The following is a 72,089-nucleotide window of genomic DNA, read 5'->3' as shown; positions in this document are numbered from 1 at the left end:
CCAAGGTAATTTTGTTTCTGAAGGTCGTCACGATATCCTGGTTGAAGCAATTGGACGAACCTGAGCACTGTTGATGGAGATCAAGCTCAAGTGGACATGGAGGCCAATCATCAAGAGCAAGAAGAGGTTGAGGCTCAAATGGAGGACGCCCATGGAGGTCAAAGCCCACCTCAAAGGCTTACAAGAAGCATGTTCAAAGCTTTAGGAGCTAATGGACGTTTATTTTCTCTTTTTGTAATTTCTTTGTTTGAAGGTGCTTAGAGGGAAACATTAGAAACCTCTTTTGTTAAAGCATCTTTAGGTCTTTAGATTAGGAGTCTTAGGGGGGTGCGTTAGTAGATAGGTGTAGGAGTAATAGGGAGGTGCCAAAGTGAGAGAGAAGGTCACACCTTCCTCATGACTATAGTTGGCGCCACTTTCATTTTTATTTGGGGGGAATTTTGAATTCATTTAGCTTTGCATTTCAGCACCTCTAGGCTATAAATTAAGGTGCTGCCTTTGTATTTTTCAGATTTGAATTTTGATTAGAGAAACTATACTCAATTTTTGGGAGAGCATTGGAGAGCTTTGTGCCTTCTTCACTAGTCTTATCTTGAGAGTTCCTTGGTTACCTCAAGTGGCGGCTTGCACACTCATCTTGGAGTCACCATCCTCTAAGTGGCGTGATCATCCAACCATTCCTCCATCTTCATGAGCTTTATCTTCTCCTTCCTTCCTTCTCTTTTCATGTTCATGTTTTAGTTTGTGTTCCTTGTCTTTTTGGTTCAGCATTTTTAATTTCAGCTGGCTGTTCTTCTTTTGTTTTTGATTTTGGTTCGGTGCTTTTAATTTTCCAGCAATTCTATTCGGTATTCTTGCCTTTTGTTCCATTTTAATCGGTTCAATTTGAAAATACATGGAACTTCCATATGAGTTTGGGTTTTGGTACTAGTCTTGGTGAGTTCTTGTTCATAGAACCTTGATCCAATTCTATGATAAAGTGCCTATCTCATATCCAACTCAAGATGATTCCTAAGAATGTCAAGAATCACTCATATTGTGCTAGTGGAATCATATCATGTGGTATCAAGAGTTTAGGTGTGTTCTTGTTTAATTTTTGAGTTGTGTTGCACTTTAATTTCAAGAGCTCTTTAATTTCTTGCAATTTACGGTTCTGTTTTTAGGCTTATTTGAGTTTTATTGGTGTTTTCTTTATATTGCCTATCATATGTTTGAGTATTTTCCTTTTTGAATCCATACAAGTTTCGTCTTAGTCTTGTTTTTTTCCATAATTGTCATCACTTTTTGTAGTACTTTTGTTGAATTTGTTGTTTCTTGCTTTGGTGTCATATAATTTTCTGAGTTTGATACTTGATCCTTTGTGCATTTTCTGTTTTAGTTTGAGTTCATGCTTGTATTCTAAACCTATACAAGTTCCTATACATCATTTTCCATTATGTCTTTGCTAGTTCATAATTCTGTTTTTCATTCCTATTAGGATTCCTCTGTTTTCACGTGCTTACTGTTTTTCCTTATTGCAATTGATTTACTTACTGGAAAATTCTGAAATTCTGGATTTGTGTTCTTCAAAGTGTTAGAAAAGAGTAGAAAAAAGAAGTACTCAAAAATTCAATGTACACAAAAAATGATAAATAAAATACAAAAAGTGTACAATTCTGCCGAAAAAAATACAGTAATCTGGCAGCGATTTGAAAAATTTATCTCAATTAATTGGCTTACTGTTTTTGCGTGATTCCAGTGCCATTTTTGAGCTAAGATCTTGAAGTTTCTGTGGTTAAAGTTTCATAATCCAGTTCGCTTTATATCATTCCAGTTAAATCAGTGAACATCAAGCACAGTTTGCATAAAAAATATTTTCCAGTAGCTCATTTTTGTTTTCTTCATCTATTCTAGTGCTTTTCTTTAAGTATTCTTTTGTGTGACTACTTTCTCATTGAGTTCCTTATTTTTCTTGCTTGTCTTTTGTTCATTAATCTTTGAGTTTGTCAAACATCTAGTATTCCTTTTGTTTTAGCCTTTCATTGCTTATACTTTTTCTTGTTTGTCTTTATTGCTTCATTGGTTTTGTTGTGGTTGGCTTTGAGATTGGTGTGCCTTGCTTTGAAATCTTTCATTTGAGGATTTCAAGACCTCAAGATCAGATTGGTGCAGGGACATTATTTCTTTGAGAGTGACCTCTTTTTCTGGCCAAATTCACTTCGGCACTTTGGTTGCCAAATTCATTGTTTTTGCTAACTTTGTTTCTTGACTTGTTTGCTGTTTTTGTGTGTTTGCTGTTTTTATTTTGCAAATGGCTGGATATTCAAGTGATGCATCCTACAAGCAGCACTCTCCTTCCAAAGCTTCGGTCCTTGGTGAATTACATGAAGCTCAACGCACCATTAGGCGTTTGGAAGAGAAATTGCAAAAGATGGAGGTGCAACAAGCTAGACCATCTCCCTCTATCCATGATGGACATCATTCTCATAGACCTTCTTCAAGAGGATCTTCAAATGATTTTGGCCGTGAAGAAGACCATAGGAGAAGGCGAACTCCACCCGAATACCATGGCCATAGGCATCACAACCAAGGGGAGAGACATCACCATGGAAATGGCTTCTACCAAGATGCAAAGGCTAGGCTACCTTCGGTCAAGCTTCCTTGTTTTAATGGCTCTAGTGATCCTAATGTGTATTTAGATTGGGAGGCTAAGTGTGAACAAATATTTGAGATCCATGAGATCCAAGATGAACACAAGCTTAAGCTAGCCACCTTAGAATTTAGTGATTATGCCATGAAATGGTGGCATGGTGTTGTAAAGGACATTTTCTATCACAAGGGTCCTCCCGTGGACTCTTGGAACTCTTTAAAGGATCAAATGCGCGCTAGGTTTGTGCTCCCACATTTTAGGAAAGACCTCATGTTGAGACTCCAACGGTTTCAACAAGGCACGCTAAATGTGGATGAATATTATAAAGAGCTAGAAACGCTTGTGCTTAAAATTGAATTAGAGGAAAGTGAGGAAGCTATGATTGCTAGGTTTGTGAGTGGTCTAAGGAAGGATATCCAAGATATTGTTGAGTTACAAGAGTATTCATCATTGGGCTCTTTAGTTCATCTTGCAATGAAGGTGGAAGCCCACCTTGCTAAGAAAAATTCTTTCAAAAATGTTTCCAATGATGGGTACTACAACAATTCTTGGAGGAACAAAAAGTCTTTTTCAAAATTTCCTTCTAAAGATTCTTCTTTCAAACCCAAGGAACCTAAGCCATCTACTTCTAGGCCTAAATCACCAACTAGATCGTCTAGTAAGAAATGCTTTAAGTGTATGGGTTATGGTCACATTGCGGCTAATTGTCCTTCTAAAAGGAATATGTTTGTGCATAATGGCATTGTTATGAGTGAGCATGATTCGGATTCACCTAGGCATTCTTCACCATCTAGGGCGTCTAGTGAGGATGAGAGTGAGAGTCCACTTGAAGGGGATTTGTTAGTTGTGAGAAGACTTCTTGGCCAAGTTTCACAACCTTTTGATGAAAGTCAAAGGGAAAATATTTTCCATACAAGATGTCTTATTCAAAACAACATTTGCTCTTTGATAGTGGATGGGGGTAGTTGTGCTAATGTGGCTAGTACAAGAGTAGTAGATAAGCTTGGATTGCCTACTATCTCTCATACAAAGCCCTACAAATTGCAATGGCATAGTGAAGTAGGAGAAATTGTTGTGAATAAACAAGTCCTCATCCATTTCTCTATTGGAAAATACAAAGATGAGGTATTATGTGATGTTGTGCCCATGGAAGCTACTCACGTTCTTTTGGGAAGGCCTTGGCAATTTGATAGAAAAGTTTTTCATGATGGCTTTACCAACAAACTTTCTTTTGATTTCCATGGTCACAAGGTTACTTTAAAATCTCTCTCTCCTAGAGAAGTCCATGAGGACCAAATCATAATGAAGAAAAAGAGGGAGAGTGAAAAAGATAAAAAAGATAAGAGTTCTAAGCCTACACTCCTTGTGTCTAGTCATGAGATTCAAAGGAAAATAGTGGCTCATCATCCTCTTTTCTTAGCCATCCCTAGAACTCTTAAGATAGAACCACTTGTTGATAGTCCTCATTGTTTGGAAAATTTGGTAGAAGAGTTTCAAGATGTGTTTCAAGATCCTCCAAAAGGACTTCCACCTTTGAGAGGGATTGAGCACCAAATTGATTTGATACCGGGCTCTTCTTTACCAAACCGTCCAGCATATAGGACCAATCCAAGTGAAACCAAGGAAATTCGCCAACAAGTTGAGGCTTTGATTGAGAAAGGGTGGGTTCAAGATAGCATGAGTCCTTGTGCTATGCCTATCATCTTAGTGCCTAAAAAGGATGGCACATGGCGAATGTGTTCGGATTGTAGGGCCATCAATAACATTACAATTAAGTATAGGCATCCCATACCAAGACTAGATGATTTGTTGGATGAATTGCATGGTTCAAAAATCTTTTCAAAGATTGATCTTAAAAGCGGTTACAATCAAATCCGTATCAAACCGGGTGATGAATGGAAGACGGCTTTTAAGACCAACTTTGGTTTATATGAGTGGTTAGTTATGCCCTTTGGTTTAACTAATGCACCAAGTACCTTCATGCGCCTCATGCATCATGTTCTTAGACCTTTCATTGGTAAGTTTGTTGTTGTTTACTTTGATGACATTCTCATTTATAGCTTATCTTTGGATGACCATAGGTTGCATGTTAGGAAAGTTTTAGAAACCCTTAGGAAGGAACATTTGTATGCTAATCTTGCTAAATGTATGTTTGCTCTTGATCATATAGAATTCCTAGGGTTTGTTGTGAGTTGCAAAGGGGTCCATGTGGACAAAACAAAGGTGATGGCCATTCAAAATTAGCCTACACTAAAATCTTTGAATGAAGTTCGAAGTTTTCATGGACTTGCTTTTTTCTATAGAAGATTTGTACCAAACTTTGGTACCATTGCCGCACCTCTCAATGACATAGTGAAAAAGGATGTGGTCTTTTCATGGGGAGAAGCACAACAAAAAGCTTTTGAAACTTTGAAAGAAAAATTGACTAATGCTCCCATCTTGGCCCTTCCTAATTTCACTAAGACATTTGATATTGAGTGTGATGTTTCAAGCATAGGCATTGGGGTTGTTCTCCTTCAAGAGGGCCACCCCATAGCCTATTTTAGTGAGAAATTGAAGGGAAGTCATCTCAATTATTCCACTTATGGTAAAGAATTATATGCACTTGTTAGGGCTTTGTTTACTTGGCAACACTATCTTTTTCCTAAAGAGTTTGTGATACATAGTGATCATGAATCTCTTAAGTATTTGAAAAGCAAAAACAAGCTTAACAAGAGGCATGCTAAGTGGGTGGAATTCATTGAGCAATTTCCTTATGTGATCAAACACAAGCAAGGCAAAGTAAACATTGTGGCGGATGCACTTTCTAGAAGATACACTTTGCTAAATCTTTGAAGTTCTCAATATCTTGGCTTTGATCACATTAAGGAACTTTATCATGATGACCTTGATTTTTCTCTCATCTATCAAGAGTGTCTTAAGGGAGGACACAAAGATTTTTTTATACAAGATGACTTTCTTTTTAAAGGAAAACGTCTTTGTGTTCCTCAATGCTCTATTAGATTATCTCTTGTTAGAGAAGCTCATGAGGGGGTTTAATGGGTCACTTTGGGGTTGCTAAAACTTTGGATGTGTTGCATGAACATTTCTTTTGGCCTCATATGCATAAACATGTTCATAGTTTGTGTTATAAATGCATAGCTTGCCGCAAAGCTAAGTCTAAGATGCATCCCCATGGTTTATATACTCCTCTTCCTATCCCTTCAATGCCTTGGGTTGACATATCTATGGATTTCATCTTAGGTTTACCCAAGACATCAAAGGGAAAGGACTCCATTTTTGTGGTAGTGGATCGTTTTTCAAAGATGGCTCACTTTATTCCTTGCCACAAAGTGGATGATGCATGTCATATTGCAAACCTCTTCTTTCAAGAAGTGGTTCGTTTGCATGGGATCCCTAGATCTATAGTTTTCGATAGAGATCCCAAGTTCTTAAGTCACTTTTGGAAGACCTTGTGGGGCAAGCTTGGAACTAAGCTTTTATTTTCTACCACTTGCCACCCACAAACTAATGGTCAAACAAATAGAACTTTGGGACAACTATTGAGATGTTTTATCTCGGGGAATCCTAGAGTGTGGGAGAATTTACTACCCCATGTTGAGTTTGCATATAACCGTGTAGTAAATTCTACCACCTCACATTCTCCTTTTGAGGTTGTCTATGGGTTTAACCCCTTAACACCTCTTGATCTTATTCCTATTCCCATTCTTGGAGATGTCTTGTGCAAAGATGGGGATGAAAAAGCTTCTTTTGTGAAAACTTTGCATAAAGACATCAAGAAGAGAATTGAGAAGAAGGTTGGCAAGTATGCTGAACTTGCCAATAAAAGGAGAAAAGCATTGTTGTTTGAGGAGGGTGATTGGGTTTGGCTTCACTTGAGGAAGGATCATTTTCCTACTCAAAGGAAGTCAAAACTAATGCCTCGTGGAGATGGACCTTTCCAAGTCCTAAAGAGGATTAATGACAATGCTTATGAGTTAGATATGCCTGATACATTCTTAGGTAGTCATACTTTTAATATCAGTGATCTAACTTCTTTTTCTGTAGGTCTCCAGAATTCTGGTCGAATTCTCTCCAACTCGGGGAGTATGATGGAGATCAAGCTCAAGTGGACATGGAGGCCAATCATCAAGAGCAAGAAGAGGTTGAGGCTCAAATGGAGGATGCCCATGGAGGTCAAAGCCCACCTCAAAGGCTTACAAGAAGCATGTTCAAAGCTTTAGGAGCTAATGGACGTTTATTTTCTCTTTTTGTAATTTCTTTGTTTGAAGGTGCTTAGAGGGAAACATTAGAAACCTCTTTTTTTAAAGCATCTTTAGGTCTTTAGATTAGGAGTCTTAGGGGGGGTGCGTTAGTAGATAGGTGTAGGAGTAATAGGGAGGTGCCAAAGTGAGAGAGAAGGTCACACCTTCCTCATGACTATAGTTGGCGCCACTTTCATTTGTATTTGGGGGAAATTTTGAATTCATTTAGCTTTGCATTTCAGCACCTCTAGGCTATAAATTAAGGTGCTGCCTTTGTATTTTTCATATTTGAATTTTGATTAGAGAAACTATACTCAATTTTTGAGAGAGCATTGGAGAGCTTTGTGCCTTCTTCACTAGTCTTATCTTGAGAGTTCCATGGTTACCTCAAGTGGCGGCTTGCACACTCATCTTGGAGTCACCATCCTCTAAGTGGCGTGATCATCCAACCATTCCTCCATCTTCATGAACTTTCTCTTCTCCTTCCTTCCTTCTCTTTACATGTCCATGTCTTAGTTTGTGTTCCTTGTCTTTTTGGTTCGGCATTTTTAATTTCAGCTGGTTGTTCTTCTTTTGTTTTTTATTTTGGTTCGGTGCTTTTAATTTTCTAGCAATTCTATTTAGTATTCTTGCCTTTTGTTCCATTTTAATTGGTTCAATTTGACAATACATGGAACTTCCATATGAGTTTGGGTTTTGGTACTAGTCTTGGTGAGTTCTTGTTCATAGAACCTTGATCCAATTCTATGATAAAGTGCATATCTCATATCCAACTCGAGATGATTCCTAAGAATGTCAAGAATCACTCATATTGTGCTAGTGGAATCATATCAACTGTGGTCATTACTTTATGTTAAATTATTATTGATTATGCTTTAACTAATAACTTGTAGGTTTTTGCATGGAGTCTGTGTGGGTTATGACTCACCTTTAACCGTTTTCTTGGCATAATTGGGAGGTTACTTGCCACATTTAATTGCAATCAAAGGGAGGTTACTCACCACAATTAAATTGTAATCAAATGGATGTTTCTTACCATTAATTGTATTTATTATTGTTGTCTCCTAGAACCACTATATATAGTGGCTTCCTTCAAGCAATGTAACACACACAACAAACAAGCAACACACATTTGCTTCCTCTCTCTTTTTCATATACTCTCTATTTCTGTTCTTGGGTGTAAGTGTTTAACCCATATAGAGAGAATTTGTTTTTGGGCTATTTATCTATTAGCCTGAGAGGAATTCATTGTACTCCCAATACCATTATAGTGGATGTTTTGGCTCTCTCGCCGGTGGTTTTTTTACCTCTATTTAAAGGGGTTTTCTACCTAAAAATTTATGGTATCATTCTCATTTTCTTTGTTACTTTAATTTCTCATAATCTTTGGTTGAAATTATTACGCTTCCGCACACGATATCCCTACAAATTGGCATCAGAGCTTTTCGATAATTCAATCAGGATCTTTTGTTCCATAATGTCAAAATTGGATATTGAGAAATTTGATGGTAAAATCAGCTTTGCTATCTGGCGAGTCCAGATGCTAGCTGTTCTCACCCAGAATGGTTTAAAGAAAGTTTTGACAGGTAAAATGATGAGACCAACCACTATGACAGAGGAGTAGTGGGATGAGATGGATGAAAAGGCATTGTCTGTAATCCAGTTATGCTTGTCCCGTGAGGTGCTGCGTGAGGTCATCAACGAGAAAACTATAACAGGCATATGGAGTAAATTGGAGTCTCTATACATGACCAACAGTCTTGCAAACAAACTCCGGTTAAATGAGCGACTCTTTACACTCCGAATGTCTGAAGGTACTCCCATCCAATCTCACCTTGATGAATTTAATTCCATCATAATTGATTTGGAAAATTTGGATGTTAAAATTGATGATGAGGATAAAGCCGTTCTACTTATTGTCTCTCTACCACCCTCGCATCGACAATTCAAAGAAATTATGTTATACGGTAATTATCTTACCTTAAGCTTTGATGATGTCAAGACTAATTTACTAGCCAAAGAAAAATTTGATACTCAAATTCATTCTGAAAATTCTGGTGAAGGATTAGTAGTTAGAGGGAGAAACCAAGAGAAAGGTAGGAACAATAAGTATAAATCTAGGTCAAAATCTAGAGGCAAGAACTCCAAATATTGTCATTATTGCAAGAAAAAGGGACACAAGATCTCTGACTGTTATGAATTGAAAAATAAGCAAGATAGAGAAGATAAGGGAAATGGTAAACAACCAGAAAAATTTTCCGAAGCTAGTATTGTTGAAACTGAATCTGATGGGGATTGTTTTGTAGCTTCCAACACTGAACAAAGGTCTAAAAATGAATGGATTCTTGATTCTGGTTGTACTTTTCACATGTCTCAAAATAGAGATTGGTTTACCACATATGAACCAATTTATAATGGTCTTGTTTTGATGGGAAATGATGTTCAATGCAAAGTTGTTGGTGAAGGAACAATCAAAATCAAGACACATGATGGAATTGTTAGAACTTTAACAGGTGTCAGATATGTCCCTGAGTTGAAACAAAATCTCATTTCCTTAGGCACCCTTGAATCTCATGGGTGTAGATACTCAGTTGAAGGTGGAGTTTTAAAAGTGTCTAAAGGAGCTCTTGTGTTACTAAAGTCAATTCGATGTGATAGTTTGTATGTGCTACAGGGTTCAACAGTTACAGGTTCTGCAGCAGTTTCCTCACCCAACAAAGATAACACCAAGTTGTGGCATATGAGATTAGGCCACATGAGTGAGAAGGGAATTCTAATCCTCAAGAATAAGGGTCACCTTGGTAACCACTGTACTGGAAAGGTTGATTTCTGTGAACATTGCATTTTTGGTAAGCAGAAAAAGGTTAGTTTTTCTAAAGCCATACACAGAACCAAAGGTACTTTGGATTATATTCATTCGGATCTTTGGGGTTCGTCAAAAGTTCCCTCCAGAGGTAAATGTCGTTATATGATGACAATTATTGATGATTTCTCAAGAAAACTGTGGGTGTATTTTCTTAAACATAAGAATGAAGCATTTTCCACTTTTAAAGAGTGGAAATTATTGATTGAGAATCAGATTGGCAAGAAGATGAAGAGGCTAAGGACAGACAATGGTCTTGAGTTCTGTTCGAATGAATTCAATGATTTCTGCAAGAAGGAAGGCATTTCCAGACACTTCACCATCCCAAAGACTCCACAACAGAACGGGGTTGTAGAAAGAATGAATAAAACTATCCTAGACAGAGTTCGTTGCATGTTCTCCCATTCTGGTTTGAGCAAATCTTTTTGGGCTGAAGTGGCTTCAACGACATGTTATATGATAAATCGCTCTCCTAATAGATCAATTGATTGCAACATTCCAGAAGAAGTTTAGTCAGGTAGCCCTATTGATTATTCTAATCTTAAAATATTTGGTTGCCCTGCTTATTCTCATGTAAACGAGGGAAAATTAGAATCTCGTGCTAAGAAGTGCATTTTCTTGGGTTATGGCTCAGGGGTTAAAGGTTATCGTTTATATGACCCAGAATCTCACAAAGTAATTCACAGTCGGAATGTGACCTTTAATGAAAATGCTATGCTCTCTTCTGTAAAAGATACTGTTATTTCCTCAACTGATACAGATGACCAAGAATATGCTCGAGAGAAGGTGGAGTTTGAGATTAAAACACCCACTCATGAGAAGACGTTCCCAATTCCTCCAGTACTCAAGATTATCAAGTCACTGCTATTGATGGTACAAGTGAACATTTGAGTCCACATGAGCATTGTCCATCTAAACGACGAGGATGACCACAGCCGTGGTCTATGGCTCAAGAACTTCCACAACAGAGACCAAGAAAACCGACTCAAAGATTAATTGCAGAATCTGCCAACTTTGCTTATGCTTTAACTATTGCACAAGAGATGGGTGAAGAAGGTGAACCCAAGAATTACTCCGAAGCTATCTTTGGTGACGACTCAACAAAGTGGATTGTTGCTATGCAAGAAGAAGTTAAGAGTCTTCTAAAAAATGAAACATGGGAATTGGTGAAGTTACCAGAAGGAAAACGAGTCATTAGTTGCAAGTGGATCTTTAAGAGAAAAGAAGGGATCCCTGGTGTTGAGAGTACAAGGAATAAAGCAAGATTTGTTGTAAGAGTTTTGATCAAGAGAAAGGTATTGACTTTAATGAATTATTTTCTCTTCTTGTTCGTCATACTTCAATACGTATATTACTTGCTTTAGTTGCCTTGTATGATTTGAAGCTGGAATAGTTAGATGTGAAAATTGCTTTTCTTCATGGTAATCTTGAGGAAGAGATTTACATCCAGCAGCCTGAGGGGTTTGTTGTCCCTGGAAAGGAGGACCATGTATGTCGTTTGAAGAAATCTCTCTACGGCTTGAAGCAATCACCAAGACAATGGTATAAGAGGTTTGATTCTTTCATGGTTGGACATGGCTACTCCAGAAGTAGCTATGATAATTGTGTCTATTTTCAAAAAACATTTGATGGGTCATTTATATACTTGTTGTTATATGTTGATGACATGTTGATTGCCGCAAGAGATAAATCTTTAGTTAACAAGTTAAAGGCCCAACTTAGCAGTGAATTTGATATGAAAGACTTAGGTCTTGCCAAGAAAATTTTAGGAATGGAGATCAACAAAGATCGTCAAGCTGGAAAACTTTTTCTATCACAAAAGAATTATGTTCTTAAGATGCTTGACAAATTTGGAATGCGAGATTTCAAAGCTGTTAATACTCCAATTGCCTCCCACTTCAAGTTGTCATCAGATCAGTGTCCAAAATCAGACGAGGACAAAAGGCGCATGTCACATGTCCCGTATTCAAATGCAATTGGAAGTCTCATGTATGCTATGGTATGTACTAGACCTGATTTAGCTTATGTTGTTAGCATTTTTAGCAGGTTCATGCATAATCCAAGCAAGGCACACTGGGAAGTCATTAAATGGATACTTCGTTATCTGAAAGGTTCTCTAGATCTTGGTTTGGTATTTGATCAACATAGAGTCGATCCCGGAGGAGCAGTTGGCTATGTTGATGCTGACTATGGTGGTGATTTAGATCGGAGAAGGTCACTTTCAGCCTACACTTTTACCCTATGTGGGTCTGCTATCAGTTGGTATTCTTCACTTCAAGCCATTGCGGCTTTGTCCACCACTGAAGCAGAATAAATCGCTGCTACAGAAGGTATGAAAGAGGCTATATGGCTTCGAGGCTTGGTAAGTGAACTTGGTTTTCAAAAAGATCTTCTTGTTATGTTTTGTGATAGTTAGAGTGTTGTCCACTTAACCAGGAACAACAAGTATCACTCAAGGACCAAGCACATTGAAATTAAGCACCATTTTATCTAAGACATTGTTGATACGAGAGATATAATTGTTGAAAAAAATTCATACGGCCGAAAATCCTGCATACATGTTGACCAAGCCATTTCCACCAGCTAAGTTCGATCATTGCCTGAACTTAGCTAGTATTATCCATACTTAATCAAGGCTTCATGGCGAGAGAGTGTTCCAGTCAAAGGCAAGTCAAGGTGGAGATTTGTGGGTTATGACTCACCTTTAACCGTTTTCTTGGCATAATTGGGAGGTTACTTGCCACATTTAATTGCAATCAAAGGGAGGTTACTCACCACAATTAAATTGTAATCAAATGGAGGTTTCTTACCATTAATTGTATTTATTATTGTTGTCTCCTAGAACCACTATATATAATGGCTTCCTTCAAGCAATGTAACACACACAACAAACAAGCAACACACACTTGCTTCCTCTCTCTTTTTCATATACTCTCTATTTCTGTTCTTGGGTGTAAATGTTTAACCCATATAGAGAGAATTTATTTTGGGGCTATTTATCTATTATCCTGAGAGGAATTCATTGTACTCTCAATACCATTATAGTGGAAGTTTTGGCTCTCTCGCCGGTGGTTTTTTACCTCTATTTAAAGGGGTTTTCTACATAAAAATTTATGGTATCATTCTCATTTTCTTTGTTACTTTAATTTCTCATAATCTTTGGTTGAAATTATTACGCTTCCGCACACGATATCCCTACAGTCTGTCTCACTGAGGAGAAGGAAAATGTGTATGGATTCTTAGATCCTGCATATACTAATCCCACAGGAGCAAAGGCAAATGAGACCCAATCATACATCACTAACACCGTGGAAAAAGAGGGAAAACAAATTTATTTATGTCCTTATACTAATGAGTAAGTTTAATTATATGTCGTCAATTATTAATATTTCATATTTTAAATATTTACTAACTCTTTTCATGGATGATATAGGCGTCATTGGCAGTTACTTGTCTTATCAATGATTGATAAGACTATTGTGTGGTTTTGTTTCGTACAAAAGAAGATATCTCCGAGTCTTAAGAATATCATTGATACGTAAGTACACTATAAACTTAACTCTGTATGTTACTAATTAACCATCTACTAATGAGGATTCTTGTATTAACTAGTTCATGGCGTAGATATAACATCCTAAAAGGTCGATCCAATTCAAATTTTCAAAATTTGAACTGGATAAGACTAAAGGTTTGTAATTTTTTTTCTTTCTCTTTTCATTGTTTATCAATATTCTAACTTTTACTTTTTATTGAATTATAGTGTAATAAACAACCTGGAAGCTATTGTAAGAATGGATGGCTTTTTTAAACTAGAGGGGGGTGAATGGTTTAAAGAGGGTTTTCGCAAATTTTTAAGCCAAGAATGAAATTACTTCGAGAAACAAATGATAAGGAATCCAGTTTGCCAAAACACAAAGCAAAAACAACGACACCAAAAAAACAATCGGTTGTTTCGCAGAAACAATCGGTTGTTTATACCAGTTTACAAATATTAAAACTGAATTTAAAGAGATTAAGGATAGAGAGAATGCACACAAATGTTTATACTGGTTCACTCTAAATCCAGAGCTACATCCAGTCTTCTCAGAAACCACTAAGGAATTCCACTAAGCAATCAAACCAAGATCACTTACACCACAACCAAAGAAGCACCTTGATCCCCTCAAGAGACACACTTCTCTTTGTCAACACACCAACACTAAGAATGCTAATCTTAATCCTCTCAAGAACACACAACACTTCTCAGCAAACACACAAGGTTTCTTTCAACAGATACAAGGATTACACTTTTTACAGAATGAATCTGAAATCAATACAAGCATAAAATCCTATCTCACACTCTTTGATCAAACTCAATCTCTAAGCAATCTCAACTCTTTCAAAATCAGTAGTTATCAAAAACCCAAATCTGTTTTTCTATTTGTAAAACAAAGTTGTTGTTTGTTATCAAATCTTAACAAACTATTAATTGCATTTAAAGATTGGTCAAAGCATTAAAAATTGGAGCGTAAACAGTTAGAAAATCATTTAATGCTCAGTCAAAGCACAAACCATTTTTTTGTTATGGTACCAAAACAAACAATCGGTTGTTTCCTCAAATCAATCGGTTGTTTAGGTTTTGACAGCTCAACCATTAGAAAAACAGTTTTCAACCTTTTCTAAAAACACCTAAGTATAAAACAATCGGTTGTTTCGACAAAACAACAGGTTGTTTTTCACTTAACTTAAAAAACACTTTTCTTTTAAAAGGATTGAGAATGCTTATGCTTTGGATTCAATCAAGAGTGGATTACATATTAAATCTACCCCAGATCCTATCTAAAAGGACAACACAGCAACAGCAAGCACAACGAGTGATGAGAATCAAATAAATGAGGCTTTTATTAATGGAGGAAGAGGACATCCACCCTCACATTTGAAGTTCTTCCTTCTAGTCTTCTCAAAATTAAAAGAAGACATAAAATAAAGATGATGCCCAAGCCCAAGAAGGCCAAACCCCAAAGAGCCCAAGTCCATCCCATGAGGGGCAAGGCCAAGCTTTGAAATACTCTTGTATAGTTTTAGGAGGTGTGGTTATTAAATAAAGGAGTGTGAAAATGTAAAATAAAGTCACATTGTCCATGTGACTTAGGAGAGTGGTGTAGGTGTAGTTTTTAGGAGGTGTCATAGTAGAAAAAGGTCACACCTCCCATGTGACTTGTTTTTGGTGGGAATTTCAAATGAGTTTATTTGAATTTTCCCACCTATTTTTCAGCACCTCTAGGCTATAAATAAAGGTGCTTAGCTTGTACAATGCAGATTTTGAATTTTAATTAGAGAAACTATACTCAAATTTTGAGAGAGCATTGGAGAGCTTTGTGCCTTCTTCTCTAGTCTTATCTTGATGGTTCCATGGTTACCTCAAGTGGCGGCTTGCACACTCATCTAGGAGTCTCCATCCTTCTAGTGGCGTGATCATCCAACCATACATCCATCTTCATGAGCTTTCTCCTCTCCTTCCTTCCTTCTCTTTTGATATTCATGTTTTGAGCTTATGTTCTTGTTTTGGTTCGGCTTTTTCTGTTTCCAGCAGCTGTTCTTCTTCTTTTCCATGTTTTGGTTCGGTGCTTTTATAATTCCAGGACTCCTTTTCAGTTTTCTTGCCTTTTAATTCATTTTAATCGGTTCAATTCTGTTCTTGTTCATTTCTATTCGGTGCATTTGCTTTTTCCTCTCTTTTTGTTGGTTCAATTTGACAATATGTGGAACTTTCGTATGAGTTTGGATTTGGTGCTAGTTTTGGTGAGTTCTTGACTTAGAACATTGATCCAATTCTAAGAGAAAGTGCCTAACTATTTTCCAACTCAAGTTGATTCCTAAGAATGTCAAGAATCATTCTCTTCTTTGCTATTGGAATCACATCAGCCAGACTTCATCATCCTTCAAAGGGTTTGGATTCTTCAAAGCTTGAACACCACTTGGTTCAACAATCTCCCCCTATTTGATGAAGACAAATCCCTGATGCTTGTGTTATATCTGATTGAATCTGAAGCAACTCCTGCAAGATACAATTTTAAGCAAAGCATAGAACTTCTGATATTTGGTTAGCACAGAAACAAAAACATAAATTCAGAGCATAAAATCATAGCAAAAAACAAAAACAATATAAGAGCAAAAACCTATAAGGTTTCACCCATACAAACTGTTTTGCAAAAAATAACTAAAACCAAACACAACATAAATCTCCCCCTATTTGTCTTCACAAATAGACAAAAAGAAGAGATGAAAAAGATAATTGTTCTTAATACATCAGATTTAGACAACAGAAACTGAAAATAGAAAAACTGATACAAATACCAAAAACAATCGGTTGTTTCAATATATCAATCGGTTGTTTTTCCTCTTCATTTATCATCAGCATATTGAAGATCAAAGATCTGGTTCTGAACTTCCTCAATCTGTTCATCTAAGGTCATGAAGTGTGCATCCATGTTGTTAAACTTGTTATCAATGCTCTGGAAATTGTTGACACATAGATCATGGAGATTCCTTTAATTCTCCGCAAAGCCATCAAGCCTATTAACCATGTATCTCTCAAAAGAAGACATGGTTGGCATTCCATCTTCCTGATTGCCAGCACCAGCACTAGGTCCAGCATCTTGATTTTCTTCAGGTTGATCTTCGTGTTGAAAATCCATATCATTAGCATGTTCATCTTCTTCAAGATCAGCAGCAGCACTTGATGAGGCACCTAGATCACCATCTTTGCTAATCCATTTGCACCTATTTTGGTGAATCCCATTTTGCTGAGAGATCCATTGTTCAACTCTTGAGTTGACTTGATCAACTCAAATGTTTCATCCTCTAGGTTCACTTCAAAATATAGCAGAAATTTAGAAATCAAAACAGCATATGGATAGTGATAGTCACTTAACCTCATTGCCTTTTGCATGTGCTCTTTGATGATGTGGATCCAATTTATTCTGATCTTCTTCATAATGCAGAAGATGTACACCAGGTCCTCCTCTGTAAGAACAGAATGATTGCTCCCCCTTGGAGTTAGAATCCAAGTAACAATTAGGGTCAACAACCTTTCATCAAGCCTTAAGCCACCAACTGAACAAGTCCTAACTTGAATATTTTGGTTCTTCAAGCAGCTCTTGTAGTATTGGACTTTGTTGAAATCCTCCACTACTCCAAGGTTCCCCTTGTTCATTCTGAGGCCAGAGTACTTTAGACCAGCTACTGCAGTTCGCACATCATATGTGATCTCCATATTTACACCTTTTACATGAGAAACAAGGTTGTTTCCCTCAAACTTGAGATTTGTGTAGAATACTCTTATCAAATCTGGGTAGATATTCCCCTTCATCTCCAAGAACTTTCTGAGGGATTGATCTTTGAGGAGCCTTCTGACATTGTCCAGCTTTTGGCTTTTCAGCCAATCAAAGCAAACAACCTTGGGGTTGTTTATCACTTTGGTGCTAGTCTCAAACCTATACCTCTCAATTAGATCATTATCACCAGAAAACCTTCCTTCTAGCCTTCCTTCAGACCTTACTGCTCTGGTTTTGACTCTTCTTGAGGTGGGAGGAGTTGAGTCCATGATAGCAGAGAAGAAATAGAGAGAAGCTCACACAAGAATTGCAATAGATGTTGCAAGAGATGTTGCAATTGGTTGTTCTTGTGGAAGAGATCAGCTGCAACAGATTTTATAGAAAAAAACAGAATCATAAAGCATTCAATGACATAAGTGGGTACCAGATTTTCAGAGAGAGAAGACTTGACCATGCCCTGCACAAAAAACGTCAGAAAAAAGTAGAAAATTACATGGTCTTCACATGTGATCTTTGACTAGTCATAAAAGCTCTTAAATTTTCAAGATTGTCGAATATATTCCTTTATGACTATTGTAACTTCTTTCTGAGCGTGATCAACTTTCAACACAGGTTCATTGACCAAGGATTCTTTCTTTAATTTGATCTGCAACGCATAGAAATTCAAAAAGAAATTAAATTGATTTCTTCAGAGTGTTGTCAGACTCAAAACAATCGGTTGTTTCGAGAAAACAATCGGTTGTTTTTCTGCAGCAATAAAACTGATTTTGAATTTTCAATCATGAGCAAAAGGAATTCCAATTAGATGAAATTGAGCATTTTAAAGAGGATATTTAACCATGAAAATGAACTTAAAAACAAGAATTAAGAATAGAGACAAGGAAGGTCTTATCCTTTATGTTGTTCTTTCAATGATCCATGTGCTTTGTGATCAAGAAGCCTCATTTAACTATTGAGGGCCTTTGGACAGATACAGAACATTGAATCAGCTTCAATGTTGGTCTTTTTCTTCTAAGAACTTGATCAGATGACTCAGTCATTCACACTTCTATAGAGTTCCTACATAAGCATGAGTTCAAGCAACAAGATTTGGCCCCTTCACAAATGTGAGTCCAATTGATTTCTTTTTCTTATTTGGAACCTCACATCCTTTAGGAACCCATTTCATGAAGCCCCTGAGAACAGAAAACTTTCTTATTTTGCAGAATCTAACTGAATGGCCCTTTTTCATGCAATAAAAGCATGTAACAACCGGTTGTTTCGACTTAACAATCAGTTGTTTTACTGACTTTCTTAAAAAAAAAAATTGAAAACTTATCTTGTTGGTTTTGTTGATTAAAACCTAAACCAGCCTTTCCAAAAACACAGCTTTGAGATGCCAAGACATTCTCAAAGTTAGATTTCCCTTTCGAAAGCTTGTCCACAATATTAACAAGATAATGCACTTTTTTCTCAAGGTTTTCACAATTTTCGCAAATGAGAGTGTCACACTTGCAAGAAGAATTTTTGAAATGTGTTTCCAGATTTTTGAAATCCTTTTTAGATTTTTCAATCTCATCTTCAAGTGCTTTCACTCTCTTTTCCAGCTAGCTGTTAAGTTCTTTCAATCGGTTGTTTGAAAGCACCAATCGATTAGCTTCATCGTGAGTTTCTTGAAAAGCTTCAAGCAATTCACTATAATTTTGTTCATTTAAAGAAGCACAAGAACTTACTTCACTTGAGCTGCAAGATTCATCATCATCTTCAGCAATCAAACAGATGTTTGCTTTCTCTTCTTCACTTGATCAAGAGTTTGATGATGATACCTCATTCTCATCCCAAGCTATGTAGGCTTTCTTTGTCTTTCCCTTCTTTTCCTTGTAGCTAGGCTTTTTCTCCTTGCTTTTGTTTGGGCAATCTGCCTATAGATTCAGATATAGCAGTTACCTTAGGTTGCCATGCTCTATCAAGACATTTCAAAATCTTGATGTTTAGCTTTTCCTTTTCAAAGGTCTTGTCAAGGCTCATGAGATGATTGATGATGTGCATGAATCTTTTCTGCACTTCAGCAATTGTTTCACCTTTGAGCATTCTGAACATCTCATACTCTTGGATTACAATATGCTTCCTAGCTTTCTTCACCTCATTTGTACCTTCATGAGTTACCTCCAAGGTGTCCCACATTTCTTTTGCTGATTTGCATTGAGAGACCTTGAAAAACTCATCTGAATTCAAAGCAGAGGTTATTATGTTTTTAGCAATGCAATCAAATTTGGCCTTCTTGTTTTCAGAATCAGTCCATTGAGACCAAGGCTTTTCAATGGAAGATCCATCTTTTTCAAACTTTGGGACAAAAGGACCATTTTCAATTGCATCCTAAATTCATGTCAAGTGATTCCACAAAGATTTTCATTCTCACTTTCAAAAATTGGTAGTTCAAACCACAAAACAGAGGTGGTCTGTTGGTTGAAGCACCTTCCCCAAAAGGTAGTCTATCAGCCATTAAAAAACAGTTTTAGGATAAACTTGAATAACTTTCAAGAACCAAGCTCTTGATGCCAATAGTAAGAATGGATGACTTTAAACTAGAGGGGGTGAATGGTTTAAAGAGGGTTTTCGCAAACTTTTAAGCCAATAATGAAATTACTTCGAGAAACAAATGATAAGGAATCCAGTTTGCCAAAACACAAAGCAAAAACAACAGCACCAAAAAAATAATCGGTTGTTTCGCAGAAACAATCGGTTGTTTATACCAGTTTACAAATATTAAAACTGAATTTAAAGAGATTAAGGATAGAGAGAATGCACACAAATGTTTATACTGGTTCACTCTAAACCCAGAGCTACATCCAGTCTTTTCAGAAACCACTAAGCAATCAAACCAAGATCACTTACACCACAACCAAAGAAGTGACCTTGATCCCCTCAGGAGACACACTTCTCTTGGTCAACACACCAACACTAAGAATGCTAATCTTGATCCCCTCAAGAACACACAACACTTCTTAGAAAATACACAAGGTTTCTTTCAACAGATATAAGGATTACACTTGTTACAGAACGAATCTGAAATCAATACAAGCATAAAATCCTATCTCACACTCTTTGATCAAACTCAATCTCTAAGCAATCTCAACTCTTTCAAAATCAGTAGTTATGAAGAACCCAAATTTGTTTTTCTATTTTTAAAACAAAGTTGTTGTTTGTTATCAAATCTTAACAAACTATTAATTGCATTTAAAGATTGGTCAAAGCATTAAAAATTGGAGCGTAAACAGTTAGAAAATCATTTAATGCTCAGTCAAAGCACAAACCATTTTTCTGTTATGGTACCAAAACAAACAATCGGTTGTTTCCTCGAATCAATCGGTTGGTTTGGTTTTGACAGTTCAACCATTTGAAAAACAGTTTTCAACCTTTTCTAAAAACACCTAAGTATAAAACAATCGGTTGTTTCGACAAAACAACAGTTTGTTTTTCACTTAGCTTAAAAAAACACTTTTCTTTTAAAAGGATTGAGAATGCTTATGCTTTGGATTCAATCCAGAGTGGATTACATATTAAATCTACCCCAGATCCTATCTAAAAGGACAACACAGCAACAACAAGCACAACCAGCCTTCATCATCCTTCAAAGGGTTTGGAATCTTCAAAGCTTGAACACCACTTGGTTGAACAACTATGAGTGTGGCTATTACGTTATGAAATGAATGATTACCATTGTAAGAGTAGGCCTTAAAAGTGATTGTAAGAGTAGGCCTTAAAAGTGATTGGAAAGAGGTAACATGATATGTTAAATTATTTTTATAATTCTTGAACATATATGTATCTTAAAACTAATTTATGTCATTCATATTTTGAAATGCAGTTCTTCACGGATGAAGCACCAATGTCTTCAGAAGCCATAATATATGTCAGACATTCTTGGTCCACATATTTCATAAATTTTTATAACTCTAGGATAGTTGATCAATAGTGTATGAATTATATATAATTTGATTAGTGTTTGTAATACATTTTGATCAATATATATTGGATTCTCTAAATTTATCTGAATTTATGTATTTGTCTGGCTGGGTATATATAATTGAACAGGTTAATTTATATGGGAATTAGCACTAAACAGATTGCACTAAAAGAAAACACTATTTACAAGGGCGGCTATTTAGCATAGTCGCACTTATAAATCCAGCGCAAGATTTGTAGGTGCGGTTATTACCATAGCCACACTCATAAATGTGATTTACAAGGGCGGCTATGGTAAATAAATAAATAAATAAATAATAATAATAATAATAATAATAATAATAATAATAATAATAATAATAATGTTCATGGTACTTATCTATCGATACGTCGGTTAAATTTTTTCACAAAGCTACTATGTCGGCAGATTTAGATAAAGCTCACAAGATAGTCTATTTAGATTAAAATTTAGAAGACGATCTTGCCCTTTTACATTGCTTTAATATTTTTAAACTTTATTTGATGATTTTAATTCATATAAGTCAAATTTTTCAAATATATAACTAATTAATAAGTTTGGGAAGTTTTTGTACTTGTGAATGAAAAACTAAGCATCTTCAAAACTTGAAATATTGATTATCTTAGTGTTTTTTTACTTGAAATATTATTATCTTAGTGTTTTTTTACTTGAAATATTGATTATCTTAGTGTTTTTTTATGAAATAAATTTTCTATAATGATTATAAAGTGTTTCGAGTACTGATATGCATTAAAGATTAAGTCAATATTAGAAAGTCTTTGAGTGAACTGTGTTTAAACTAGAAATTTTTCAAAAACAAGAGGGACATGTATTTATTGTATTAAAGAGTTTTTAGAAATAAAAACATTTTGAGGAAATATACCGGGTTAAAGTTTGAATATTTATCAATGCTTCAATCTTGGACTTAAAAAGTATCTCAAAATATTTTTACTGTGAAATATCTAGAATGGAAAGTTTAGATAATTCATAAATTTTTGCTTTAAGTGTTCATTGTGTTTATGGCTCCTTGAAAACTTCCTTTATCTTCACCAAATATGAACGTTGGTATTTGAATCTTCATTACTTCAGTATCTGCTCATTCTATTACGTTGCTCTTTCCTCTTCGATGCATTAGACGTTGGATGTGGAAATTTCTGCTCTGGTGCTATTTGTGCTTTTCTAGTTTTCTAAAACATTTCAAAATGTTTCTTTACTCGTATTAATGTGGACGTTGAGGTTGAATCAATTATGGCTTTATGGATTTTTTCTTACTTGTTTTGTTCACCATCTTTGATGTGCTAGATGCTCAATATGAAATGATTGGTTCTTTGTAATCTTGGCGTCTTTAAATTGTATTTGATTTACAAATATTTTATTCATTTGTATGAACTCTGCCCATTGAGCTTTGATCAACTCTGGACTTGGATGTTTACATTCTGCGTTGTTTACTTTCATCTTTGTAGTAGGTGCTCCATATGTGGAATGTTCTGATATAGGCTTTTAATGCATTTTGCCACGTGCTTGTTCTTGAGATAGACTTTCTCTTTGAGTATCTTTGTATATTGCATTCCTTTGAATTAATCTTTATTGAGCTTCTTGATATCCTCTGATTAACACAAATCTCGCTTGTGAGCTCCATCACTCTTCTATCAGACGTTGAGAAGGGAAACTTATATTTCCATCTTTTTGCACGTCTTCAAACCCCTTTAATAACTTCTAGGAAAAAAATAAGTATCAGTGAAGAATATAATTAATAGATGAACTCGTGGGTATCACTGAAACAATATTTCTGAATATCTACTCATGATTATATAAACTTTCTATATTTAGGTATTCCATAGTTAATTTTGTGTTCAAAACTTTTCAAGTTGATATTGATTTAAAATGTTGAAGCGCAATTAGTTTAACTTGTATATTATCTCATTAATTATATTTCGAAAAACCTTTATGTTGAAACAATTCGAACTCTATTTTTTGAAAGCTCTTACTATATTATACTGTTTATTTGAATCTATTAATCTTATTTGAAAAAAAATGATTTCTATAATTAAGAAATACCAAATAAGATCTGGAAAGCATAAATCAGTGTCATTAAATATTCCAAGAATGTATAAGATTAAGTATGGATACTTCCCTATTTATCGTGTTTCACCTGACGCTTGGTCGAGGCTTGTATCATCTTATATGAATAGTTTCCTACGTGCATATGATGCTTGCAAACATATCAATATGTGATGTGTTTCCCAAGGGGTTTGCATCTCATGTGAGCTTCTAACACTTGGATCGTCTGGTATGATCATTCTCAGTTCCATAGTCTGATCCTTTGTCTCACGCGTTCTTTCTACAAGCTTCATCTTATGTGATGTTATTTCATCTTCTTGTCTTTTATGCATAATGGTCTTTCTTTTCTATGTTCACTTGAACACTAAGACTAGATCGTTTGAACAACATTTACAACTATTTCGTCTTAACAACCTTTCTCTTGTTGTATCATATGGTGAGTCTTACTCACTTTCTCTTTTGTTTTTGTCTGGTCTTATGCTACACGTGAATGAGCTTTGTCATATCACAATACACCTTAGTTTTTGTTATCATCAAAACATATAGACGCTCAATCTTGAGATCTTATTGTTTCGTCTACTAACTCAACAAAGTCCACTCTAAGCCTCAAGACACAACTACACATAAAGAGGAATATAAAGCTTCCAAGAAGGTAAGTCTTTGATGATGTTTAGGTATTTTTGGGTGGCTAGGTAATGTGGTTTGCCGAATATTGTTTATTCTTTTGAGGTGAATCTTGATAGCTTTAGTGATGCAATCCAAGGTGATGGATTGTAGAAGTTGAATGCAGTGGTAGTGGAATGGAAAAGAGTTTGCATCGAGAATGAGAGGTTTTGATGAGGAATTTGAGTAGTTTTGGTGTTAGGAAGTAGAAAAAGGTTTGACCAACTTTCTAGGGATTACTAGGCCTTGGAGGCTCTCTAGCAAAAAGAGATTTGGGAGAGAATGAATCTCAAATTCAGAGTTCTTCATTCAATATTTGCAAATCTGAATACATGAGAGTATTTTAGAGTATTTATAGATGAAGGTAGCTTGCTCCTTAAGCTACCATAACTCTAGTTAAGTAGACCTAATTATGGTGATTGTAGTGGCTTAAGGAGGTTATGTGTACTCTTCTAAGGTGCTCTAGAATCCCTTACTTGTGTGACAAGTTAGGGTTTCTAAAGTATCTTTGTTTCATCTATAATATACTCTAAGGAAAATTAAAATACAAATCCTATACAGGTTTATTTTATTATTGATACAAAAAGTTCATCTGTCTTTTATTCTTGTGTATGGTGACTTGGATGGTCTTCCATCAGGCTCCCTCCCTTCAAAAGGAATTGTCCTCATATCCGGTTTAAAGTGCCACCTTATGTGAAATGAATGTCTTTTTGTTCTACCAGGTTCATGAATCAACCTAACAAAAACAACAAACATAAGTATAATGCAAAAGTGGAATGATTGGTGGATATGTAAAGCAAAAACAAACAAAGTAGTTTGTATGGTACCTTTATTGTTGTTCTTATTACCTAAAGCAAGTATATGAAACACCACAAGAAATGGAGAAAATAATGTAGAAGAAAAAGAAGAAATAATCTTTGTTTTTTCAATCGTATGAAGTGGTTTAATTATTTGTTTTATGCCAATAATTTTTTCACAAGATTGTTCAGAGGAATTTATATTTTTGTCTAATGCAGCCTCAAACAAAGATTTGTAAAAAATGAAATGTTTTTGTAGTGGGTTTTCCACTATTTGTGAAGGTATGGAAAAACTAGCCATAAAGTTATGGCCTTTGTTAGTGAAAGTAATTTTATTAAAACAACCGTGATAAAATAAATGTACTGGGCACTAGTGCAGAAAACTATAACATCGATTTTTGGAGACATATAACACTGGTTTCATCATCGATGTAGATCTCAGCGATGTAAAATGTCAATTACATATAACACTAGTTGTAAAAACCGATGTAATATGTACCAAAATCTTAGTAAAATATTCAAAAATATGTGTTGTAGAAGGCACATATAACACTGGTTGTGGCTCCCAACTGGTGTTATATGTGCTCCAGAGTCACATAATCCTAAACTCTAAACTCAATACCAAAGCGTTCAACATTGTCAAGGGTCGATCACCCCCGAACCTAATACTAAGACGTTCAACGTATAACAATTAACCAATTTAAAATATAATACATTATATTCCAAATACAATATAATGAAACTAATTATCTATATAAATAATTGTAAACCAAATAATAATTAAAAGTAAAATTAAAATATTTAAAAATATAAAAAAATAACCTAGAGCGTGAATGTGAACGACGTTGAGGCAGCAACGTAGGCAATGTGGTGGCGACAGAGGCTGCCACATCGACGGCAAGAGCGACGACAAGAGTGACAACAAAATAGTAGAGAAGTGTGAATGGAAGAATCTTGTTCAGTGTGGATGCTCTCACGGATGAAGAGAACGAAATAAGAGAGAAGCGGTGGGGGGAGTGGTGGAGGCAACGACTGCTAGTTGCGATAGTGGCACAACATTGGTAGAAGCAAAATGAACTCTTGAACAAGAAAACTTAGGATAATAAAACGAATGGAGAATGAATGCGCAAGCAAAGAAAATAGGGTAAAAACATATATTACACCGGTTATGAGTAATAATCGGTGTAATATATCTTATTCAAAACTTTAAAAAAAAAGATAATCTGAAAATTACATATAACATTGGTTCCTCTATCCAACCGATGTTATATGTAGTGCCCATTGTTAAATGTTTCAAAAAAAAATTAAACTCTGGAAATGACATATAACACCAGTTGTATAGAAGAACCGATGTTATATGTCATTTTTAAAAACTTTTATTTTTTTTAATTTCGGAATGACATATAACACTGGTTCCTTTATCCAATCGGTGTTCTACGTAATCTTGGAGAAAAACAAATTATTTATTTTTCTTTGATAAGAACATATTACACCGGTTGGATAGCTCAACCAGTGTAATATGTGCTAAATATTTACAAAAATACCACCACATTTTTTTCTACACAGGTTCTCATTTAACCAACTTAATATGTTGTTGTAAAAAGCATTATTCGCACTAGTGTGGAAAAATTACGAGGGCTTTCTAATAAAACACCACAAGCTTCTATAGGAATAATTTGATTTAAAACATCTTTATCATAATGTTTTAAAGAAGGCTTGACTTTCACTTGTTGACTCACAACTAAATCCCCATCATTTTGAAGCAAAAGATGTTTAAAAGATGGAAAATGGGTATTTATGTTGTATTTCACCATTTGAATAAACAAAGGTATAAATTGATAACAATGCATAAGAGAAAACCTTTGAAAAATTTGACAAGTGTGATGAAAAACATTTTCTCTATGGAGATTGTTAAGTTTATTAACATTTTTAAACAAAATATTAGAATCAAGAAAAGAGTTATTGGAAATAATATAAACAAGAATAGTATTAGCTCCTTTATTTTGGGATCAATATTAATAAACTCTTTAGAAATTTTTTTGTATTCGTTCTTTCTTTTCTGCCTCTTCTCTTTCTATATAGTCTATTTCCTCTCATAATCTTTCTATTTTCTCCATTTCTTCTAATTTTTTCTCCTCACTCTTTTCATTTCCAATGAGTTTTTGTAAAGCAATTTGATCTGCTTTAACTTAAGTTGGAGTGAGAGGATAAATGGTAATCATTTTCCCTACATGACGAAAACTAATTTTATTTCATCTTATATCATGAATAACTTTATGATCAGAGAGTCATGGGTGGCTAAGTAAAAGATGTCCAACATCCATTGGGATAATGTCACATAAAATGGTTTCTTGATAACACCTCAAAGTTATTGGAATATTTACTGGGCTACTCACAATAATACCACCATCCTCATTAATCCATTATAACTTATGTACTGGACCAAAGCGCTCAGAACTCAGCACTCAGTGGTTGGACCTCGGTACATGATGCAGACATGTTAGCTCGGCTCTAGGGTCAGAATAGCGAGCCATGTAATTAGGCTCCAGTTGTATGTATAAGTCCATTTTTATATAATTAAGGTAATCATTCGCATGTAAAACCTAGGCGGCTAGTGAAGGGTAATTGTGGACCTGGGGATGCGCTTAGTGCATATGGGGTCTAAGTTAAGTAAGTGTTTTCTTTTAAACTCAAGCCCATGTGCGTTAGGGCACGTAGAGGTTAGGTTGCATGTATAATGAAAACTAGTGTAGCACCACAGAGAGGGTGCCTACATAAATAGACTGGACCCCTGATGTTGGTACATGAGTTGGTACCCTGGTGGTTGTTCTGTTATTATTTTATGCATCCATGGAGGAAAGATTAAGTTTTGTTGCAGCACCGTGAGAGTGTTCCCTTGAACAAAATTTTTCTGTTGAGTATGCTTTCAGTTGAGATTAAATTATTGTGATGGAAAGTTGTTACAATAGGTAAACTATAAAAGGGGCTTGAGACCCCAGGAAAAGGTACCTTGTTTCTAAGGCTGAAACATACTACTTCTTAAATTCTATAAGTTCTGTACTGACTTGATCGTTACATTCCATAACAGCCAGAGATAGGACGGATTCGTTAAGAAACAGACGGAGTTAGAGCTTGTCATCATAGTCAACCGAAGAGCAAGTCAACCGGCAATAACAACTTATAAGGTTTTGGGTGAGGTATGGTAGGAAGATTTAACTTGAGTACCACTCTCGCACTACAATAGTTAGAATATGACTCACTATCCACAACTAAAGAACATTTTATCAAAAACTTTGCATCTTGTGTGGAATAAATTTTCTTGTTGTGACTATTCCAGATCATTAGAATGACTATCAAGTACTTTTTTGGCCATTAAACATTTTTTGTGAGAAAAAGAATATTTGACAATGAAAGTAGGAGGAATAGAAAGATTTTTTAAACTCTTTTGCTAGATATGTAGAAAGAAGAGGATCAACAAAAGAAATTTTATTTTTCTTAGTAATACGAATTATGCTATGATCACCTATTGTTGAAAAGAAAATGTTTTCACAAAGATTTTTAAAAATTCAACTTGAGTGATAAAAGAAATTTCAAAAAGATGTTTAGTTTTGTGAAGTAAATCAAGGATACAAGTGTAAGTTTTATCAAAGTTCACTCCCAAGAAAGTGAGGTGAGTCACAATGGACTTCTTAAGTTCCAAGACTTTCCTATCCTAAGCATACCACAAATAGTTCTTAACACTAGTTTCCTTAAAGAACTTCAAAACCATTTTAGAAAAAGTCATGAGTATGGGAATGCAAGAATGATCTTAAAACCAAAGAAAAGTTATCTAATCGTAAGTAAAGGAGAAACCCTAAAGTATCACAAAGACGTATAATCAAGGAAAATAAGAAAGGAAGAAAACAATAAAGATAGCAAGAAGAAATGCAAATGTAATGCTAAGCGAGTTCTATTGTGATAATGCAATGAACATTGCGAGCTCACTGTCACACTATCACACTAATGGTCAAAATTATTACACAATTTAGTGGGATTGTCGTTGGAGAATTTTCCCAAACAATGAAAAAATAAAAACAATTACTCACACAAAGTTCTCTAATACTAAACAAAATTACAAGGAGAAATATAAGGTGTTTAGTAAAGCTCTCCAAGAAGTGTTTTGATTTGCTTCGTTGAAATAAAGTATTTCAAAAATGCTTCTCTTGGATCCCTCTTTCTCTTCTTGGTAGAGAGTCTTGAAGACCAAGGTAGAACCCAAAGAATATTGAACCACACCACTCCTTGATGTACCACTTCAAGCACCACCAACTCACTAAATTTGTGCAATAAAGGAAGCCAAGAAATAAAGCAAGAAAAGCTAAACTCAAATGGAATAAGATGTGACAAACAAGAATATAGAATCAATAAAAAAAACAAGCAAAAATTAAGGCAACCTAGAAAAGGCAGCACAAGCAAAAAGACCTAAGAAAAACTCTAGAAAAGATTAAAAAAAAGTTCTAAAGGGGACTGGCAGGGACTATTCCAAAATTTAAGTATATTTTTACACAAAGCTTTTGAATATGAAATTTTATGGTATATTCTGTGCTCAATAAGGAACAAAATGCCATAATTTTGAGGGCAAACGAGTATGTATATGTTGAGAAACAAATCAACCAAACTTGTAAAAACGCAAATAGTTTGGCAGCAAAGGAGAAACTGGTTTCAGAAGTGGCAGATTACAGCAAATTTGAAGCTTAAATTTTAACTAGTTCAAGGTAACGTATGAAAAAAGATATGGAAAAAGTTTTAGTCTAAAACACCAAGTTAATTAGGTGCAAAAAATTTAAAACCGAGAGCAAAACTGACACTGAAACAGTTTGGCAAACAAAAAAACGTCTTGGCTTTTGGAATTTATAACTTTTTTGTAGTTGAGATTAGGACATGACTATTTTACTGGGTGTGGTACACATGTTAAGGTCTTTACATTAAAAACTCACAATATTTGGATGTGAAATGAGGTCAAAATATTTTTTCAAAACTAAGTGTAAATCATAAAATTCCCGAAACTGAACATGAACCTAAAGAAGTCAAAGAACAATTGACTCAGACTCAAGAATAGGTAAAAATGAAAAGGCACCAAAGCATATACTCAGAAAAATACAAGAGGACTTTTATCAAACAGGTTTTGTGCACTAGATCAAATGAACAAACACATAACATACAACAGTAACATAACAGTGATTTGGACAAATTGAATCAATACTTCAACGTGACTAGCAACATACAAGGACTAGAAAGAGAAAACACCATCTAAACGCACATAAAAACGGAATTAAACACAGAAAACAACAAGAAAAATTGAAAACAGTGAAGAACATAAATAATGTTGGACAGGTTTGCATGTGGATGAGTATGTCAGCAATTTAAAGTAAGTTTAACCAAACAAAAGGCAATGTAAATTGTTTAAATTGTGTATAATTAAACAATGAAAAATCAAACAAAATGCAAAATTATCCGATTAAATTTTGGAAAACAACAAGAACAACTGAAAAATAGTGAAAAATAATGAGATTTGGCAGCAGAACATGCAACAGAGTATTTGGTGAAGGTTTGAACTTGATGTTTAATTGGTGGAAAAGAATTATAAATGGTAGAAATTGATTTTAAATGGTGGAAAGTGAAGAAGACAAGAAGAACACTCAAGAATAAGTGACAAAACCAAACATGAATAAGTATTGAAACAGAAGAAAAAAATTCTAGAATTTTGACTTAGCTTAAATGCGGTGCAACAGCCATGGAACGTTGTATGCTCTGATAACACCTGAGGCAATCTAAGGTGATGGATTGTAGAAGTTGAATGCAGTGGCAACGAAATGGAGAAGACTTTGCACCGAGAATGAGAGGTTTTAGTGAGGAATTGGAGTAGTTCTGGTCCTAGGAAGTAGAAAAAGGTTTGGCTAACTTTCTAGGGATTACTAGGTCTTTGAGGCTCTCGAGCAAAAGGAAATTTGGGAGAGCATGAATCTTTAATTTAGAGTTCTACATTCAATATTTGCAAATCTGAATACATGAGAGTATTTTGGAGTATTTATAGATGAAGGTAGCTTGCTCCTTAAGCTACCATAACTCTAGTTAAGTAGACTTAACTATGGTGAGTTTGGTGGCTTAAAGAGGTCGTGTGTACTCTTCTAAGGTGCTCTAGAATCTCTTACTCGTGTGACAACTTAGGGTTTCTATTGTATCTTTGTTTCATCTATAAAATACTTTAAGCAAATTTAAAATACAAATCCTATACAGGTTTATTCTATTATTGATACAGATAGTTCATTTGTCTTTTATTCTTGTGTATGGATGTCTAGAAATCCTAACTTGTCACACAAGTAAGGGATTCTAGAGCACTTTAGAAGAGTACACACAACCTCCTTTTGCTACCACATTCATCATAGATGAGTCTACTTAATTAGAGTTATGGTAGCTTAAGGAGCAAGCTACCTTCATCTATAAATACTTTAAAATACTCTCATGTATTCATATGTGAAAATACTAAATGAAGAACTCTAAATTTGACATTCATTTTTTTTTTCTCATTTTATGCTACACATGAATGAACTTTGTCATATCACAATACACCTTATTTTTTGTTATCATCAAAACATATAGACGCTCAATCATGAGATCTTATTGTTTTGTCTACTAACTCAACAAAGTCCACTCTAAGCCTCGAGACACAACTACATATAAGGTAAGTCTTGGATGATGTTTAGGTATTTTTGGATGGCTAGGTAATGTGGTTTGCCGAATATTGTTTGTTCTTTTGAGGTGAATCTTGATAGCTTTAGGGTGTGGAAATATTAGAAGGGAAGGAACTCAACAAAATTACAAAATAGATGCAAGAAATGGAATGGAATAAAAGACAATTGATGAAGGTGCAAATGGAAAATAAAAAAGGAATAAGGGTAGGGAAGGGTGGTGAGTTACCAAACGTACACATCCACTTGAGATGGTTATGACCCTTGGAGGGTCTCTAGAAACTCTTCTTAGAGCTCTAAGAAGATAATTAAGGAGAAGGCTACTTGGCAAAACTCAACCAAGCACATTTCTCTCATAATAGAACTTCACTCACAAGCTTTCAAGCTAAACTATATGTATTTCTCAAAGTTTAAGAACTTAAGAGCATCCAATAACCAACTAGTTACACGAGTATTTTCACCTCTCGAGATTACAACGAGTATTCTCACCTCTTCAGGTTGTAACCAGTATTCTTAATTCTCTATGTTACAACGAATATTCTTACATCTCTATGTTACAACAAGTATTCTTACATCTCTGTGTTACGACTTCTTAACCTCCTCCTGAGATTAAGAACTCTAGAAAGAAATAAGAAACACTCTTAAAGAGAGCATAAGGAAATCTCACAAGGATATAACTTCATACAATGAAAAATTACAAAGATTTCATACTCAACTCAAAAGCCTAAATGCTTTGACAACTTGATTATATGTTCACTACAACTCTTGTATTTTCAGCAAATACACTTGAGTAGCTTCAATTTCTTGGCATGCCTACCTTTCATTTTGTGGCTTCAATCCCTTTACACAACTTTTTGAATTTTTTCTTTGATATCCAAATTGGTTAATTCTGGATTTTGTAATATTTTCATATCTTCATCTTTTTTATGTTAGAGACTCAAAACAAAAAGCTTGGATTTGTAATCTTTCAATTGTGTTTGCTTCGAATCTATTTAAAAAATTGATAAAATTCTGACGGACAAAAATTTGTTCATAACGTATGTCGATAATTAACAATAATCTTAATTATTATTATTAATTTTAAATATATATATATATATATATATATATATTATTTACAATTATTATACCTTATTAAAGTAATTAAAGTAATATTACCATTTTGTTACAAGGAGGAGTTGAAGTCAAATTCACTCATAATAAAAGCTTGTAACCCTAGATCAAAGGCATTTAGTGATTAAGTGATAATTATTATTATTTTTATTATGTTGCTATTATTATTATTATTATTATTATTATTATTATTATTATTATTATTATTATTATTATTATTATTATTATTATTATTATTATTATTATTATTATTATTGTTACTTTTTTATTAGTGAATAGTGATCAACGCTTAATTACCAATGAATATTGATTTGTACTTAGTCCTTTTTTAATTTCATATCCGTCGGTGAAATCTATTGGTAACCCATGAATTTTTATCTGTTAATAAACTTCATCAATAAATTACCGACGACCACAAATTTGTCAATAATTTTTCGTTGATAAATTGGAAATTTCTTATAATGATGTGCCTAGGTTTGTTACATTTATAGCAAACGATGTCATTCTAGGAATAGCCGGGTCTAGAAGGGCTGAATTGAATGGAGTCTGAACTCAAATCGCAAATTTAAAGGTAATATAAAAGCAACATCTAACAAGCAAGATAAGAGAAAGGTAGACACATATTCATAGTAGTTCATCCTACCACTTGGGCTACATTCAATCCCCTTAAGCAAACTACTTAAGAGTTTTCACTAATCAAATCACTTGGCCACAACGAGTTTCCATACCTCTTTAGGAACAAGTATTCTCACATCTCTTGGTACAACAAGATTTAACACCTCTCGAGGAATAAGTATTATAACCTCTCCAGGTACTCTGATTTTAATCTCTCCCTAAGATTAAGACCTCTCAAGATTTGACAAAAACACTCTCAAAAAGATAAAAATGAAAGCTCACTAGGTATATTTCATAAACTGAAGAATTTACAATGGTTAGCACGTTCTACATACAACATATGTGAATCTTCTATTATGACAAAATGGTTTTCTTGAATTGTTTCTTCATTTATGTGTGTCTTGTTCTTTGACTTATAGCTCCTTATTTAGCTTTAGAAATGATGATTGTTGAAGTTTGAATATGTACTTCCTCATTTTGGGATTAGACTCTCCAAAAATAAACTTTTCCTATTGCACCTTGCCCATTTATATGATACCGTTGGACTTTGAAAACTTTCTACATTGATATATTTTTGAACTTTGAAGCTTGATTCTTCTATACGTGAAGCTTGCATAAATTTGTATTATAACACCTTTGTTTTTCCATTAGACACTTTATAAGGAAACTTTAGATTTGATCTTATTTGCACATCTTGAGTGTTGAAGATATTTATGGGAACAATTTGTATTAAAATAATTGTGTAACATTATAATTATATGCGTTTAAATTTAAAATCCTAATTCGGAAAACTTTTATACTAGAAACCTACTAGTAACATAATTTAAAAAAACTTTCTATATTTACATAAATTATAAACGTTGAAGAGTGTGAGACTTTAACTGAGATTTAATTTGTCAAATCATAATTTCAAAATTAAATTGAATGTCTCTTTGGTTTTTATGATCTTTCTCATTTAACACTGTATTTTTTAAAACCTTTCAATACGGGCGTAACTTTATAATGTTGAAGCATATATATATATATATATATATATATATATATATATATATATATATTTAAATTTAAAATAGATTATATTTTGAAGGTGCAGTTGGCTTTAAAAGGGGGTTGAACGGAGCCTAAACTCAAGTAGCGAGAACCAGAATTATGATCGGTGCCATTAAGCAACCCTTTTAAGAACCTTATCAACACAAGTATTATACACCTCATACAAGTATTCTCCACCTATCCAGGTAACGAGTATTCTACACCTCTTCAGGGAACCCAATATACACTTTTGCAGGTCACCAAGTATTATCTACCTCTCCTATAAATCAGCCTTATTCTCCCCTTGAGATAAAGACCTTTTAATACGATGAGAAAACACTCTCACAATGTATTCTTCATAATGCGTGAAGGATTTACAATGGTTTTGCTCAAAACTTAATCTCACAAGTTGCTCTCAATAAGTAGATATGAAATGTATGCTTAATTTTAGACATAACTACAAAAGGCTTTCTATACACTTGAGTATTTAGTATGATGTGTTTATGTGCTTCTTTTTTGTGTTCTTCACCCTTGTTGTTCTTCACAATTGTTTTTTTCTTTGTCCAAATGTGAACATTGATACTCCAATATTGTAATCTTGAGTAACTTATCATATCCTTTATTTGTTGTGCATTGTTCATCATCTTCTTTTCATTATACATTGGATATGGCAACTTTGCTTTGATTAAAGTTGTGTGTCTTTGAGTGTGTGAAACATGAATTGTTTCCATTTAATCTTTTGATGTGAGCATTGAGCTTTTAATGATTTGGGATTTATTTTCAATCATCTTTGTCACGTTGTATCTTCATGAATGCAGTGGATGCTTGATAAGGAAATGTTTCCTTGAAACAAATCTTCGTGTCATCTTCATTTGATATTTGCATCAATGCACTATTGAATCCTTTCTATATTTGTGGTTTTTTGAACGTTGAAGATGTATCTGGAAAAGATTGAATCACTTCTTCATTTGAATATATTTTATTCCTGTATGAGACCGTTGAATTAGGAATATTTTGATATAAGCTCTGAATACATTTTTGACAGATGATTGCTTTTGGAATAAATATGTTGTGTGTGCTTTTTCTAAGCAAAAACAAGACTGAATGACACTTTAATGCTCAATCACACTAATCATTCATCAATTACATTGATTCCTCAACCAGATGTTGAGTATGGAAAGTCTAGATGTTGACTTTGTATGCTGTCTCTATGTTTCTAAAACACATTTAGAAACTTTTTGTGAATAACAACAATTAATATCATCTTTATATAAAAGCATGGGTATTACTTAAAACAATATCTTCTAATATTTATGAGTTATCAATACTTCATATTCTACATTTTAGTTTAAGCATTTATATATATATATATATATATATATATATATATATATTTAAAAAAATTCTTTTAATATATAATAAGTCATATACTCTGTTTTTCAAAATCTTTCTTATACAGAATTGAATTTGATCAATCAAATACAGTTGTATTCTAAATCAGTTTATAATTACATAGGAAATTACATTTCTTCCTTGAAATATTAAAACACATTATATTTATCAATTATCTAGACCTTCTTATTTCATAATTTCTACTGTAAATGCATCTTTAAAAACTTTATAAGTTTGTATAAGTTTTAATCACTGATAGCAATCAGCCTTAAATAACATTAAATATACCAAAGCATATTTTATAATTCAATTAAATATTAAAGTCAATTATCATTTAAACATAAAATCATTGAAACAATATCTTTTATATTTTTGAAGTGTCTAGTCCTTTTATTTCAAGATTTTAACACTAAATGCACTTTCAAATAGTTTCAAAGTTAACACAAGATTTAAACGTTGAAGTATAGTCAAATTTTAAATTGGATTTAATTCCTTAGATTTTTTTTCAAAAAACCTTTTAATGCAGTGAATATATGTGCTATGTTTTTCGAAAACTTTCTAGTTAAAACATTGTTTATTGAAAAAAATTCTATATCAAATTAATAAACTATTTAAACAATCATTTTAAGTCAATTATTCATTCCCTTGAGTCTATTGTTAGAAATGGCTAATCTATTAGCATCTTCATGCATTTCATTAAAAGCATTTGAAAGCTTCAATCTCAAGGTCTACTTACAAGATTAGTAACCAACCATCAAACAAAGGTTAATTCATCATCATCTTTTGAAGAAACACTGAAAAAGGTCTCATTATTGTCCCACCATGCAATGTAGGCTCTTCTAGTCTTACTTCCTTTCTCAATTACTGAACTTGTCTTTGTTTTGACTATTTGACATTCAATTTTGATATATCTTTGCTTTCCACACCCAAGACATGTAAAGTTAGATGTACAAGATTATTTTTTTCTATTTGCATACCTTTTCATATAAAAATTCCTATCCTTGGTCCTTTTCTTTAAAATTTTCCAAACCTTTTAACAAGTAGTATCAAGTTTTCTAAGTCACTAATTTTATCTAGTTCTTCTTCACTCTCTTTTTTTCTTTTGTACAATAGTATTTAGTTCAATGCTCTTATTTTTCTTGTCATAGCTTTCTTATTCACTTATTCCATTCACCTCTTGCTCATGTTTCCTTAACTCTCCAAAAAAAAAGATGATGTTGGCATTTTTTACATATCCTTGAGATATTTTTCTTACCTTACGTTTTCAACTCATGTCTAAACATTTTAACACTTTAATGTTTAGTTCTTCCTTGTCAAACACCTTTCTCAATCCAATTAAATGATTCTATATCAGAGAGTTCTCTAATCAACCAAAAATTATATCTATAGAAAAAGTTATAGACAAAATAATTGACATAGGTCAGTTTAGCTAAATATCAAAACGCTTATACAAAACAAGCCAAAATTATTACTAATAATACGAAAAGATAAAAATATAGATAATGAGACACATGAAAAGACTTAGAAGATACAATAAAGCTATTAATACAAATAAAAAATATGTGTTATCATTAAGTATATTTGAAATATAAATTATTTTAGTTTAAGATACCCATATATAAGTAGATAATTTCTTCTTACTCTACAACAAAATCATTAAATAGAAACTAATTTTAGATACCAAAATAATTAGTTACTATATTAACTAGATCAAAGACCATTTTATAAACTAAGAGGTATTAGTATTTAAAGTAGTTTCTAAAAATTTATAACGTAGTTTCTAATTTGGTATCTAACCATTAGCTACCAATGTTTTAGCTGAGTAGTTAGTAGTTAAAACCTTGATAGCTAATGGTTAAATATCAAATTATAAATTAATTTATAATTTTTTATTAATAATAAAAATTACTTTTTTTTTATAAATGATTTCATGTTAGGCATCACTATGCAACTTGACATCTCAGCTAGGCTGACACATCAAGTAACAACAATCATCTGTCATCACATGGAAAAAGTATTATTAAAAGAAAAAAGAAAGAAAATACAAATAAATATGGGGGACTAGACCAAAACTCATATATTAACAAAAACGATACATGAGTAGACTATACTTATTAATAAAGAACTCCAAGAACAAACTAGATGAAAGCCTATTATACCAATGAAATGGTTCTCTATGAACAAATCCTAAGTTAGCCATCTCATCCGCACACGCATTCCCTTCACAAAAAATATGAGTAACCCTAAACTTGATTTTCCCACAGTAATTAAGACAAGTGTTCCACCGATTATGAAGCATCCACGAAACATTAGTCCTAGCAATAAATGCAGCACAAACCAAGGCAAAATCGCATTCAAGTCATACATTAGTAAGACCCCATATTTTGAGCTTCCTCAATAGCATGTATCCATAAAAATCTATAACAAAGAAATCTGAGTGTCAAGAAACGTAGAGAAATCACCAACAACCTCCCCATACTCCCACAGAAAATACCTCCACAAGAAGCAAGATCAGTATAACCCCTAACAACACCATCATTAATTTTAACCCAACCTGGTGAAGGGAATTCCCATCTAACAAGAAGAGGATGAAGAACTTTACTAGTATGAGTATTAATACCAAAAAACTTAATCATGTTGAAATCCAACATATCATTTTTCATTGAAGCTTTAGACGAATTTCCCACTAGACAAGTGATATCTTTAATAACCGAAATAGCCCTAAAAACATCAATCTTAACCTAAAATCTAGCATAATTCCTCATACACTATATCATGTAAATAGAAAAGGTTATCATAGCAAGCTTAATCAATTTAACCAAGGGACTACCATCACTCTTAATAAAAAAAGAAGATCATCCTCATTATAGAAATTATAATTAAGAAAAATTTGTCGAACCCAACTCCAAATATGTAAAGCATTAGAACATTTGAAAACTAATTACTGAATAGATTCTTCCTACTTTTCAGAAAGCGTACACATAGAACATATATGCAAACCTCTATGCTGAAAATGTTGATCTATAGGAAGCCGCCCATGAAAAACTGTCCAGAGTACTAGAGTTTTGGAACGAGGAATATATGAAGACCAAATGATTTTATCCCAACCACAATGAACTTTTGGATCCAAGAAAAAAGTCCTAACTGATTTAAGAGTTAAACAACCAGACTCATCTAAAATCCAATGAGGAATATCATGTTCCTCCCTAATCATGATATGGTTAAAAAAATGAAGCATCTGCTATAAAGACTGTAGAGCATGGGAGCTTTGATGTTTTCAAATCCATGATGAAGCTTGAAGCTATGCTGCTTTTGGTTTGGGTTTAGATTAGAATGTTTAGAATCTATGTAAAGATCAGTTCTTAACACTTGCACAAAGCTTGCCCAATCTGTTTTAAAAAAGCAAAGAGTTTTTCTAAGCAAAGAGAAAAACAACTGGTTGAACTATCGAAATAATCGGTTGTTTGTCACTTGGCTTGCTTCAAGGTGTTAAAACTGTTTTTGACTTGGTTATGTAATGTCACTATCGAAATAATATGTTGTTTGTCACTTGGCTTGCTTAAAGGTGTTAAAACTGTTTTTGACTTCGTTATGTAATGTCTAACCAATTCAACCGGTTAAATTGTCTTTTCAACCGGTTGATTGTGTCTTTCTCTAACCGTTTTTTGAAAACCTTTTATTCTATTTTAGGTGTGATCAAAACTGCTTTGAGTCATTAATGTTGCCTTGAACGGCTAGATTTTAAGTGCTATAAATATAGCCTTTCTTTCAAAACAAAAGACAACAATTTTTACACAGTTTGAAAACAAAGAGAGATTGAAATTAGTTTTTGAAAGAAGTTTTCAAAAGGTTTGCAAGATTGTTGTTAAGCTTTGCACTGGTACAAGATCTGATCATAGGACTTCCCGGTTTGTATAATCTCAGGTGTTTTCTATTCCTTTCATGATTCTTGTAATTGTACTTTCATAAACTTGTGAGTGTGTGTGAAATCCTGCAAAGTCAGAGGGTGTTCTGACTTGAAGTGTGTAGTTGCAAAGAGGGTGAGTGGGTCTTGTGGTTTTCAAGTTCACCTCTTTGTGGTTGTGTGTTGTAATCTGTAAGTGATTACTAGTAGAACTCAGAGGTTGTTCTGAGAACTGGATGTAGCTCAAGGTTGAGTGAACCAGTATAAAAAATTTTGTGTAAATCTCTCTATCTCTAACTCCTTATAACTGTTTGTTTTAATTCTGCTTTTGCTGCTGATATAAACAACCGATTAAAACGTAATTTCAATCGGTTAAAATTTTGTAAACAGTTTATGTATCATTGTTTGATTGCTTTCCTTAATTGGTTATCTGTGATTGTTTGATAAAGGTTCATTCTTAATCAATCTTTGTGAAAATCTTTGACAAACAATTTACCCCCCTCTTGTTTAAGCCATCGATTCTTACAAAGGCGATGGAATATTCCAATCACAACTAGTCCAAAATTGGGAAACTATATCCTGGAAGCTAGCACCATCTGGTAAACCTACAATGTTTGATAAAGAAGTAGTAAAACACCATTTATCATTCCAAAAATTAATAAAAGTACCTGTATCAACAGTCCAATAAGTGTGGTAAAAAATGGTGTCATAAAACTGCTTAATTCCAGGTCAAATAGATGAGGATCTATAAACCATTTTATCCTTATACTTTGATTTAAAAACTTTGGCTTTCAGGAGAAAAGACCAAGGCTTGTTGCTATAAGCAAAATTTCAAGCAAACATAAGAAGATACGCGTTATTTTCATGATGTAGGTTAATAATCTTCAAACCTCCAATCTCAAGAGGAGAACAAATCTTAGCCAAATTAATTGTAGCTATAATTTTTTCAGAATATCATGGGTCCAAATAAAATTTTTACACCACTGCTTAACTTGCTTAAGAATTAAAACAGGCTATTTATAAATATTAAAGCTATAAGTTAGAAATCCAGTAATCAGCGTATTAACCAACTGAATTCGGCCCATCATACTAAGAGATTTTCCTTTCCTAGATACGAGCTCCAATTTGACTTTATAAGCCAAAGATTGAAGAAGTCGACAATGATGGTGTTTCCTTCATGACTGGTTGGTTTCCTTGGATTTTTGAAATGATTGGCGGAAGCTAATGGAAGAAATGGAACAAGGATATCCCCAATGGAGCTATGGATTCCTTCAAGGTGCATGAAGAGTAGGGAGAGTGATTGGTTGGACCATATCACTTAGAGAGGTGAAGAAGAAGACCAAAGATGTTTATCCTAGAGAGGTCTAGACAAGAGAGTGAGAAGGCTAACAAACTTGGCAGCAATTGACTCATATAATTGATCTTGCAAAAATGAGATTCAATCACCTCTTTATATAGGGTAGAGGTTCGGCAATTGTAAAAGAAATGGGTGGGAAAATTCAAAAGTATTAGGTTTGAAAATGACGCCTATTTTGGAGTCACAAGGCAAGCATGACCAAGGTGTGCTTCATGTGACTCTCTTTTTAGGTTTATGACCGTCATGGATTAATTTAGTTGACCGGAACGTTGGAACCTGCCTCGTCAAAGGATCGGCTTGTGCACCGCTTCGAACCTCCGTCTTTCTTCAAGATCCACCTCAAGAACCTGCAAAAGAACAGAGCGGCGCCGCTGCGGCCGATCGCACTCCAACGCCCAAGTCAGTGACCGAACCACCAAATACTAAGAGCAAGAACACTCAAGAAATCTCAAGGAACCGTGCAATGTTCTCTCTCACAGGAAGTTCTAGAACTCGCAAGCGTAAAGAGTATAATCTGAACGTGCGTACCTCAGAAAGTTCGTTGAGAACTCTTATATACCTGGTCACTTTCTCTCTCCTGGCAGTTACAGACCTGGGACACGTGGCTCGCATCCAGTCGTACACGTGCCATCATCTGGAGCCTCCTTGACTTGGGCGCTGCTTCTGACTCCCTGTTTGGCTAAGTTATTTATGCATGGTACTGCCCAGTGCACAGCTAACTTGGGAGCGCGATCTTTACTGGAACAGGCGAGTTAGGGTGCTCTCGTACACCTTCCCTGTGGTCTCGTCGGCCGCCTTCATAATCTGCTCCACCTTCATCTCTGGCGATGTGCTTGCTCCGGCGATCTCCAATCGCTTGGTCGCCTGAGTTTACCTTCAACTGGGCGATCGCCTGGTATGCTGGAGATCGGAACACGCCAACTTAATAACTGGCGACTTCACGAGCCCCCCGACTTCCTTCTCTTCTGCCAACCTGGCGCTCGTCAACATGCCTACACTGTAGCTTGGTGCCACGTCATCACTTCCGACTACCAAGACGGTACACAAGCCCCCCAGTCTTAAGCGAAGACTTGTCCAGCGAAAAGACTGAAAGAGTCAAGTCAACACCGACCTACGTGGCACTGACGCAGAATTCCAAGCGGTTGTACTTTCTGCTTCTCTGACACTCCACCAAACCCCTCACCCATCGCTCGACACGTGGCTTCATCAACGGTTACCTTCAGTTACCGTTTGCGCTTCCCAAACCCATTTCGAAAAACCCTTAAACCCATTTTTCACTCCACTGTTCCATCACTTTTCTTCGTATTCACAAACGCTCTAACTTCCTTCTGCAAAAAAGCTCTCGACGTTCTTCAACACTCTGAATCACCAGCATCCTTCATCGTCTTCCTGATCATCAAAAGGTACCTCCTTTCCTTCTTCTGCTGGTTTTTCCTGCATTTTAACCGATTCGCATCATCCTGTAACTGTCTGGTGCATACGTTGTGGGTTGCTTTTTCCATTTCTCCTTCTACGTAACTTAGGGCTTCGTCAATCGTTGCAACGAACCTACGTTCGTTCGTTTTTCACCTTTCTTCCATGATCGAGTCAGCCTCTGTGACCCCTGACCATTTTTCCTTTTCTTCTTCCTTTGCAGCTGCAACAATGGCTCGCACAAAGATCACCCCAAATCCTCCTCCTTCATCACGAAACCCCTCTTCACAAGCACACGACCCACCGCGAGTACGTGGCGCTTCATCTTCCCAGGCTGAGAGGCCTGCACCTTCCCGCCCCAACCTGGCCCAGGCTACTCCGCCTGTCACCGGAGGAGCCTCCGTCCCTCCACCGGACTTCAAAAAACTGTATCCCTGGGCCAACTCGACCCTGTTGAGGGAAACGTCTTCTGTGAACACTGCTGGAGCAGTTCTGCGGTTGACGAAGGGGGATGAACCTCATCAATCATTCCATAAGGAGCAGGATGAGAAGATGACAGTGCTACCTCGCCCCTCCGATTTGCCAGTTTGCGCCGACGACAAAGCGAGCAACAATGGGCCCTTCTGCTTTGTCTACACAACTCTATTCAAGAAGGTGAAACTCAGGTTTCCCTTCACCCGCTTTGAGAGGGAGCTTCTTACTGAGCTCAACATCGCCGCCGCCCAGCTTCATCCCAACAGCTGGGCGTTCATGCGAGCGTTCCAAGTGATGTGCGACCATTTGGGGTTGCCAGCATCTGTAGATGTATTTTTGTTTCTCTTCGAAGCCAAGCACCCAGGAGACTGCCTGTGGGTAAGCTTGAATGGGATTGCTGGGAGATCAATCCTCTCCATCTTCCAGCAATCCTATAAAGACTGGAAGGGAAATTTCGTCCAAGTGCGCCCCAACGACAAGGACACTTCCCTGCTCGACGGCTTCCCTTTGTACTGGGTAAACAAGGGGAGCAAAGAGTCCAAGAGCTGCTTCAGGAGACCCAGAAGTCCTGATACCATGGGTGCATTGGACAGGGATCTCTGCTTCTTTTGGAAGAGTGTGGCGGATGCCAACATCACCTTCCTCACCACCACCCTGATCTGCTTCGAATTCTTCGAGGACCAACTCGAAATTCGAATAGGTTAGAACATTCAAGTTCTTGTTTTAATACTTGCTTCTGTTAACTGTTTCTGGGCGTCTTGTGCGTTGTGCGCAAGACTTTGGTTTTATTTTTCTGCACCCTTCATCTGTTTTGCTGTGTATACTGCCTTATGCATTTATCTTCTCTCTGAACTAACCCATGCATTTTCGCTCTATGCAGATAACATGTTGGGCCAGGGCAAGCTTGCTGAGTTAAGGACGCTCGCCCGACTCCACGGGTTGGCGACGGGTTCTCAAACAGTGCCAAACTCTGTGGTGGAGATCACCGCCGCACAGGGCCGATCGCCACCCAAGGGCCCAGCACCTTCCGATGCCCAACCCGCCGCCCAGCGCAAAAAACTTGTCCTCAAAAGGCCCAAGAGGAAAGCCCCCCAAGTGATCCACGAGGAGGAAGAAGAGGACGACGAGGCCACTGAAGATGGCCTTGTCACGAAGAGGAAGAGGGTGGCACCTTCTTCACCACCTGCACCACCCCCTCTTCCCATATCAACGCCGCCATCTACGCCTGCTCCACCTCCATCATCACCACCCCCACAAGCTCCTGTTTCGCCAGTCCAAGCCCTTCCATTGGCAACTGCACCACCTGCGGTTGAGGCCGCCGAAACCAATTTCTTGGAGGACCCCCCGAGCGCCTCCACACCGTATGTATCAGCTGGAGGGGGTCCTCCTTCAAATACCTCAGCCGCAGACATCGCTCCAATCGGGGATGAGGTTGCCCATACTTCTCCAATCCTGATTACCGAATCCCCGACGTCGCCACCGCGCCCAGAAGTGCCTACTGAAGAGCCAACTAAAGAAGGTGGCGACGAAAACCAGCAACAGGCCCACCCAGCGCCTCTACAAGCAGCAAACCTCCCTCTCGAGGTCACGAGGATGTGGGAGCCTTTATCTGCTAAGCTGAAGACGATAGCAGAAGACATCCCTGTCATCATAACCAGAGCTGTGGAGAGCTCCACCAGGAAGCTCCAGGACGACCTCTTCAACCTTAAAACTGAGAACAGCACCATGAGGGTTGAGGTGGAGAAGTTGTCCTTCAATCTGACACTCGCGGAGATTGAGCACTCCCGAGTAGAAGATGCGATGAGCACCGAGCTCCGGTTGGCGCGCAAGGAGGCCACCGACCTCCGCCATAAGGTGCAGCAACTGGCTCAAGAAAAGATTGAATTAGAGAGCAAGATTGTGCCTTATCGCGTTAAGGTGGCTGACTTGGAAGCTTTGATAAAAACTGACGCCGCCAAGGTGAAAAAACTGGAGTAGAGGTCTGCTGATCGGGAGATCTTCCTTGGTAAGGTGGAGAAGGCGAGGGATGACGCCATGGCTGAGCTTGTCGAGGCCAACAAAGAGAAGGGGAAGATCACCGCTGAATTGGGCCAAGTGCAAGCGGAATCCAAGAAGGTTGCTGAAGACCTTCTCCAGGCTCAAGAGATCAACGAAAAACTCAAAAAGCAAGTTGAAGAGCTGGAGCAGCAGAATAAGGGGCTGAAGGAACAAACTGAAGGACTCCAGAAGCAGATTGAAGATCTTAATATGAGTTCTGCCCAAATTCTGGCTGCTGGATTCGCTGCTGCACGGGAACAGTTTGCATGCTTGTTCCCCGATCTGGATCTCAGCATGGTGTCCTTAAACAACGAGGTGGTGGATGGGAAGGTGGTTCCCGTCGAAGACTAATCAATTTCCCCTCATCCACCACCTTAATGCTTTTCCTTTGTCTGCAGTTGTAATGAACTTTCTTCTTTTTCTTTTTACGCACCCCAAACTGATATTTACTTTAATGAAATTACCTTTGTATTTCTTTTTGTAACTTCCTTGGCTGCTTTAATTTCCCTTGCGCAATTCACTTCGGAGAAATGACTTAGTAATTTTGTAGGCCCGATCTTGTACTTAACTGTTTCGAACCATTTCAACTTCAAGCAATAATAATCACTTTAACAACTCGTAATCTTAAGGCAATTAACCTTAGCGCAAAAAACTCTTCAAGCAACGAACTTCGACTCAACCACCGCCTTAAAACATTTCTTCACCCGATCTGCTTCATCAAAACGGGTCTTTTAACTTTCTCACCACTACTTGAACTTTTCCTGGTCGCCAAAGACTCTTGGCGATATCAGCTTCTTTCTGGCTTCATGCCTTGGCCATTGCTCTTTTATCTGGGGGTAGAGACGCCTTTCGGATCCTTCTCTACCTTCCTGAACTTCAGAACAAAAGGCCGGGTGGCTAGGCGTTCTCTTCGAACCTACCTTAGCCACATTCCAAACTTCGTCCACCTTTAACACCGTACCTGAACTCGTTCGAGACGAGAAGGATTTTATCTTGCCTGAACTCGCTCATAGGCGAGAAGGTCTTTTACTTGCTTCAACTCGCTCATAGGCGAAAAGGTCTTTTACTTGCCTCTACATTGCCCCGGGGGTTACATCTTCTCGCCCTCAGAAACACTGAGGACTTTTCACTGGTGCCCCTACATTGCCCCAGGGGTTACATCTCCTCGCCCCCAGAAACACTGAGGACTTTTCGCTCTTTCTCGCCTGCACCCGGCGGCGAGGAGGTCTTTAACTCGCCTCAGGACGCGCGAGGGCGTTGAGGTCTTTTAGCTGGTGCCTCCGATCGCCGAAAGACGATGAGGACTTTAACTTTAACTCGTGCCTCCAATCGCCGAAAGACGACGAGGACTTAAAACTTTTTAGAAGGCATGCAATATATCTTTAACTTGCCTTAAGCCACATACAAGTGACAAGGTCTTTCTTCAAAACTTTCTGAAAACAACAGGCACGCAATCTAAAACAACTTGTACTTCGAAAACTTCTCTTTATTGGGTGGCCTCATTAAAAACCCTCCTTAGGGAAAAAGAGTGCCCCCTTCAAACTGTTTTAACAGAGACATTGTAATATAACTTTGTGTTTGTCTTTACTTACAAGGCTTCTTAACTGTAATACAACTTCAGGTGCGTGGCATTCCAAGTGCGAGGAATCGCCCCTCCTTCCAATGTCTCTAAGCGATAGGCGCCGTTCCCGAGCGCCTCGGTTATTCTGAACGGCCCTGTCCACTTGGGCGACAGTTTATTCTCCATCTCGTACTGGTGGGCTTTTCTCATCACCAGGTCGTCTTCTCTAAACTGTCTCGGCATCACCTTCAAGTTGTATCTTCATTCGATCCTTCTCTTTACTGCTTCAGCCTTCAATCTCGCCTCTTCCCTGACCTCATCCAGTAGATCCAGGTTCAGCCTTCTCTCTTCATTCGAGTCTTCCTCTACAAAGTTCTGGAATCTCGGCAAGCTCTCCTGGATTTCTACTGGAATCATTGCATCACACCCATAGACCAAGCTGAACGGGGTCTCATGGGTTCCTGACTGCTCTGTGGTGTGGTACGCCCAGACTATACGGGGTACCTCCTCAGCCCAGCTTCCTTTGGTTTTCTCTAGTCTTCTCTTCAAACCTCTCAGCAACACCCGATTAGCTGACTCCACCTGGCCATTCGTCTGAGGGTGCTCGACGGATGCAAACACTTGTTGAATTCCCACCCCTTCGCACAGCTTCTTCAACAAGTGGCTTGCAAACTGAGTCCCATTGTCTGACACCAGGCACTTGGGCACTCCAAACCGGCACACAATATTCTTCCACATGAAACCTTCGATCTTGTGTGCGGTGATCTGGGCCACTGGCTCTGCTTCGATCCATTTGGTGAAATACTCAATCGCCACCACCAAGTACTTCATCTGCCTGATCGCCAGCGGGAATGGTCCCAGGATGTCGATTCCCCAAGTGTGAAACAGCCAAGGGCTGTAGATCGACTTCAACTCCTCGGGAGGTGCCTTGTGCCAATCGGCGTGCTGTTGGCATTGTTTGCAACATTGGGCATACTTCTTGCAGTCTTCTCTCATCGATGGCCAGTAATACCCTGCACGGAGAGTCCTTGCGGCCAGAGCTCGGCCCCCGACGTGGCTTCCGCATATACCTTCGTGGAGCTCTGCCATGATTCTCGTGCACTTCTCGCCATGTACACACTCCAGGAGTGGGTGAGTGAACCCAAACCTGTACAGATCGCCATCAATCAACGTGTACTTGCTAGAATTTTTCTTTACCTTTCTAGCCTCTGTCGGTTCCAGTGGGAGAAGGCCATCTGCCAGGCACCGCTTGTATTGTGTTATCCAGGTGTCTGGCTCATGGATAGCGCAGACCTGCGTCATGTTCACCTTCTCTCCTCGACATGCTCTAATTCTCGGCGATCTCAATGTTTCTTGCGTCAGGGACTTATGACTTCTCGCTGCTTTCTTTGTCGACTTGCTTATCTGAAGGATCAGGTGATCTGCTACAAATGTTCTCGGCGTCTTCAGAGTTTCTTGAATTACTGTCCTCTGCCTACCCCCCTTGCCTGAACTGGCGAGCTTAGCTAGCAAGTCAGCTCGGGCTTTCTGCTCTCTGGGCACATGCACCACTTCAAAGGAGGCAAAGGAACTCTTCAATTCCTGCACATACTCCAAATAAGCCGCCATTTATGGGTTTTTAGCCTGGAACTCACCTGTTACTTGCCCTGTGACTAGCAGCGAGTCACTCTTAGCCATTAACACCCTGGCTCCCATCTCTTTGGCCAGCAAAATCCCGGCGATCAGCGCCTCATATTTTGCTTGATTGTTACTGGCTTTGAAAGCAAATCTCAAAGATTGTTCGATCAGCACGCCGTTGGGTCCTTCCAAAATGACTCCAGCACCACTACCCTGCTGGTTCGACGATCCATCCACCGAGAGTACCCAACGGAAATCGTCCCCTTCAACTCGTGTCGCCTCAGACGAGAGCTCGACCACGAAATCCGCAAAGATTTGCCCCTTGATCGGGCCTCGGGGCTCATATTTAATATCAAACTCTGACAATTCTACTGCCCACTTCACCATCCTTCCTGCGACGTCAGGCTTCTTCAAGACCTTCTGGATGGGCAGGTCAGTCATCACTAGTATGGTGAAGCTATGGAAATAGTGGCGCAACCTCCTCGCCGAAAATACCACAGCCAACGCAGCCTTTTCCAGGGCTTGATATCTCGTTTCGGGGCCCTGCAACACCTTACTCACAAAATAAATAGGCTTCTGAGCCTGATCTTGATCCTGGGCGAGCACCGCACTCACCGCCCTCTCAGTTACAGCAAAATACAACCTGAGAGGGGTTCCCACCAGCGGTTTGCACAAAATCGGCGGGCTCGCCAGATATTCCTTCAGCTTGACGAAGGCTTCCTCGCACTCCTTCGTCCAAGCAAACTTGTTATTGCGCCTCAAGCACTGAAAATAGGGATGGCCCTTTTCTCCGCTAGCTGACACGAAGCGAGACAGGGCTTCCATCCGACCTGTTAGCTGTTGAACTTCCTTCACCGTAGCTGGGCTCCTCATCGCCAAGATGGCGGCACACTTATCAGGGTTGGCCTCTATGCCTCTTTCAGTTAAGAGGAAACCCAAAAACTTTCCAGCCTCCACGCCGAAAATGCATTTCTCTGGATTAAGCTTTAATCTGAACTTGGCGATCATCGTGAACAATTCTTCCAAGTCTGCAACGTGCTTGCTCTTTTCCGGCGACGTTACGACCATGTCATCGACGTACGCTTGCACGTTCCTTCCCAGCATCGGTGCAAGTACTCGATCCATCAGCCTCTGGTACGTGGCCCCCGCGTTCTTCAGCCCAAACGGCATCACCTTGTAGCAGTAGCACGATCTCTCCGTCATGAAGGTTGTCTTCTCTTCATCCGTGGGATGCATCTTGATCTGATTATACCCCGAGAAGGCATCCAGGAAGCTCAGCAACTTACACCCTGCAGCGCTATCTACCAGGGCGTCTATGCTTGGTAAAGGATACGAATCCTTTGGGCAAGCTTTGTTCAGGTCAGTGAAATCGACGCACATGCGCCATTTCCCGTTACTCTTCTTCACCAGCACGACATTTGCCAGCCATTCAGGGTACTGAACTTCCCTGATGTGGCCTGCAGCGAGGAGTTTCTGCGTTTCGTCCCTGATCGCCTGCCTCCTCTCTTCGTTGAACTTTCTTCTTCTCTGTCGCACTGGTCTTACCAAGTTGTCCATCGCCAGATGATGGCACAGGAAGTCGGGATCGATCCCGGGCATGTCCGAAGCGGACCATGCAAACGCGTCCAGATGTCGCTCAATCACCTTGGCGATCTGGTCCTGGAGCTCATCCTCCAGGGATCTTCCCAGCTTGAAGATCTTTCCCCCGATTTCTCTCTCGAGCCACTGCTCGACGGGTTTTGGTCTGGTTTCTCTGGCGATCACCGCCCTGGCGATTCCCAGCTCTCTCGCTTCCTCAGGGCGATTCCTTGCCTCTTCCTCCTCCAGACCAGCATTTCCCTCCCCCAGCTCAGCGTCTACCATCTCCACGTCCCTTCCGGCGACCTCTTCTGTTACCGTCGATCTGGGCTTCACACCAGGAGGCGGGGTGGTTGTTACGTAACTCACCGATCTCTTGTTTTCCAGGCTATTCTCATAGCACTTCTTCGCTTCCTTCTGATCGGACTTGATGGTGATAACCACCCCCTCCATGGACGACAACTTCACCTTCATGTGCCGGGTCGACGGTATGGCACCTATCCTGTTGAGCGTGGGTCTTCCCAACAGGATGTTGTATGCTGAAGGAGCGTTTACAACGAGGTATTTGATTTTCTCCGTCCTTGAACCCGCCACATATGTAAACGTTGTCCTCAACTCTATGTACCCCCTGACCTCCACTTGGTCACCAGCGAACCCATACAAACACCCTCCATAGGGCCTCAGCTGGTCAAGGGGCAGCTCCAACTGCGTGAAAGTCGGCCAGAACATCACATCTGCCGAGCTTCCTTGGTCCACCAGCACCCTGTGGACCTTTCTTCCTGCTGTTATCAACGAAATTACTATGGGATCGTTGTCATGGGGCACAACATCCCGGAGATCTTGCTTGGTGAATGTAATATCCACTTCTGGCGATTGGTCTTCAAACATATCCACCGTCATCACAGACCTTGCGTACTTCCTCCTCTGTGATGTGGTGCATCCGCCTCCTGAGAAACCCCCTGCAATGGTGTGGATTTCTCCGTGCGTGGGCATCTCGTGCTGCTGAGCTTCAGCACCTGCTGGTTGGGAGCTCGACGCGCCCCCCGTCCTTCTGTCCAGCAAATAGTCATTTAGGAACCCGCTCTTTACCAAATCGTCGAGCTGGTATCCTAATGTTAAGCACGAGTCCACTGTATGGCCAAAGCCCTGGTGAAACTCACACCAGGCGTCTGGCTTTGGTCCCAGCACCTTGTCACCCACCTTTTCTGGCGCTTTCAACCTATCGGATATGTTGGGAATGGCGATCAGATCCGTCAATCCCATGACAAACTTGTGCTTAGGCGGGCGATTGTATTCCCGGCGTGCTGGTTGCTGGCGCCCTTGGCCCCTGCCCTTATTCTTCCTTTGATCATAAGGATGGCGAGTCCTCTGATCCCTCCTGGCCGCCGCTGTCTCCAGCACCCTCTGCGGCTGGATCCTGGTCTGGGCGCGTGGCCTAGCGGGAGCCACGCTTCCTCTCTTCTCGGCGACTTCGCTCTCGTCGGCGATGTGGGCCACCGCAAGTCGCCTAACCTCAGCAAACGTGGCGGGGTGTGCCCTGATCAACGCCTCGCAGAATGGTCCCGGCAACACGCCCTTCTTGAATGCATAGACCAGCATTTCTTCATCTTTGGCCGACGATCTGACCATCTGCGCCCCGAAGCGATTTAGGTAGTCCCTGAGGGACTCTCCCTGATATTGCCTTATATCAAACAAATCATAAGACACCCTGGGCGGCGCCTTATTCACAATGTACTGCTCGACAAAAATCTTCGAGAACTGTTGAAAACTAGTTATGTGACCGTTAGGCAAGCTCACAAACCATTCCAGCGCCGTTCCCTGGAGCGTGCTCACGAAAATCTTGCAATACACGGCGTCTGAATCCCCCGACAACATCATCTGTGTATGGAACGTGGTGAGATGAGCTTCAGGATCCTCCACGCCGGTGAAAACAGCCTTAACAGGAACCACACTCGTAGGAATGGGCGTGTCAGTAATCGCCTAAACAAAAGGCATAGGAAAAACACGAGGTGGCGACGTCGGCGCAACCTCTTCAGCAGTGGAACGCCCTTGCTGCTCCTGAAGGGCTTGACGCAGCTCCTCAGTCACCTTGCTAAGCTCATCATTCCTGGCGCGAGAGGCGACCAGGTCCTCATGCATTCTCGCTTGTTCTATCCGCGAGGCTTCCACAGTTGCCTGCAACGAACGCATCATCTCTGCCATCTGCGCCATGGTCATGGCGACGGCGCCTTCAGCAGCGACGGGCGCAACCGGACTTGAACGATTGCTTCTCATTTTTCTCATGAAACTTAGCGAATCACAGAATGCAGCGAACAACACTTACTTCAGCTGCGATCGATTCAACGATCAATCGGGAAAACTGCGCGTAACTCTGCAAAAACTCAAGAACACCGCGAACCTTCAAAGAAACCTGCAACTCCACCAGAAACCACCGCTTCTCCCACAGATAACCAAACGAGCGAAGGAACCCAAATTCCACCGAACAGATCGCACGTAAACAGCAGAAAACTTCACTTCACCGAACAAAAATCCAAACGAACGGTGGAAAATGCGAAAACACCGGACAAATCTCAAGCTAACAGCAAACTACGGTTGCACCAGCACACAACCACACAAAAAATCACGAAAACCTCCAAGAACTCACGCTGTGGATGGGAACAGGTTTTACACGGCCCCACGGTGGGCACCTGATGATCCTGCCTGTTGACCGGAACGTTGGAACCTGCCTCGTCAAAGGATCGACTTGTGCACCGCTTCGAACCTCTGTCTTTCTTCAAGATCCACCTCAAGAACCTGCAAAAGAACAGAGCGGCGCCGCTGCGGCCGATCGCACTCCAACGCCCAAGTCAGTGACCGAACCACCAAATACTAAGAGCAAGAACACTCAAGAAATCTCAAGGAACCGTGCAATGTTCTCTCTCACAGGAAGTTCTAGAACTCGCAAGCGTAAAGAGTATAATCTGAACGTGCGTACCTCAGAAAGTTCGTTGAGAACTCTTATATACCTGGTCACTTTCTCTCTCCTGGCAGTTACAGACTTGGGACACGTGGCTCGCATCCAGTCGTACACGTGCCATCATCTGGAGCCTCCTTGACTTGGGCGCTGCTTCTGACTCCCTTTTTGGCTAAGTTATTTATGCATGGTGCTGCCCAGTGCACAGCTAACTTGGGAGCGCGATCTTTACTGGAACAGGCGAGTTAGGGTGCTCTCGTACACCTTCCCTGTGGTCTCGCCGGCCGCCTTCATAATCTGCTCCACCTTCATCTCTGGCGATGTGCTTGCTCCGGCGATCTCCAATCGCTTGGTCGCCTGAGTTTACCTTCAACTGGGCGATCGCCTGGTATGCTGGAGATCGGAACACGCCAACTTAATAACTGGCGACTTCACGAGCCCCCCGACTTCCTTCTCTTCTGCCAACCTGGCGCTCGTCAACACGCCTACACTGTAGCTTGGTGCCACGTCATCACTTCCGACTACCAGGACGGTACAATTCTTATTCTACTTTTGGCAAGAAAATAAATTCTACTATAAAATTCTACACTAGGTTGTGGCATTTTTGAACATGTATAGGAGGGTGTCTTTGCCATCAATAGCAAAGTCCTAGTCTTCTTGTATTTTCCTTGCCATGGACCTAGTGGTTGGGACTGTGCTTGGCCTTCTTCCATCATCATGTCCCTCTTGAAGAGGGTTTGTTCTCAAATCACATGCTTCTGCCTATTCGTTTTCACTACCTGCAAAAGGTGTTAGGTCCATAACATTGAAGCTAGTATCTACTCCATATTCCTCAGGCAGGTCAATTTGATATGCATTATTATTGATTTTCTTGAGGACTTGGAAAGGACTATATCCCTGGGGACTAAGCTTAAACTCCCTCTTATTAGGGAATCTATCTTTTCTAAGGTGAAGCCAAACCTAGTCTCCCTCTTCAAAAATCATCTCTCTCTTCCCCTTATTGTTATGTTTCATGTATTTCCCTGTTCGTTTCTATATTTGGTTTTTAATCCTCTCATGCATTTTCTTTGCAAATTCGGCTTTTGTTACTCCTTCCTTATGCACAAATTCTTGTGGATTAGGTAAAGGTAACAAATCCAAAGGAGTAAGAGGATTAAATCTATACACAACCTCAAATGGAGAAATATTGGTAGTTTTATGAACTACTCTATTATATGCAAATTGAATATGAGGAAGGTACTCATCCCAAGATTTGTGGTTTCCTTTCGTGATTAACCTAAGCATAGTGGAAAGATATTTATTAACAACTTCAGCTTGTCCATCTATTTGAGGATGACAAGAAGTTGAAAAGTTCAACTTAGTTCCTAGCATTTCCCAGAGTGTTCTCCAGAAATGGCAAACCAATTTAGGATCTCTATCCGACACTATAATCTTAGGCAAACCATGCAGTCTTACCACTTCTCTAAAGAAGAGTCTAGAGATGTTGTTAGCATCATCCACTTTATGACATGGTATAAAATGAGACATCTTGCAAAACCTATCCACTACCACAAAAATGGAATCAAAACCTCTTTGTGTCCTAGGAAGTCCTAATATGAAATTCATGCTTATATCTTCCCAAGGAGAACTTGTAAAAGGTAAAGGATTGTAAAGTCCATGAGGCATTGCCTTAGATTTAGCTTTTAAACATGAAATGCATCTATGACAATGTCTTTGAACTTCATTCCTCATGTGTGACCAAAAGAATTTTCCTTTTAAAAGCTCAAGTGTTTTATCTACTCCGAAATGGCCCATGAGTCCTCCTTCATGTGATTCTTTTACAAGGAGTTTTCTATGTGTTCCTTAAGGTATGCAAAGTTTTCCTTCTTTAAATAAGTACCCCTCAGAAACATAAAAATCTCATTGTGTTCTATGTCGGTACTTAGCAAAAGTGGGTGCAACTGTTTTAGTTTGTAAAATGATCTCTAATTTAGTTAATAGTAACTAATTATTTTGGTCACTAAAACTAGTTTCCAATTCATCCATGTACGACAATAACATTTTAGTTTGTAAAAAGATCTCTAATTTAGTTAATATAGTAACTAATTATTTTGGTTTCTAAAAATGGTTTAATAATAGATATATTATGTTTTTTTTCAAAGATAATCTTATTTAGAAATTTAATAATTTATCCCTCTATCTTTTAAGTGGTTATAACTTATTTATTAATAATAACTTATTTATAAATCATTTTGAATTATATCTCAAATATATCTGGTAGGTAGGTAAATTTTATATAATTTGGAATTAGTTTTATAAAAAATTTAAAAAAGATTAAAGATTACTTATTACTTAAGAAAGATATGAAATTAATTTTGTTTTATATTAAGTAATACCATCACCTTAATCAATATATATATATATATATATGTGTGTGTGTGGGAACAAGGTTGAATTAGTGGATTGTGAGCTTGTGGCACTTATTTAAATTAATATTTGAGCCAATTATGAGCATTCATTCAACCTAGTATTACATCATCAAGGCATGGTCTAGGCGTTCAAGGAAATTATTATTTTTCCTTATCTGTAACAAAATTTAATATTAATTGCAACTAAAAATCATATTTGAACTGCAAAACACCTGAACCAGTTAGTATCCACCCAGGTTAAACACATCAAAGTAAGAATAAGGTTCATTTTGAAAAGGTTTAAAATTTTCTCCTTTAGTATATTGAGATAACAAAACACTCAATATATTTATTTAAAACCGATGAACTTGAAATGTTATAAGGAATTGGTTTTTAATAACTAAATAATAATAGTGTTAATTAATTATACTAGAAATTCTAAACATCACTTTTTAAATATTAGTCAAATAAGATGATAATGTTATATATATCAAATAATCTCCTATCATCTTCTAAAGACAATGTTTTAAAAAATGTAAAAACATTTCATATTTATCATATAAGACAATTTTTTTTTATCAGCATATAACACAAATATGAGGATTAGTGAGAGGAAATTTGTTTAAATATTTAAAATTATTTTTTGTACCAAACACTGCTTTACAATCAACATCCTATATAGAGTACTAGTGTGCATGTGTATCCACTTTTTACAAAAAAAATATAATTAAAATTAGTTATTATATTAAAATAATTTAAAAATATTACTAAAGTATATATATTTAAATTATATGTACATAAAAAACAATTATCAATAAAGTATTCATTAAAATTTTAATATTTATGATAGTTTTTTAAATAATGAAAACTAACAAGTTAGTTAATAAATATAAAGATATTAAATGACAAACAAGGTAGAAAAAGTATTCATTAAAAAGCAGTTACAAAATTCAATCACGTTATTAATTGTTATAAATATTTACTAAAATTTAATTTATGATATGTTTAAAAAAAATATTTATAAAAACTTTAAAAAATCATAAATTAAACGTCATTTATGCACATGTAAAAGTTTTTTCTAATTTTACTTTTTTATTTTCAAATTAATTAATTTAACTTATAAAAATGATTTATTTTTAAAAGTTATTATAGAAAAGTTTTTCAAAGTACATTTTTATTGTTGCTGTCATTTTCATGGAAATAAAAGAGATCACTGCCATGCATGCTTCTTACAGCTCACCAACATTTTGCATATTTTGTTCTTTTCCCACCATGAACAGAAAAACTACTCTCCTATTCTACTATTATAATACATTTTTTTATCAGCAAAATACTATTATAATACATATGGGAACCATGATGTAATTTGTTGATAAAAAAAATTCGAAAACACTGGTTAAATCTCAAATAACTTGAGATGTAATTTGCATAACTCGGATTACTTTAATATATATATATATATATATTATAATTTTGTTAAGTTAAATGTTAATATTTTCTGATTTTAAATTTGTTAAAATATTATTGTCAGAATCAATCAATCACTATATTAAAGTATTTTCTATTTTATAGTTTAAATTTTATCACAATTTTATTTTTAAAAAAACATCTTAAAAGTGAAAGAAAAATATATTAAACTACTCTTGATCTCAACCTAAAAATGTGACACTATTAAAAATACTTTTAAAGATTATAAAAATTTGATTTTTGTTGCACTAAGCAAATCTAAGTCAATTATTAAATTAAAAAATTATTTATTTTGGAGAATTTGATTTATTATCTCTATTCTTATATAAGGGTAAAAAAAAATATGGCCAAAATAACCATTTCAATATTCTGAGAGGTTAATTTTTGACTCTGGATTCAAGAATATCCTGAATTATATATCCTAATACACTGGGGAAAAAAACAAACAAAATCGTGGTCATGATCCTAACGTATGATTATTTTATTTTTCTCTATCGGTACCTATTTATTATATGAGAATAACAAAAATTCATAGATTATTTGTGAAATGAAGAGTGAAGTATAAGTACCTACTTTTTTCATCTATATAAAAGGCGAAAGAACCCAACACACAGTGACTAAAACCTCCCACTGAAGAGTAATTGGTGCTATCCCTTTGGGTGGATTCCAGCAACATAATGGCCATAGCTCATGCTACTTGGTTCAAGGTTTCTTTATCATCTCCTTTTCTGCTTCATTCTCATTCAAAGTTATGTTTTGCTAACTATGAAATCATATGTCAAGAATCCCTATTTCTTGTACTCTTTTAATCCATCTTGCACTTTCTTCTCTTTGATGTTTTTAATTGCAGTCTTTTTTCTCAAAAGCACGACCTTTGGAATTGTGTATTTGGTGTGAATTATCGTAGAAACAGTCACATATAAAGATAGTAATGGTTTTCTGAATACCCATGGGGCATAAATTCCTGGTAGCAGTTGTTTTCAAGGATAGAGAACTCCATGACAGTGAAATTTTGGAAATTTAGATAAGGATTTGGGTTTTTCTTCTTTTCATACGTCACCGAGGCTTACAAAAGAGTAATGGTTTTAGGTCAAAATCAAGTTTTTTTCAGTGAAAATAACTCCAGTTTCTGAAAAAATAGAGAAAAAGTTATAATTATTTTTCCACTTTTCTTGTGCAAGTAATAAAAAAATTGCATTGTGAAAAAATAAAAAATTCACACCAATTTTCGGATTTAATTCCCTTATTTTCAGCTTGATCAAAGAGGAGAAGGTCAAGGAGCTAGAAGCTCACACGCTGTAGCCGTAGTAGCGGAGAAGGTGTATGCATTCGGCGGCGAATTCGTGCCACGTGTCCCGGTTGATAACAACCTACACGTGTACGACCTAGAGACTTTGACGTGGTCTGTGGCTGATGCCTCAGGGGATACCCCACCGCCACGTGTCGGTGTGACGATGGCTGCAGTTGGAGAAACCATTTATGTGTTTGGTGGAAGAGATGGTGAGCACAAAGAGCTGAATGAACTGTATTCTTTCGACACAAGGGCCAACAAATGGGCCTTGATTTCACGCGGGGATATTGGACCTCCTAACCGGAGCTACCATTCCATGACCGCCGATGACCGACACGTGTATGTATTCGGAGGCTGTGGAGTTCACGGCAGACTTAATGACTTGTGGGCCTTTGACGCTGTTGAGGGCAAGTGGGTGGAGTTTCCCTCTCCGGGTGAGACTTGCAAGGGGAGAGGTGGGCCGGGCCTGGCTGTTGCCCAAGGGAAAATATGGGTTGTGTATGGCTTCTCCGGGGAGGAAATGGATGATGTGCATTGCTTTGATCTGGCCCATAAAACATGGGCCCAGGTTGAAACAAGTGGGCAGAAGCCCACGGCCCGTAGTGTGTTTTGCACCCTTGCTAATGGGAAACATATACTTGTGTATGGTGGGGAAATTGATCCTAGTGACCAAGGTCACTTGGGTGCTGGTCAATTTTCTGGTGAGCTTTATGCATTGGACACTGAGACACTAGCATGGAGGAGATTGGAGGAGAAGGTGGAGTCCGGCAGCCACCCTGGGCCACGAGGGTGGTGCGCTTTCGCCGGAGCTCGGCAGGGCGGGCGGCAGGGGTTGTTGGTGTATGGTGGGAACTCTCCTAGTAATGATAGGCTTGATGACATTTTCTTCCTTGCTCTTTCTCAAGAGGTGGTGAATTAATTGGTGATTTTGAATATGTTAGGGATCCTCACAGGGCAATGGATTGAGAGTTATTGTTGGTGAGTTATAAAGTGCTTGTGAAGTAGTTCAAATTTAGCAAGTGTGTGGTTGATTCTCAATTGGATTATGTGACCAATTAAAAATATCCTAGTGGGGAGAACAATGGGATGGAAAATATGGAATCTTTGATACTAAAATGTATGTAGTTTGTGAACGTGCTTTGTTTTCAAGGGAATAAATTATCAAGTGTGTGATCAATTTATCTAGGTGACTTTTTTGACAATTACATAGTGAAACATACTAACTTTATAATATTTTTCAAAAAAAATTAACTCTTCACATAAATCCACTTTTCCAGTAAAATGATTATTTTTGTATTGTCTCGGACTGAACAGACTAACCCGCCAGATGGTCCAACAATAGTAGCACCACGTAAGTTTAACCGTTAGAAGCTATGTAGCATTGAGAGACACATATACGATATGGATATAGACACGGAGACACGTATAATCTTTAAAATGTAAGACATGGGACATGTATCTATATATTATATAATTATGAATTATATAAATTGGCAATAAATATTTATGTACACAAGTATATTGCAGATTTTTTTTAGCAGAAAAATATTTTTTATGACTGGTTCAAAATTATTTGTTTCTTATTTTTATAATCATAATAAAAATTTATACAAAAAGTTTGAGTTTTTAGAAAATTAATGTATTTTTTTCTTTTTAAAATTGTGTTAGAATCATACTAGAATTGTGAGAAATCCAATAAATATTTTTTTAATTTGACACTTTACGAATACATGTCCTATGAATGTCCTACAAGTGTCGTGTCGGATACGACACCGATACGCCGTTTAAGAGGAGTGTCCAAGCTTCATAGGTTACAAGCACCAACATAATTGCCTTAATGCGGTAATATTAATAATATATTACGGAAATTGATCTCATTAATGCATCTTGGGATTTTTCGCAAGGCCCTTTTTAGGGCACAATATCTCGTTTACCTTAAATATACCAATCCCATAATATAATATCTTTTATCATAAGCATAATATCTCACCTTTAATAAAATGTTGATTCAATCCACAATATTTCTAATTATATTTTTAAATGCTTTGATTATATTGTAAAATACTTTGATTATATTGAGATTTTATGAAAAAATATTATGATATGTCACATTAAAAATTAAGAGAAATCAGTGTTAAAAATCAAAGTCTATGAAAGCTCATAAATAAATAACCATTCATATGGAGTAAACTTTACTCGAATTTTGGCACTATACTCACTATGGACACAAAATTTGATGTTTTTACTTATTTGATAGTCAAAGTATTTTTTACCGGTGAAACCCCCTCATTCATTGGAAGAAGAATCAATATAGTTTTGAGAGATATCTCTCAGAACTCACCCGAATTTCAATCTACCTCAACTCAGCAAGTTATAATTTAAAACAATTCATTATTGAATTATCAACCTACCATGACTCTATGTTAAATTGTTAGTAAATATTAATCCTGTAAATTTATATATGTTATCCACACAACATTACATAAAAATATTTGAAAAATATCTTAATGTAATAATGATCATAAAAGAAAAATATTTGAAGGATATCTTAGTGTAATAATTAGTGTAATAATGGTCGTAATAGAGATAGATGATGTAAAACAAATAACCATTACAATAAAATTGCATTTTTTTCACTAACCATTATTGAAAAATTATATATACTTTTGACCCATTAAAAAATATTATGTTTTAAACTAATGTTTACGATTTTTTAAAATTAATAAGATAAGTCGTAATCTGAAAAAAAATAGAGTCGTGTTACTTAGTAATTCAATAACATAAAATATAAAATTTAAATGTAATAGTATACGTAAATTTTAAAGTAAGTATTTTTAAACATAATTATATTTTTATGTAAAGTAGTTATACATTGGAGCATTGATATTTCTTTTACTTGTTTAAATTTTGGGGAAAAAATTAGTTTAATTGTGATTTGATTAATTTAAAAAAAAAATGTAGCATTTCATTAGTGAAGTGAAGAACACAATTTAGTTTGTCAAATAAAGAAACTGAAGAACTTTTGTCTTCCTAGATAACTAAATAAACACTTCAAGTGTTTTCAATAAGGTTTGTCTAGATCTCAATAATTTAATTTTCGTTGAACTTGAGGCTTGAGGATTATTCTATGAAGTTATGAAGTGTGTGTTTCTCATCTGATGAACATTTTGGAATGGTACAACCTTAGCTCTCTTGACTTAGAAGGGTGATCTTTGTTTGAGTAGCTTTTTGACATAACATATTCTCTATCCTTTATATGTTCATCATTTATATGTTCATCCTTTATATGTTATTTTTCTAAATGAAATCTTTTTATAGACTCTTGAAGAAGGTAATCGTTAGGCGATTTATAGTTGTTGAGCATCTTTAACTAGTATGTATATCCATTTTGAGTTTGATGAGGTTTAACATGCTTGTTGCATTTAATGCGGTCTCACTCTTTGCTCCTTTCCTTTCACAATTTCCTTTCCTATGTATTATAGTATTTTGCAAAAAAATTATGATTAATGTGCATTCAATACAGGATAGATAATTGTGTTAGAGTTGAAAATCTCTCTTTATGGCAAGAATTTGATAAGGAAATAACTTCAACTCTTTATGATTAATGTGCATTCAATACAGGATAGATAATTGTGTTAGAGTTGAAAATCTCTCTTTATGGCAAGAATTTGATAAGGAAATAACTTCAACTCTTTATGATTAATGTGCCTTTCTCTTTAATATTTATATATATATATATATATATATATATTAATACATAAAAAAATAAATGCTTAGGACAAACTAAAATTAATATTTTTTTATTATGTATTAATCAATTTGCATTATTTCTCTTTCTTGAAATATATCCAATTACTTAAGTGAAAAGGGGTAAAAATATGAACTTAAAAAAAAAAAACTGTCAAATTTGTCTTTGCAAAATTTGAGGCAACATTAGTTTCATAAGAATGTAAAAAGTTCATCCTAACCCAACTCTTAAAAAATACATAGTTATTTTTATAGATTACTCTGTTCTATATTTAAAGATTAAAATGTATTAGCTATATTTCTGTTTTTGAGTTTATTGTGTCAACTAGTTTGTTATAAAAAACCTATTCTTTAGGAGAGATAAAGATTGTTTTCTAGTCACTACGTTATAGACTTATAAAGCGTAAAGCATATAGTTTGTTTTCTGTTTTTGTGTAAAAGGTTATAAATAGCTATAGGTGTGTTTAATTGAATATACATTTCCTTTATTAAGTTTTTCTAAACTTTCTAAGTTTTGAGCTTTACATCTTTTAGCTTAGCTTCCTTGACGTTCATAAATCTCAAACACAAAAATAGAAACAACAAAACTATAGCTAACATTTCCTCCTTTAAACTAAATATATATATATATATATATATTTAACTTACTTATGATGCATTAACCATTCCAAGTATAACATGTAGTTTTTCAAACTACTCTAACTTAAGTGGCTTTGTCATCAAATCTACACTTTGTTCTGAAAAATTACAATACTTCAATTTCACAACACCATCAACCAAGTCTCTAAGGAAATCAAATCTCACATGAATATGCCTACTCTTTCCATGAAAAACTAGATTCTTAGCCAATTGAATGGCAGAAAACTGCTATCACAATGAATTATAGTACCTTCATTCTCCTCCATTCCAATTTTCTCCATAATCCTCTTGACTCATATACACTGACATGCACAAAGAACTGCTACGATATATTTAGCCTCAGTGGTAGACAAAGTCACCACTGGTTGCTTTTTTAAAACCATGATACAACTCCAGACCCTATCATGGTCTTAAAAAAAAATTAGTGGTGACTTTGTCTACCATTGAGGCTGAATTTATCTCAGTAGTTCTCGGTGCACGTCAGTGTATATGGGTCAAGAGGATTATGGAGAAAATTGGAATGGAGGAGAATGAAGGTAGTATAATTCATTGTAATAGTAGTTTTCTATCATTCAGTTGACTAAGAATCCAGTTTTTCATGGAAAGAGTAGGCATATTCATGTGAGATTTCATTTCCTGATAGACTTGGTGAATGATGATGTTGTGGAATTGAAGTATTGCAATTCTCAAGAACAAATTGCAGATTTGATGTCAAAGCCATTTAAGCTGGAGCAGTTTGAAAAAACTACATGGTATGCTTGCATCAAAAGTAAGCTAAATACATATGTTTTTAGTTTAAGGGAAGAAATGTTAACTATAGTTTTGTTGTTTATGTTTTTTGAATTTATTGTTTTAACTAATTTGTTATAATAAGACATATTCTTTAGAAGAGAAAGGCTATAAATAGTCAAAAGGTATATTTAGTCCAAGTTTATTGCTTCTCTATTTTTTTTTTAAAATTTCTAAGTTATAATTTTCAATAAAAATATCAACATTTGAAAGCATTAATGTGAAAATTTTGCAAGAAACTATTTTTTTTATATATCCCACCCTAAATTTCTCAAGATAAGTTTAAAGTTTCACTCTAAAACTAAAATCAAAATTAAAATATAACTAAAATGTGGGTGTTTTGTTTGCTAAACACAACAAGAAAATGAAAAAGGGAAATGAGGATACATAGATCACCAATAATACGAAATCGCTCTTAGTCCTTCAACTTTAATTTTGTATTGTCCGTGATCTTTTTGGGTTCAAAACCACCCCCCATAAAATTGAAATTCATAACGTTTCAAACAAAGATTCCATTTATACATTAAATTAATTTTTAATTTGTTTGATTTCATACGTACTAAAGTTTTTTAAATTACGGAGCATATTTTTGAATGACGAAAGTTCAGATTTAATTTCTAAATATATAAGAAGTGTAACACCATATATCTTCTTCAGTAACTTAATAATAAAGATTTAATTAATTGATATATCTATTATAAATTTGAGTATTTTAAATTGACTTTTTATAAAAAAAAATTCTATTCAGTATTTAAATTTTTTGTATTTTTTAATTGATTCATTATTTTTTGTATTTTTAGTAACAGGAGTTGAAAAGTACAAATTTTTAAATATTTATTATAAATTCAATTATGTACGGGTATGAACCGAACAGTCAACACCAGACTCGACTCCCACAGCCGAATCGACTGAATGATATACGTCCATGCAGGACGACAGACACATTTGGTCCATTAATGCTCAATCAAGGTCAGCAAAACTAAACCATCATTATTAATTAGGTAATACACCTCTAAATACGACTCACCTCACTAATTTGACTCAATAAGATGAGTCTATTAAAATAATATAAATAACGCACATTCCAAGAAGAAGGTACAACATTAATTATTGTACTCTGACATCCGAGTGCCATGCGTCCTTTACTGACTTGAGCATCAGAGTGCCTTCTACAAGTACCCCCCATTCGAGATTCTCTCGGATACCAAGTGATCAAACAACCGAGACCTAAAGAAGCAGTAGAAAGACTGAAGGAGTAAGCTGAAGTGTCAGTTGACCGATAAGAAAGAGGAACACGAAACCATTCAATAGTTCTCTAGGTCCCGTCTTTCTAGCAGGAACAAATTAAAAATATATCAGTGACTTAAAACTTAAATAAGCTAATAAAAATTAGTTTTAGGAATTTATAATTTAAATTAAAATAAGTTTGGAAGAATAATTGTGTGTTAAATTGGTTTTTACACATTAGGATGATAAAGTAGACATGAAAAACTTATTAACAAGACGTATAGGTCATATTTATAAAATCAGAATGTATAATTATTTTGAAATATTAAATTGTCACCGACCTAAAATAATTATTTTGGAATTTTTATTTGGGTACATAACGATATGATTCAACTGGATAACATAAAAAAAAAAAAACGCATCTAGATCTAGTCCTCTCTCGTTGAAGCGAAGCTGCATAAAATAACTGTCCAATGTCTCTGCTTTATTCATGGAAAATTGAAACGAAAACATTCTACCTTTGTTTCTTCTGCTCCTCCTTTGAACCCTTCGTAGTTACTTTCATTACAAATTTGATACACTGATAGCTTCAAAAAATGGTGGCCACAAGCACAGAAGAGTTGGAGTCAGGAATAGTTCCTAGCTATGACAGAAGAAGTGAACTCAATGCATTTGATGCTTCAAAGGCTGGTGTCCAAGGACTGGTAGAAAATGGTGTCAGAAATGTTCCACCTATTTTTCATAGCAGAAGCTCTAATCTCAGTGAAGACTTCACCACAGAATCAAACTCAAAATTTACCATTCCCACCATTGACCTCACAGGCATCCATGAGGACCCTACTTTGAGAGATGATGTTGTGAGAAAAGTTAGATATGCATGTCAGAACTGGGGCTTCTTTCAAGTTCAAAATCATGGAATTCCAACTCATGTTTTGAATGAGATGATCAAAGCAATTTGCAGGTTTCATGAACAAGATGCTAAGGTGAGGAAAACGTACTACACACGTGATTTGACCAAGAAAGTTATGTATCTTTCCAACTTTAGTCTTTACCAAGACCCATCAACTGATTGGAGGGACACACTTACATTTTTCTTGGCACCTAATCCACCCAAAGCTGAAGAGTTGCCTGAAGTTTGTAGGTTTGTGATAATATTGTTTTCAATATTGGTCTTTGGACTCGTGATTTCAATTCATGAATAATTTCTTAGGATAGTCTCATATATATTGATGATGATATCTACACAACAATTTTAGTTTGGTGATGGGAAAACTTATGTTCTTCAATTGCAGAGATATTGTACCTGAGTACTCAACAAAAGTAATGGAACTTGCTTCTACTTTGTTTGAGTTGGTGTCTGAGGCTCTTGGGCTTGATCGTTTGCACCTTAAAGAAATGCAATATGAAGAAGGGCTTCTTCTTATGGGTCACTATTACCCAGCATGCCCTGAGCCAGAGTTAACTATGGGAACTACCAAGCACACAGATGGTGACTTCATGACAATACTTTTGCAAGATCAAATGGGTGGTCTTCAAATTCTTCATGAAAATCAATGGATTGATGTACCTGCAATGGATGGAGCTCTTGTAGTGAACATTGGAGATCTTCTGCAGGTGAGTTGATCATGCATGAACAACATTTTAAATACTTTCCTTTAGCTGTGCATAAAGTACAACACTCTGATTAACTAAGGTGGATTTTTCAGCAAATAATGTGTTAGTTTGAAATGCTTACTCCATGAGATAGAATTGGAAAGAGAGACTTTAGATAGGAGAGGTGGAAAACTGTAACAACCAGTACTCAAAATAACACCTTATGATATTGATATAATGCATATTGGTGTAATTTAATACCAAGTACTAACATTATTTCTGTTTATATCAGTATAAGCACAAGTGTCAATGCACAAGCTCATTGATATGAAAACAAAACAAGTAAAAGGAATTAGGAATTTCAATTAGATGACTATTGATTCAAAATAATGTTTCTAGGACAACCTACAGCTATTCTACGAGCCTACAAGTTATAAGAGAATATGGGTGCAGGAAAGTCGTTAGATTCCTAGATCTTGGTAACCTTTATGTCTAACTATCAAATCTAAACATGAGTATACAGACACCAAAATAAGAGTGAAAGATAAGTTACAAACTTCCAACTTTTAAGATTCAATCAAGTGAAATGGTTTCAAGGACAATTACCAACTGTCATGCTTCAACTGAGTTTCTATATAACTACATATTTAATAAGTTTAAGGATTAATTACAGTTTTGTGGTATTTTTTGTGTTCAGGTAGTGAGTAATGACAAATTTATCAGTGTTCAACACAGAGTTTTAGCAAACAATCTGGGTCCAAGAACATCAATCGCATCCTTTTTTGGAATTGGTGATCAGTCACCACAGGGTCTCTCAAAAGTCATTGGTCCAATCAAAGAACTGTTAGAGAAACTTCTTTAAAAGACTACCTGGCGCGTCAACACTCAAAACGCCTTGAAGCTTCCTCAATATCATTCTTAAAGTTGTGATTATGTGCAAATTCATGCAACACTTAATATTTAAGAATGACTTGTGCTTTTTGGTACAAGGCCAAAGATTCAAGAACTGAAAACTAAGTTATATTGCATGCTTTGAAAAAAAAAAAAAGTCTCTGTTCAGACTACAGAAATAAATTATGTACCTTTGGTTTTATAATCTAAGCTCAAGCTTAATGCCATGCACAGTTGATTACATTTGATTACTAATTTGCACTTAAAATTTTGCATAAGCCCGTCTAGCTCAGTTGGTAGAGCGCAAGGCTCTTAACCTTGTGGTCGTGGGTTCGAGCCCCACGGTGGGCGAAATATTTTTGGTTTTTACCAATATAAAATTAATATTATTCTATGTGAGGATAGGATTCTTTCAAATTGCGACCTTACGTGTAAAACCACTGAAGATTTATACACGCGAATCAAGCTTCTATATGTCCTCTTTCTTTAGCACAAACACTCAAACTTTATTGGTCACAGACTACAATTATATATGTTTTGAAAAACTCCAAAGAAAACATTCTTCATTCTCTTTTCCATATACTTACTCTTCAATCCTGATGTTTTGAACACTTGATAGTTACATTCTTACTCATATTTGATGCATAGATAGTCTCTCAGAATGGTAGTCACAAGCACGCATGAGTCAGTGACAGAAACATTTTCAAGTTATGACAGGAAAAGTGAACTCATGGCATTTGATGATTCAAAGGCTGGTGTTCAAGAACTGGTAGAAAATGGTGTGGAAAAAGTTCCACGTATGTTCTACTGTGACCACTCTCATGATTATGGATTTGTCAGTGCTTCGAATTCAAAGATCAGTATCCCCATAATTGATCTCACTGGTATCCATGATGATCCTAATTTGAGAGATGGTGTTGTGGGAAAAGTTAGATATGCATGTGAGAAGTGGGGCTTTTTTCAGGTAATAAATCATGGAATTCCAACTCACGTTTTGGATGAAATGATCAAAGGAACTCGCATGTTTCACCAACAAGATGCAGAGGTGAGGAAAGAGTACTACACTCGTGATTTCAGCAGAAAAGTTGCTTATCTTTCCAATTATACTCTTTATGAAGACCCTTCTGCGGATTGGAGGGATACTATTGCATTTTCCTTGGCACCTGATCACCCCAAAGCTGAAGAGTTTCCTGCAGTTTGTAGGTTTGTGATAATACTTATACAACTTTTAGCATTATTTACACTTGCACATGCTACAATTTCTTGGACAGTATCCAATTGGTGATGATATGATATCATTACACTGAATTTCTTGTTAAGGGAACATAGTAAATCTATCACTATTTTTCCCCAAAACTTTTGCAACTGAAAGTTTTCCTAATGTTGGAAAATTCTACATCCTCTTGATGTGCAACTTATCTATCTGATAGGCAACTTTAAGATGAAATGGAGCATGATATTAGAGCTTCTAGCTGTATGACCTATTCTTACCTCGATTCTAAAGGAAGGAAATATGTAGCTCATTAGATTTATAACTCTTTTAGATGTAACTGTAATAATGTTCTCTTGCAGACAAAGACTCTCTTAACTAATATTTCTTTTGTGTTTGATGAGTTGACACACTTGCAGAGATATTGTGATTGAATACTCAAAGAAAACAATGGTTCTTGCTTATGCGTTGTTTGAGTTACTGTCAGAGGCTCTTGGCCTTGATAAGTTTCACCTAAAAGAAAAGGGTTGTGCTGAAGGGCTACTTCTTCTATGCAACTATTACCCTGCATGTCCTGAGCCTGCATTAACCATGGGAAACAAAGAGCACTCAGATGGTGACATTATGACAATACTTTTGCAAGATCAGATGGGTGGCCTTCAAGTTCTTCATGACAGTCAATGGATTTGTGTACCTCCCATGCATGGGGCTCTTGTAGTGAACATTGGAGATCTCCTGCAGGTGGGTTTTTTTCATGCAGAAAATAACATTGTCATTCATCTCCAATTAATAATTTTGGTTTGATTACTTGTTTCATCTCTTGTATAATCCTTACATTTTAATCTCTACATTAAAAACTAGGCATCTTAGTTCAATATATATACACTATTTTTACTTGTTTCTGTTCTTACTAATACACTTTTAGTTTCTTTAGTTTTAAAAGGCAAAGATTAGAATAGATTAAAAAGTATATATATGCTTAGAGTTTAATAACAAAAAGTTTGTACATGTACATAGAATAAATGAGTAGTTAAAACAGTAATTTTCTTCCGTGAATATAGTTTGAAGTGGTACGTTGTAAGAGAGTTTTGGTTTATCCTTCGAATGTAGACGATGAAGCAAGCCCAAATATTAAAAACAAACTAACAAGTTGCTTAAAGTAATGTTGCTGTTCTATGTTACATACTGTGATTTAAACAGAACAAAATTTATGGGAATTTCGCTTGAAAATCTTAGAATTAACGAGGAATACATAATCTCCATTGCATTTATGCCATTTAGTCTTATACTTCTTTAGACTCAGTGTTAAAAATGCATCAGTGGTCATACATATCAAATATGAATTTACCAGTAATCACCAGTTTCACTGTTTTTCTGTGCAGCTTATGAGTAATGACAAATTCATCAGTGTTCAACATAGAGTTTTAGCAAATGATCAAGGCCCCAGAATTTCAGTTGCATCCTTTTTCAGAACAGCTATATCAAAAGTCTTTGGTCCAATAAAGGAATTGGTTTGTGAAGACCATCCACCAGTGTACAGAGAAATTTCCCTTAAAGATTACATGGCACATCGTTATGCAAGTGGCAGTGGAACCTCTGCACTACTGCACTTCAAGTTATGATACAATTGCTTGCAATCTTGATGTGTTTGGATATTAGAGTTTTTGAGGTTGTGTATTCTATTATTGGAACCTAAAATAAATTAGTTATGAGTTAATCATTATAGTTTGTTCTGTAACTATTTCAGTATCTATATAAAGAACACAATGATTTAAGAGTACTAGTTAAGAAATAAAATAAATAAATCTTCTATAAAGATGTGGAAATATATATTCTCTTATGAATTTTTAATATGTTCTTATATAATTTTCAACAAAAGAAATTCTCTTTTAATTCCTTAACCATTATTCCAAGAACACAAGTTAGCAGGACTATTATGCAACAGTTCATTGTAGATATTCAATAATTATTTTTCACAAATGGGAATTGAGTTCTTTCAACCAACTAAAATTTGTTTTTGGTTTATGTTATGTATGTATTTTAAGTCATTTTAATGGAAAAGTAATAACGAATATAGGTATTAAGATGAGTGGTGGATATGTTGCCCAGACAGTTGCAATCACTCAATGTAATAGAATTATAATTAAATGTATTTAGTTTTTTTTTTATTCTTTAAATGTATAAATTGGTCAAATAACATAGAAATATACTATTTGTCCCCTCCAAGTCTTAATTTATGACGGGATGAACGTTGATTTTTTGTTTATTTATTTTTTCAGTCAAAAATTAATAAAATTAAAAAAAAGAGGATATTTTAGGTGTTCCAATCCTTATATAATTGGATTTTAGTACAATCTCCAATCCTACACTCCGAAGGAAGACTCAACACAGTATTACAAAAAAAACTTCAAAACAATATATCTAGCGATGTTGAACAAGGACAAATAAAAAGGGACATTCTGCTCATTCATTCAACATGCATTTGCTTTATGGTCTCATACATTATCCCTGCAACATCTTCCAAGTATCACTTTCCAAGAGGTAACAAAAACTTGAATTGTTGTTGTTCTTCCTTTCAATCTGCATAACTTTTCTCTTGATGGCTACTTTTCCAACCCGCACTTACAATGCCTCCTCATAATTCTACATTTGCCACCGGCTACCTATTTAGCAGCCTAACTAAAAATCGAACAACACTTTCTTCTTTCACAACCTGCACCATAAAGCAAAACCTTTCCCTTTCTAGGCTAAGCGGCATATCAAAGTGTTCCTACTAGGGAGATGGGACCTACAAAACTATTGAATGACTTCGTCTCCTTCCTTCCTTCGGGCAGACTCTCGAAGCTTCACTGTGATCCTTCTCATCTCAATGTTACTCCTTCGGGTCTCGGTCGCTCAGTCTCAGGTGAATGCCGAATGGGGTACCTGCAAAAGGCACTCCGAAGCTCAAGTTAATAAAAGGGGTATTCGGCACTCGGAGATGTACAGTGATAATGACGTACCTTGTTCTTGAAATGTGCGCTATTTATATTATTTTAATGGACTTACCTTATTGGGTCGGATTAATGGAATGGATTGCACTTAAGGGCGTATTACCTAGTTCTTAATGGTAGTTTAGCTTTACTGACCTTGATTTGAGCGTTACTAGTTTAGGTGTGTCGGTCGGCCTGCACGTCCGTGTAGGGCTCAGTCAGCTCAGTCAAGGAGATCGAGTTATGGTATTTGGTCGTTCGGTCCATGCCGGTACACTTGCCCCCTAGGCTCGAGGATGAACGTATCTGATTAGTCTTTGAAGCACTGACCCTCGGTCAGTCCTTATTGAATTAGTGATTGTTGGACTTCCCAAGGTATGAAGTGACCTCAGGCGGCGCGACGTGACCCGCATTAATGAAGGGTTCTTGGGCGCGAAGCATTGTGAGTCGTTGGATCTGGGAGATCTAATGGTTGAGATCATTGCGACGTTTCATCTTTTGAGGTCCCTGGTGCCTATAAATAGTGGTTCCAACAGTGTCGAGGTACTATGCTACCTCTCTGCTAATTGCTCTGATATCCGAGTGTTACCTTGTCCTCCTGATGTGTCTCGATTTTCGGCTTTGTGTAAGGTTAGTCATGTCTACCCTGTCTTGGCCTACTTCTTCTTCTGCTCCCCCTTCTCCTCCTCTCGCTCCTCCCTCTTCTTCTTCGTCTTTTGGGTCCTCTACAACCGACTCTTTGTCGATCGGTGTGGCCGACGTGCCACACCAGGTAGAGGTTGTTAGGGGAGATGACCCAGCCAACGCTATTGACCGGTCGGGCTCTCCCCTGCTGACCGTTTCTCGGGTAGATCTTGGCTAGGTCGATCCTAAGTTTGTTAGGATCTCGTCTACCTTTTCAACCGAGGTTTATGTTTCCAAATTTTTGGATAGGTGCCCAGTTTTTAAGGCGAGCGGGCGTTCCAATTTCTTTTGCGTTGAGGCATGCCTACCGACCGAGAGTGTTTGTATGGGGAGACCGGGTACCAGTCCTCCCTTCTTCTACATGTATTCCTGTCTTTTTTCGAACTTACATGTCTCTCTTCCTTTTGATAAGTTTACAATGGGTGTCCTTCAGGTGCTCAATGTGGCTCCCACCCAGATTCACCCAAACACCTAGGCGTCCCTTCAGGCCTTTCGCCTGATATACAATGTCCTTCGTCTTTACCTTTCTCTTTCTTCTTTTCTATCCTATTATATGTCTCATCCAGCCAACCTTGTTTCGTGGCACTCGTTGATCGGTCGGTCAGGGTGTGTTCTCTTCAATTCTTTTGCCACCTCTTATAAAAGATTCGAAGAGAGGTTTGTTAAAGTTTGTATTCGAGCGGAGGTGACAACCAATTTCTTCGACGAGATCGGTCGGTTGAGGTTTCCCCACTACTGGACTAGCCAACCTCACGAATTTAAGGAGTGGCCTAGGCCGACCGGGGGTGCCAATGAGTTGGAGATTCTCTCACTCTTCGATGTGCTCCCGAGGAAGCTTCCTACGAGGAAGTTGATCAGTGCATACACCGAATCGGCGCGTTGGG

At 36.6% G+C, this 72,089-nt stretch overlaps 3 protein-coding genes and 1 non-coding gene across 4 annotated transcripts; all 4 read left to right on the top strand.

Moving 5' to 3' along the window:
• Positions 1–56,696: 56,696 nt before the first annotated feature.
• On the top strand, positions 56,697–58,634 carry LOC137835072 (Galactose oxidase/kelch repeat superfamily protein). The gene is made up of 2 exons (XM_068643411.2): positions 56,697–56,869; positions 57,416–58,634. Exons 1-2 carry the CDS (start codon positions 56,840–56,842, stop codon positions 58,370–58,372), a joined length of 987 nt encoding a protein of 328 aa, XP_068499512.1. The 5' UTR covers positions 56,697–56,839; the 3' UTR covers positions 58,373–58,634.
• A 5,687-nt stretch (positions 58,635–64,321) lies between these two features.
• Positions 64,322–66,544, top strand: LOC137835070 (1-aminocyclopropane-1-carboxylate oxidase homolog 1). Its single transcript, XM_068643409.2, is given in 4 exon segments — positions 64,322–64,996; positions 65,148–65,469; positions 66,146–66,290; positions 66,293–66,544. Coding segments are annotated over 4 exon segments (1,098 nt in total). The 5' UTR covers positions 64,322–64,451; the 3' UTR covers positions 66,379–66,544.
• Positions 66,545–66,617: 73 nt separating this feature from the next.
• TRNAK-CUU (transfer RNA lysine (anticodon CUU)) lies at positions 66,618–66,690 on the top strand. Its single transcript has one exon. It is a non-coding gene; the product is annotated as a tRNA-Lys (tRNA).
• Positions 66,691–66,802: 112 nt separating this feature from the next.
• LOC137835071 (1-aminocyclopropane-1-carboxylate oxidase homolog 1) lies at positions 66,803–69,365 on the top strand. The gene is made up of 3 exons (XM_068643410.1): positions 66,803–67,542; positions 67,969–68,290; positions 68,932–69,365. The coding sequence occupies exons 1-3, from the start codon at positions 67,001–67,003 to the stop codon at positions 69,169–69,171; spliced, it is 1,104 nt and encodes a 367-aa protein (XP_068499511.1). The 5' UTR covers positions 66,803–67,000; the 3' UTR covers positions 69,172–69,365.
• Positions 69,366–72,089: the final 2,724 nt, after the last annotated feature.

Source organism: Phaseolus vulgaris, chromosome 5 (assembly GCF_051622355.1).
Source record: "Phaseolus vulgaris cultivar YP4 chromosome 5, ASM5162235v1, whole genome shotgun sequence".
Taxonomy (NCBI): Eukaryota; Viridiplantae; Streptophyta; class Magnoliopsida; order Fabales; family Fabaceae; genus Phaseolus; species Phaseolus vulgaris.
This window is presented reverse-complemented; position numbering and strand designations above follow the sequence as displayed.

Bases quoted from the DNA above. Each gene is read 5' to 3' on its own strand.
- LOC137835072 (XM_068643411.2), top strand. From the start codon at position 56,840: ATGGCCATAGCTCATGCTACTTGGTTCAAG. The intron at 56,870-57,415 runs GTTTCTTTATCA...CCTTATTTTCAG, and splicing joins CTCATGCTACTTGGTTCAAG to CTTGATCAAAGAGGAGAAGG.
- LOC137835071 (XM_068643410.1), top strand. From the start codon at position 67,001: ATGGTAGTCACAAGCACGCATGAGTCAGTGACAGAAACATTTTCAAGT. The intron at 67,543-67,968 runs GTTTGTGATAAT...ACACACTTGCAG, and splicing joins GAGTTTCCTGCAGTTTGTAG to AGATATTGTGATTGAATACT. The intron at 68,291-68,931 runs GTGGGTTTTTTT...TTTTCTGTGCAG, and splicing joins ACATTGGAGATCTCCTGCAG to CTTATGAGTAATGACAAATT.